The 68,963-nt window shown below is 52.7% G+C and overlaps 3 protein-coding genes across 8 annotated transcripts in view; 2 read left to right on the top strand and 1 right to left on the bottom strand.

Annotated features, from left to right (window-relative positions):
- The window catches only part of NIPSNAP1 (nipsnap homolog 1), a 19,131-nt gene extending 5,861 nt beyond the window's left edge, over positions 1-13,270 (top strand). The window contains exons 2-10 of the mRNA XM_044989905.1: positions 325-452; positions 1,226-1,271; positions 2,402-2,496; positions 4,065-4,135; positions 4,441-4,581; positions 5,747-5,778; positions 8,937-9,031; positions 10,958-11,041; positions 11,490-13,270. Coding sequence (XP_044845840.1) covers positions 325-452; positions 1,226-1,271; positions 2,402-2,496; positions 4,065-4,135; positions 4,441-4,581; positions 5,747-5,778; positions 8,937-9,031; positions 10,958-11,041; positions 11,490-11,554 — 757 coding nt within the window. The 3' untranslated portion in view covers positions 11,555-13,270. The remainder of the gene's footprint in view (positions 1-324; positions 453-1,225; positions 1,272-2,401; positions 2,497-4,064; positions 4,136-4,440; positions 4,582-5,746; positions 5,779-8,936; positions 9,032-10,957; positions 11,042-11,489) is intronic.
- A 1,907-nt stretch (positions 13,271-15,177) lies between these two features.
- THOC5 (THO complex 5) lies at positions 15,178-47,966 on the top strand. 6 transcript variants are annotated; one of them, XM_044989965.1, is made up of 20 exons: positions 15,178-15,553; positions 18,774-18,884; positions 19,664-19,807; positions 21,005-21,118; positions 25,782-25,879; positions 26,549-26,695; positions 29,437-29,551; positions 30,189-30,321; positions 33,460-33,537; positions 33,957-33,997; positions 35,817-35,916; positions 37,152-37,260; positions 39,165-39,266; positions 39,768-39,864; positions 40,364-40,478; positions 41,398-41,501; positions 41,665-41,752; positions 42,471-42,586; positions 45,968-46,158; positions 47,729-47,966. In XM_044989965.1, the coding sequence occupies exons 2-20, from the start codon at positions 18,789-18,791 to the stop codon at positions 47,790-47,792; spliced, it is 2,052 nt and encodes a 683-aa protein (XP_044845900.1). In that variant the 5' UTR covers positions 15,178-15,553; positions 18,774-18,788; the 3' UTR covers positions 47,793-47,966. The 6 variants fall into 6 exon arrangements, with proteins under 6 accessions (XP_044845900.1, XP_044845897.1, XP_044845899.1 ...); XM_044989962.1 differs by lacking the exon at positions 15,178-15,553 and adding an exon at positions 17,580-17,715; XM_044989964.1 differs by lacking the exon at positions 15,178-15,553 and adding an exon at positions 17,628-17,715 and having other exon boundaries at positions 18,715-18,884.
- Positions 47,967-66,416: 18,450 nt separating this feature from the next.
- The window catches only part of NEFH (neurofilament heavy chain), a 13,151-nt gene continuing 10,604 nt past the window's right edge, over positions 66,417-68,963 (bottom strand). The window contains exon 4 of the mRNA XM_044990532.1: positions 66,417-68,310. Within this exon, the coding sequence (XP_044846467.1) occupies positions 67,032-68,310 (1,279 nt within the window). The 3' untranslated portion in view covers positions 66,417-67,031. The remainder of the gene's footprint in view (positions 68,311-68,963) is intronic.

Genomic DNA, 68,963 nt, shown 5'->3' with positions numbered 1-68,963 from the left:
AGAGGGCCGGTTCCTTACCCAGGTAACAAGACTAGTTCAGTTAGGTGGCTGTGGTACGGAGTTTCTTCCTCCTCTGGCCCTGTTCAGTTACCTGCTCCTGGCTGCTGGGACAACGCTCCTGGCAGGGTCTAGGTCAGTCCTCCAGGGCCTCTTTCTGGGCAGGGACTTCAGACCGCCAGGGAACCCCGCAGTGCCCGGCAGATGCCTCCTGTGGCTGTTGACAGCCTGTGGGTGCCGAGCGAGAGGGCCTGACTGCAGCCCTGTATTCACTCCCTCCTACGCCTCGGCCCCTCTGCCTTTGCTGACCTCTGCGCCTTCTTCCAGGGGATACTCCAGGGACAGCCAGGGCAGCTGGTTCCGCTCACTCTTTGTCCACAAAGTGGATCCCCGAACGGACGCTCATTCCACACTCTTGTCGAAGAAAGAAACCAGCAACCTGTACAAGATCCAGTGTGAGCTGCCCCTCTCCTTGTCCTTCCCTGGGCTCCAGGCCACTGCAATCTACACGCCAGCATCAGGGCGGGCGGCCAGTGTTCAGGGGTAGCCTTGTCATTTGTGGGGCTCCTACCTGCTGGCGGTGGATCTGGAGGCCCCCCCATGCCAGTCCTGCTGGGGGAGTGCCTCCATCTCCACTCCTCCCCCCGCCCCTCCCCGGGCCAGGCAGTGAGCTGCAGGGCCCCAAGCAGATGTTCACCTTCTGTGTGCTTAAAGCTGGCCCTGCGTGGGCGTGGGGGGCTCATCTGCCCTCTGAGCTGGGGGCAGTGCCAGGAGGTTAATAAACCTTCTCGGGGATACGGCACCCGGGTGCACGCGCAGACAGGGCTCTGCCCACGCACCTCACTGCCCTGCATGCCCCAGCTGTCCAGTCCTGCCCGTCTCCCCGATGTGCCCTGCAGCGCCCCCTGCTGTTCCCTTCCTGGTGTTCTTGAAGCTGAGACTGGCAGTCGTGCCGCGTCAGAGGCTGGTCCCTGTCTCCAGTGCCTGACCCCGCTGTGCGTTAGAACCAGGGTTGTGCAGAGAATCCTGGTGTGGGGCGGGGGGGAGGTGACAGCAGTGTTACTGCTCGGAGAGTGAGAGCTGCATGGAGGCCGGACGCCCGCATGTCACTTTGCACAGGCCAGGAAGATGGCTGGCTGCTCTTAGCCCTGCCCTTGTGTTCCCTGGGGCTTGGGGCTGAATTTCTGCCCTGCTGACGTGACTTTTTCGGTCTGTTTCCTTGCTGCAGTTCACAATGTGAAGCCCGAATGCCTGGACGCTTACAACAGCCTGACGTGAGTGTCGCCCCTACCCCCACCTCTGCAGTGGCAGGAGCCTGTGGGGCAATAGGTTCTAGCGGGGTTGACTGTTGGAGCTGTTCCTTGTACGGGCCCCTGTGTAGGGAGGAGCAGGGCCTTGTGGGTAAGGCACAGGACTGGGAGTCAGGACTCCTGGGTTCTGTGTGACCTTAGGCAAATCACTTCCCCTTTCTGTGCCTCAATTTCCCTGTCTGTAAAAAAGGGGAGGGGATTCTGACTCACCCCTCGCTGGGCTGTGGGGTCTCATTCCTGTGTGTTTCCAAAGTGCTTTGAGACCCTCAGCAGGCTGATGTGAGAGCCCCAGCTCTCCCTCTAAGCTTCCTTCTGCAGCTCCATGTTCATTCCCCAGCCACTGCTCCTGCTCCCCCTTCTATCCCATCTTCCTTCCCTGTCACATGAAACCCAGGTTCACGGACTCTGAATTGTCCCTAGCCTCTGTTTGGGATGGATCACTGGATGATTACCGGTTCCGTTCATTCCCTCTGGGGCACCTGGCATTGGCCACTGTCAGAAGACAGGGACCTGGGCTAGAAAGACCTTTTGATCTGGCGCAGTCTGGCCGTTCTTATGTCCTGTGAGGCCAGTGCATCCCTCTTGCTATCTCCAGGGCCTTGGCTTTCAGTATTGCTCAAGGAAGCATGAGTGTGTCAGCTTGAGTTGACTCACTGTGTTGCACATGGTGCAGTTCATCCCTCGCAACCAGCACTTTGCTTCAGTTCATGCCCAAGACGTTCCCTGCTGGGTTGGAAGGGCGAGTTGGGGGGGCATGGGTGGAGTCTTGGCCAGGACCAGCCCGTTACCCCCTGTAAGGGGGTGGGGGAGTGTTTGGTCACTGCCAGAGCCCTGTGTTCTCTCACACTGACCCCAGGCCCCAGCCTGCACTGATATCTCTGCCTTGGAGTGGCAGCCCCCCATTAGCTGGAGGGGTGAGGAGAGATACCAACCCTTCCCTCTGCCAGCTTCAGGTCTCTGCCTCTTGCTTCCCCAGCTGCCTGGTCCCTCATAGCCTGGGCAGCGGGAGGAAGGACCTTAAATGCAGCTCTTCTGCAGGGCAGTCCGAGCCACCCATAGGTATTGCCCCTGTGACCGTTCTGCATCCTCTGCAGGGAGGAGGTGCTGCCCAAGCTGCACTCAGACACCGATTACCCTTGCGACCTGGTTGGGAACTGGAACACGTGGTATGGAGAGCAGGACCAGGCAGGTGAGCAGGTGGCCGCTGGGCAGGACTCGTGGGCTCACGGGGTGGGCATTGCGCAGCCTTGGCTGGCCCAAGGTGCAGCCTGAAAGGTTGCGGGAAGCAGGCAGCTCAGGAGACGTGTTCCCTGCCCTACCAAGGGCTGGGCAGAGTGACTTGGGGTGTGGGATGGAGTCTGGAGACCTGAACTATTCATTGCCCAGAGCTGGCCTCAGATGCACAGCCTGTACTTCTCTCTGCGGCTCTCCTGCCCTCTGGTGGAAACAGACTGAAATGCGAGTGAGAGGGGGGTTCAAATTAAACCAGGGGTCTCAAACTCCCGGCCCGCGGGCTATCTACGGCCCGAGAACCTCCCCAATGTGGCCTGTGGGGCTCCAGCAGTTTTGGGGCGGGGTCTCTCCCTTGGCCCCGCCTGCCGCCCCTGGGCACTCCCCCCCCCCGTCCCCCGGGGGGGTTTACAATGGCCCGGGGCCCTGCCCACCACCGGCAGCGCAGCGCAGCTAAAAGGCTTCTCCTTGCTCGCTCCAGTGGCTGCCGGCCCCTCCCTGCGGCCCAGGGGTGGGGCTGTGCCTCCACAAGCTGCCCCCGCCCCGAGCGCCCCTGCAGCCAATGGGACGCCGCAGGGGCGGTGCCTGGGGGCAGCAGTGCGCGGAGGCCCCCCCGCCTTGGAGCCCCAGATAAGCGCTGCACCCCGACCCCCTCCCAGAGCCTGTACCCCCCTCGCCCCCATATACTTACCTAGTGAGAGTAAAGCCACACTTGAAGATGGTCAAACATACCCTAGGCCCCAGTCCTGCCCAGATCCACGCGGTCAGTGCGACATGCTGTACCTTGGGGGAGCCCCTTGCCCTGTGACCCCCCTATTCCTTACGTACATAGATGGTGGTATTGCAGGTAAAGCAGGTCATGTGAGGTATCAGGATCTGCGGAACGTCACTGTTCTATCTACATATGTATGTCATTAGTGCTCTTGTGCTGCCAGGCTCTATCTTGAGCAGACGCTGTCAGTCATGTCAAATCATGTGGGTGGTTTTCTGATGTGGGCAAACTCGGATTTTGGTCCAGCTCACTCATTGTCACTCGGGACTTGAACCTAGGTCTCTGGCTGTAAAGGAGGAGAAGCTAACCCAGCACCCCCTCTCCACAGCTCCCATCAGCCCCTCTTGTGCCTAGGGTCGATAGCACAGATGAAATCAGAAGCAACAAAGCAAAGTCATGCAGAAAATCCTCCTTGCCCAGCGTGGGGTAGCGAATCAGTGATGGGCCAAGGAGGGTGAAATTGGCAGCGAAGGTCAGGGCTGCAGCACTACTCCACACTAGCCCAGAAAGGAGGCCTAGCTGTGGAGTGAGAGCCATGGGTTGTGGTGTGTACGTACTGACTTCCTCCAATCCTGCTGGGCAGGTCGCCTGGTAGCTCTGCCCTTGGCTGAGAGAGGGTGGAGTTTGCAAGACAGGTGGGATTAGCCCTGGAGCTCGGGGCAGCTTGGGTGGAGTGCCTGGGTCCCTGGACAGTCGCTGACCACTCGTGTTCGCCTCACAAGGACTCCCAGCCAAGCCTGACTCTCTCGTTGCAGTGCACCTGTGGCGTTTCTCCGGCGGGTACCCGGCACTCATGGACTGTATGAACAAACTGAAACAGAACAAGGTATCGCACACTTCACCGCAACTCCTCCTAATCATAACTCCACCTCAGCTCTGCCAGATGCCCCCCCATATGCACTGACCCCATGTCAGGTGATTGCCGTCTCCCTGCCATGTGCACCATGCCCCTCCCCCAGCTGGCAGCTCCCTGCCTCCCCTTCTTCCCCATGCAGGTGCTCCAGGCAATGCACTAAGGCCGGGATTTGCCCCCCGAGCCCCTGGGCACAGTGGAACCCTGGTGCGCCATCGCTGGGATTCGTGCTCCCAGCCCCTGGGGCAGCGGCTTCCCTCAGCTGCTGTTCTTTGCAGGAGTACCTGGAGTTCCGCAAGGAGAGGAGTACGATGCTGCTGTCCCGCAGGAACCAGTTACTCCTGGAATTCAGTTTCTGGAATGAGCCTTTGCCCCGGGTCGGGCCCAACATCTACGAGCTGAGAACGTACAAGCTAAAGGTGAATCGCTCCTTCCTGAGCCGCGCAGGGGAGCAGTGACCCGGGCTGCTTGCTGGGCTAAGGCCAGTAGAGCAATGAAGCAGCACTGCCTTTAGAGCTGTACACAGGCAGGTACCTGCTCAGAGCAGGGTTCTGTGAGCCCCACACCATGGGAACTAACCCTTGTCTTGAGGAACTAAATCAATGAGGGACACTGCTCCTCCATCTGATAAATGACGGGTACAAACAAGAATGTTTTCCCTCAAAGCGCCTTCAAGCACCCCCACATATGCAACAGCAATAGTCTAGAGCAGTGGTTCTTAACCTGTACTTCAGCCTGCACCCCTCGGTTCTCAGAATATGTTCTCGCACCCCTAGCAAAAATCGTTCTTTAAATCTAGGGCTATCTTAACTATAGAATGAAAGAGATCGAATTCTATATTTTAATTTCGTAGTAAAATTAAGAATACATGAAAAATTACGCACGGACAAGGCGATGATTTAGAGCACGTCCTGGATGAAGTTTCCTGTGCTCACCGCAGTAGACAAAGTATCCTTCAATCTTGTAGGCAAAGTCTTCGCGGCAAGCGCATGACAGTGCAACATACAATGTGTGATCGTGATATCTGATATGAGGTACTTCTTTCTTTACATAGGCAACAAATCCTGAATTTTTTCATAGCATGGCAGGGGCACCATTGGTGCAAATTGATCCACACATGTCAAGCGTTATCTTGTGCTTCAAAAAGAGGGCTGATGAGATTGACCCCATCGATTCCTTTTGTAGTTAGTTGCAGTGGTTCACAGAACAAGAATTCTTCTGATTTTTCTCTTCTACCTACTGCACCCGCTGAAAGGGCATCTCGCACCCCCAGGGGGTGTGTGCACCCCAGGTTAAGAACCACTGGTCTAGAGCACAGGGTGAGGAGCTAAGTGGGCTCACCTGGCTCAGACCATTTGATCTGCTACCCTGGTCTGGCAGTGGCCTATGCCTGATGTTTTGGGGGAGTGAGCACCTCAGTTAATACAGCTAGTCAGCTCTGCCCTACCGTACAGGGTGGGTGAGGGTGTGGGATTCCTGTCTGGCCCAGGTGGGCAAGCAGAGCCTGAGAATGACCTTGATCCCCAGCTTACAGAGGATAAATGCAGTCGTAACATGGTTTTAATTCCTTCTCTTTCTTTCCAGCCAGGGACCATGATCGAGTGGGGGAATAACTGGTAAGCACTGAACCTTCAAGCCTCTTTGTATTCCTGACTAGCAATCCCAATGCTGTGCAGAGTGGGAACAAAGCCCAGCCCTGCAGGGTCTCTGGCTGGACAGGGACCCATCAATTATCTGGTAAAAGGTGAACAGTGAGGTGGCAGATGATACAAAACTACTTAGGATAGTTAAGTCCCAGGCAGACTGCGAAGAGCTACAAAAGGATCTCTCAAAACTGGGTGACTAGGCAACAAAATGGCAGATGAAATTCAGTGTTGACAAATGCAAAGTAATGCACAGTGGAAAACATAATCCCGACTATACATATAAAATGATGGAGTATGAATTAGCTGTTACCACTCAAGAAAGAGACCTTGGAGTCATTGTGGATAGTTCCCTGAAAACATCCACTCAATGTGCAGCGGCAGTCAAGCCAACAGAATGTTGGACATCATTAAGAAAGGGATAGATAATAAGACAGAAATATCAGATTGCCTGTATATAAACCCATGGTACATCCACATCTTGAATACTGCATGCAGATCTGGTCACCCCATCTGAAAAAATATATTGGAATTGGAAAAGGTTCAGAAAAGGGCAACACAAGTGATTAGGGGTATGGAACAGCTGTATGAGGAGAGATTAATAAGACTGGGACTTTTCAGCCTAGAAAAGACAAGTAAGGGGAGATATGGTAGAGATCTATAAAATCATGGCTGGTGTGGAGAAAGTAAATAAGGAAGTGTTATTTACTTCTTACAACACAAGAACTAGGAGTCACCAAATGAAATTAATAGGCAGCAGGTTTAAAACAAACAAAAGGAAGTATTTTTTCACACAACACACAGTCAATCTGTGGAACTCTTTGCCAGAGGGTGTTGTAAAAGCCAAGACTCTAACAGGGTTCAAAAAAGAACTAGATAAATTAATGGAGGATAGGTCCAGGCTGGGCGGGGATGGTGGCTCTAGCCTCTGTTTGTCAGAAGTTGGGAATGAGTGACAGGGAATGGATCATTTGACGATTCCCTGTTCCGTTCATTCCCCCTGGGGCACCTGGCACTGGCCACTGTCATCGGACAGGATACTGGGCTAGATGAACCTTTGGTCTGACCCAGTACGGCCGTTCCTATGTAGTGCCAGTCCATCCAGCTTTAACTGAAATCTCACCTCCCTGGAACTGCCCCTTGAATGCCATGAGCCCCATAAGCGAGGCCCAAAGCAGAGCAGCCAGCACCTTGCATCACCATAGGCTGAAGGAGACCACATTAAGCGCTTGTGTTGGGAATGTGAGCAGCGGGGTGCTGGGAGTTGGAGCACTAGGCTCAGAGTCAGAAGACCCAAGTTCTAGTCCTGATGATGCTGTACATTGTTATTTGTGATGTGGTAGAACCCAAAGGCAGCTCCAAACAGGGAGCAGGACCCCATTGTACTAAACATCCCTGCCCCAAGAAGTCACAGTCAGGCATGTGATCAAAGCCACAGGAGCAGTAGTGACTCACTCAAGGTCACATGATAAGCTGCTGAGTGACCTTGGACAAGTCGCTTCATCTCTCCATGCTTCAGTTTCCCCAGCAGGGAGCTGTACCAGCTTCGTATATGTGCTCTGAGGTCATTTTCCCTCAATTCTTTCCTTTCCCCTGCACCAAGCTTTCTTTTCACCTCTTTGCTCAATGCTGGAGGCTGCTCCAGCTGAGGCAGTGGCCTTCCATGGGTAACATCCGCTCACTGTTCTGTGGCAGAGAACACAGACCACTGTATATTTGGACCCAAACAGTACTGAAGATCAGTGTAATTGCAAGGCCAGTCCTGCTAAACACCTGAGTAACCTCGCTGACTTCAGGATTGCCTAGTGGTTAAAGCACTGGGACTCAGGAGAGCTGGGTCCATTTCCTGTCTTTGTCACAGACTCTCTGCATGACCTTGGGCCCACACTTAACATCTGTGGGCCTCAGTTTCCCCATCTGTAATGTGGAGACAATGCTTCCTCCCTACCCCGGCTGGGTATTAGGAAAAGACCCTTTCTGGGGCAGGGAGTATTTCTTACTGTGTGTTCATACAGCGCCTAGCCCAACGGAGGCCTGGATCTCAGCTGGAGATTCTAGCAGCCACTGTAATATAGATTCAAAGAACTTACAAGGCCCCCTGCCCCTATGGTGATGGTCCCGTTGTGGGTAGCTGACACAAGGGAAGGCTGCAGGATTGGGCCTATAGTGGGAGGTGAGTAGCTGCATTGTACGGTCTGAACTATTGTTGCCATGTGGAAATGGACTGTAGTAGCGTATAAAGGGGGTCTGCATTGGGCAAAAGCAGACTGGTCTTTTCATGCCAGCATTGGCCATGTCTTAGTTACATGTATCCAAAATAACATACAAGCATCTCTAATACCAAGGTGGGGGCTGCTATTGTATCAAAGTTATGGCATGTGTAAGGCTCTGGCTAGGTGCTTATATTGTTCTTGTCACCCCTGTAGTATCTGAGCACCACCCACTCATTAATGGATTTTATCCCCACCCCCAGGTAGGGGGGTATTAGCCCCATCATACAGGATCTGAGGTGCAGGCGAGAAGCTGTGACTTGCCGAAAGTCTGTGATGGAGCCAGGTATTGAACTCAGGTCTGCTGAGACTTAGTGCAGGCAAGTCCCCTGTCCGTTAGGCCATCCTTCCGCCTTTAAGGGGCTCCCTATTGAATCTCAGTTGAACTTTCACTGCTTTCTTTGCTCTGTTTTCTCACTCTCTTGCTGTTAATTTCTTCCTCTTAGCTGGAGGAACCAGGTAAAGCCTGGCCTGTTCGGACTGCACGTATAACACACTACGTATGTGAGAATGGTGCCCGTTAGTGCCCAGCTACGGCGACAAGAACAGCCTCTACTTCTTCCCTGTGGATGTTGTTTCTCCTGTAGCTCTAAGGGTTGAGGCCTGTGTGTCTTGTGCTGACGTCTCCTAGTTCAAGCCCTGCTGCTGACCATGGCAATATCCATATGACCACTTCTTATTGCACATGGGTGATGTTGGGTATGTTTGCTAGCCAGTAGCCTGGGATCATTAGAGGAGACTTGCATAGCAGGAGGTTGGATAATTAGGATTCTGTGGAAACTTTAAAATGCCTCTGGCAATGCCGGTTGCATCCCAGAGCAATGCCCCCTGATTGCGTCTCTCCTCCTATGTCTTTGCTAGGGCTCGAGCCATTAAATACCGTCAGAAAAACCAGGAAGCTGTGGGTGGGTTCTTCTCCCAGATTGGAGAGCTCTATGTCGTTCATCACCTCTGGGGTAGGTGGCTTTCTTTTTCCTTGAGTATTTATTAGCCATTGTCCGGCCTGAGCTTCAGCTGGTGAATAACTTTGCTCTGCCAGCACCGCAGCACAAGGGTCCCGCTTTTGCAAGGATGCATCCTAGAGCATGAAACGCCCATGTGCCCTCTCTTGCCACTTAATCAACTTCAGACCTTGGCCGTTCCGAAAGGGAGATTTAGTTTGATTGCTGGGCCCTAAATTTGTTCCCTTATCCCCTCCCCCGACACCCTCCTAACACATACACGCCATCACCAACACCTGTTTTCACCCTCACGCCTGCTTTCAGAGGCTGGTCCTTATTGCAGTGCTGAAAGCATTGTAAGATGGTTTATCATCACCAAGTGCCTTTAAAGCCGCTCCTGCCCCATCAGTTACATGTTGTATCTCCTGAATTGTACCTAGCACTGAGAGCTGGGCAGAGAGCAGCGATTCCGTTTCAGGGCGGGGTTTGCGGTTTTATTCCTGTTCCGAACACCCCGCAGTATTTCTCAGTTCTGATATTGAATTACCGGAGCACATAGGAGCAGGAACCCGTTGTGCTAGGCATGGTACAAATGCAGAACAAAAAGACAAATTCTCCACCCAGCTCCGCTGGGAGCCCCAGCTCCGGGGCAGTCCACCTGGTGGGCTGATGGGGAGCCAGGGACCTGACAGCCCTGCCAACCCAGGCTCCTGAGGAACTGGGAATCTGAACTCTCTGGGTATGTCTACATTGCAATTAACACCCCCCACCCCGGGCTGGCTTGTGTCAGCTGACTTGCAGGGCTGCAAAAACTGCAGTGTAACATTCGGGCTTGGACTGGAGCCCAGGCTCTGAGATCCTCGTCCCAGGCTCCTTCTCGAGCCTGAACGTCTACACCACAATTTTACAGCCCCGTAGCCTGAGTCAGCTGACACAGGCCACCCGGAGGTGATTAACTGCAGTGTAGACCTACCTACCCCCAGCCTCTGGGCTTTCTATCAGTCCTCCAGGCTGGCAGGAAAGCAGACAGGTTTGCAATGGCAGGCAGGGTTCCATCAGGTTCATTCTGGTTTCTGGTGGAATTCCACCAAAATCAACACAGTCCCGCAAAACATGTTCAAATTCTAAGGAAAAAATGTTTCATCCAAAATTTTCCTACTAGGTCTAGTTACCGCTGCTGCTTGGCAACCACAGCCCAATTGACTAGGGCAGACGCATGTGATTTTTAAAATAGGAACATTGTACGTTTCCTTTGTGCCTGTCATCAGGAGGGATCCCTGTGTGTTTTGCAAACTGCTTCCAAAGGGAGGACCAACAAAATGCAGCCAACTCTGGGGTGGAACATGGTAGCTTGGTTTAATGATGCTTGGCAGCATACACAACACTTTTGGACAAGGAGTGAAAATAACTCTGTATCCAGTTGAGAGGGTAGGGAAGAGAGTGCTGTTACTCGCACGGAAATCTGATGGAAAGACACTGGGGAGAACCCCTAGCTCCTGCAAAAAAGCAATCAGCTGAGATGGCCATGAACCACTTCTGAGCAGCCTGCAAAGTGTCTGTGGCCAGCCTGCCACTGCTGCATCCCTTCTCCAGTGCAAGAGCACCCATGTGCAATGAGTTTGGTGGGTCTCAGCCCAATTCGAAGTGGACAGTTATCCTCATCACAAAACCCACCATTAACACTGGCACCCTTTGGCACCCTTGGTAGGATTGAATTGGTCCTGGAGAGTGAACCTTCCACTGCTTTCGTGTATGCAACCCTCCTATCAGAGCCCCTCCTCCCACCCCCAGCATTAAAGCACACCATGGAGACACACCAAGACAGACTGGGCTGCTCCCTTTTGCCTGGATTTCTTGCTAAGCTGCTGCTGGCAGCAAACACTAGACACCAGCAAATGGGGGGATGCCCCCACCTCCACACCTGTCATTTTCTTCTTTCAGCCTACAAGGACCTACAGTCCCGAGAGGAGACAAGGAACGCTGCCTGGAGGAAGCGAGGCTGGGATGAGAATGTGTACTATACAGGTGAGTGCTTCTCTGGAGTGGCTGCTGCGGTGAGCTCTAATCCTCATGTTCCAGGGCCCAAGCCAGTTGTGAACTGTGGTCAGGAAGAAAAGCCCTCTATGATATAGTGTTACCCAGTGAGGGATTATATGCTTCCCTATGAAATAGTATTGGCTGCTCCCAGCCAGAAAGAGGATACTGGAGCAGCTGGCCTAGGTGCGTTCTGTCGTGGCACACCCTATCCCCTCTATAGCCAGCACTCCACCATTACTCCTTTTCAGCGTGCCTCCTGGGAGGAGCTGGAATCCGTGTAAATGAGAACTCTCCTATAATCAGTGCACTGCAGTGCCTCCTGCTGGTAGAGTGGAGTGGCTGTGAGCTCCTCGGGAGCCAAAGCTGGGGCAGAGTTTACAGCTCCCTCTGCCCAGGGCTCCCATGCACAGTGATGTTTGTTCCTTTTGCTTTGCAGTCCCCCTGGTTCGGAACATGGAGTCTCGGATCATGATCCCCCTGAAGATCTCCCCCCTCCAGTGAGACCCCTCCAGCGCAGGAGTCGGCGAACAGACAGGAGTGAGACTCACTGAGGTGTCTCTGCATTTCCCCTGCAGGAGTCTGTTCCCTTTTCTGTCTCTCTCACTCTCTCAGTTCGAGGCCATGCTCTTAGCCCAGGTGCTTCCCTATTCCCAGGCTGCTCGGCTCTGTCGGGAGCACCGGTGGGAGACGGATGAAGTAGGCTGAACCAGCACAAGGCTGCACCTGGTTTCCTATCTCTGGGTCCCCAGCTCTGTATGAACGGGCCATGGAGACTGAACTCCCCTTTGCCCTAACGCTGTTCTGGGGAGGCTGCTGGGGACTGAGAGACATGACCATAGAGCGCAGCATAGCTGAGCCATGCCCCTGTGGTGAGCATAGTACAGACACCGAACTAGCTAGACCAGTGCTCACTGCTCTCTGGGTGCCGAGACAGTGTTCAGGCATCTGACGTTTTAAGCCCCACCCCCCTGCAAGCCGTTCCTCCCAGCACTGAGGAGGGACTGCTGCTGGTCTCCTTTCCAGCATGCCACTGGGAGGGACCCTTCATCATGCCTGGTTGTGTCTGTTACCATGAATGTTAGCACATGGCTAGCCTGGTGTAGGGGAGAACTCCACCTTCCTCGCCCGGGTTGGAATTCCAGTTCCTGGCTATGGCGTCCTGTTCCCGGTGAACCTTGGCGCTACCTGTATCCTTGGGAACAGGAAGTCCTCCTGCCTGCTGATGGAACCAGACTGTACCACCCCACCAGACTCCCTTTGTAGGGAGGTGTATGCTGGAAAGTGGATATGGAGCCCAGCATGTCCTTTCACGTAATGGCTCGCAGATCCAGTTAACTGACCTTGCAAGTCCAAAGGCTTTTATCTGCCCACTCCTGACCTGACACCATGGCATTGGGTGCTGGGAAGGTCCGATATACAGGGTGGTGTATCCTGGTGGCTTTGGTGGGAGCGGAGGGCATACAACAGCAGGCAGGATTGAGCCCTTGGTTCAGAAGCTGCAAATGAAGCGGAGTCCTTCTCCCCCTTCCATTATCCCTGTGAATAATTAGAGTTTAGCTAACACTAGAATCCACCTTCCAGAGCTGCGTTGGCTCAGCTGGCATGAAAAGTACAAGCTGGGCTGTGTCAACAGATCTGCATCTTCTCTGCTTTGGCAAAAATAGTACATGCAGCAGCAGTAGCCGTGTAGCCAGGACTTCTGCTGCCCCGGGGTCTAGTGCTGTTCAGATCCGAGACTAAGAGCCATGAGCTCTTTCCATGCTGCAGCTTTTGCTGGGCTGCAGTGGGTGTGAATAGAGGGTCCATTTGTCCCAGCACGTGCACAGCCCCAAGGAGCAGATACATGAAGTGAGGAGCCAGTTTTAATCACTTTTCTTACACCTTAAGGCCCAATCTTGCAATCCAATCCATGCACCAATGCAGAATGCCCTTGACTTCAGTGGATCTGATTGGAGGATTGGGCCCAGAGGGTTTAGAGTGCAGCCCTCAGTCACAGGGGTGTTTGTACCTATCCCCAGCATGGAGGAGAGAGAGAGGAGAGGTGGTCATGAATCTACACAGGCCTTTCTGACAGAGGTCAATTCCTCTTGTGCATTATTTATCTTAATTATGACTAATGGCAAAAAACAAAAAAGATCTGTTTTGTGTGTGAAGCATTTTCTTTGCGGGAGCTTGTGTGTGTCTGATTGCAAATGTAACTAAATATTTCATATGCTAGCCTTGGTGTCTCTCATTGTGTGGAGTACAACGCAACCTGATGTGGGATGAGATCCTGAGCAGGCGTCTTTTCCAACTTGCTCTACAGACATAGGACGTAAAGCAGGCTGTAAAGTCCAAACTTGCCCCCTCCTGGGCGGTTGCTGATTTTTGTTAGTAAAGCCATAATATCTGCTCAGATTTTCTTCCTAGGCTTGTCTGTTCCTAGGGTTCTTCTCTCAGGACTGCCCAGCCCACACCCTAGGTCCTTTGTCCTCAAGAGAGCCACTCCCACCTCTCTCATGTCCAAGCAGGGCAATGAGCCACCTGCCTTGGAGAGTCAACAGAAACCACTTTATTTTTTCTCAGCAGAATGAACACCCACTGGCTTGTTCAAGGTACAAACTATCCCAAAGCATGCTCAGAACCGTGGAAGATAGTGATGAGTACTGTTGTATAGTCATTGTATGGATACTCTATAGCTTTCAGGCAGAAGGCCATTTAAACAAAGGAGTGAGAGGCACAAGGAAGAGAAGATCAGTAGACATGAGAACGCAGAATGACAGAGAGAGACTTTTTAGATGGCAGAGGCTATGAAGGGGTTTTGTACCATCTGTGGTGAGGTTACAGGAGACAAGAGAAGATGGAAAAGGCACCAAGTACCCCTGTCCTAATAAGATGGCTAGTGCTGCTTCGACGACCTTTGGGTGCTGAGCAGAGGTTGGCCCTATGTAGAGAAAGGATCTCAGCACGGCTCTGCTTTGACTCTCACCTTATGAGAACGTAACTCTCAATCAGCCCCTTTGTGTGAGGCTGTAGAGAAATCCACTGAGGTTCAAAGACAGAGCTAAATGTGCAGGAGTGTGACAGGTATATGGGATGTCATATCAATGCTAATGTGTAGGGTGACCATCTGCATATCCAGTATGTGCTTCTTCATGTTCCTTGTGCAACTCTCCTCTTCCATCCAAGGCTCTCAAAGAGTCTTACTGATTTGATGAATGAAGCCTTGCAGCGGTAGGAGGCATTAGCCCCATTTTACTGAGAGAGAAACCAAGGCACAGAGAGGGGAAATGTTGTGCAGTGTGTCAGCAGCAGAGTCAAGAATAGAAGCCAGATCCTGTGCTTCCCTGCCCTATGCTTTAGCCAGGTCACCGGCCTCCTGCCCTGGTGATCTTTCCTCTCCCTAACCAACCTAAGGCCCCATTTGTCTTGTCAAAACCTATTTACAAGCCAGTAGCCCCATGCCATGATTAGTGTTGTAGAGAAGCCAAGACAGCAGCATGCTTTAGCTGTGGCAATGGAACCGAGGTTAGAAACCAGTGTGGTCGTGTCTATGCTGTGAGAGTGAGCTGTGTTAGAACTGCCCTGGGGATCAGAGAAGAAGCATAGAAATTAGGGTTGGAAGGGACCTCAGGAGGTATCTAGTCCAACCACCTGCTCAAAGCAGGACCAGTCCCCAACTAAATCATCTCAGCCAGGGCTTTGTCAAGCCTGACCTTAAACACCTCTAAGGAAGGAGATTCCACCACCTCCCTAGGTAACCCATTCCAGTGCTTCACCACCCTCCTAGTGAAATAGTAGTTCCTAATATTCAAGCTAGACCTCCCCCACAGTTCAGTGTTTACTGAAACTTGAGACCCTTGTTCTGTCATCTGCCACCACTGAGAACAGCCTAGCTCCATCCTCTTTGGAACCCCCCCCCTTCAGGTAGTTGAATGCTATCAAATCCCCCCTCACTCTTCTCTTCTGTAGACTAAATAAGCCCAATTCCCTCAGCCTCTCCTCATAAATCATGTGCCCCAGATCCCTAATCCTTTTCATTGCCCTCAGCTGGACTCTCTCCAATTTGTCCACATTCCTTCTGTAGTGGAGGGCACAATACTCCAGATGTGGCCTCACCAGTACTGAATAGAGGGGAATGATCACTTCCCTCGATCTGCTGCCAATGCTCCTATTAATGCAGCCTAATACGCCGTTGGCCATCTTGGCAACAAGAGCACACTGCTGACTCACCTCCAGCTTCTCGTTCTTGTCCTCTTGTAAGCAGGTTCCCATGGTGCTGGGAACAACAGGGGCAGGAGCATAGGGGCTCTCTGCCTGCCGGGGAGGAGGAAGCAGTTATTGTATTGTGGTCTGGTTCTCAACCCTTGGCCACATGTGGCCCAATTAGCACACGGCAGCAGCCTAGCTGTGTGCTAAGAAAAAAAAATCAAAATTTTGGGTTTGGCAGGAGGTGGGGCTGGCTGATGGGGAAACAGCAACAGGCAGCCCTGCTGGAGTGCTCCTGCCAGCAGCGGTCTGGTGAGTGGATCTCTGGGGAGGGGCTCTGGGCAGTGAGGGGCTGGGGTGGAGGGCGCTGAGTAGCAAAGGTGCATGAACTATGAGGTTTGCAGAGGTGCTGCAGCACCCCCAGGTTTTATGTGGGACTCCACTCCTGGCCCTGTGCCTGGGGTCCTGGCTGCCAACCCTGGCCCTGTGCCTGGGGTCCTGGCTGCCAACCCTGGCCCTGGGGCTCTGCTCCTGGCCCCGCTCTGTGGCGAGGTCTCTGGCATGGGTGCTGGAATAATTTTTATAGTGGGAGGGCTGAGAGCCAATGAACCAAACTGTAAACACTGACCTGTGGGGGAGATAGCTTAGTGGTTTGCACGTTGGCCTGCTAAACCCAGGGTTATGAGTTCAATCCTTGAAGGGACCATTTAGGTAGGTTAAGGATTGGTCCTGCTTTGAGCAGGGGGTTGGACTAGATGACCTCCTGAGGTCCCTTCCAACCCTGATATTCTATTAATATGATGGTGTGACAATAGTGGAACTGTTCTTAATGTTTCCTCTGAATACTGTGTGGGTGCCTCAGTTTCCCCAATGCATTAAAAGTATCCAGTGTGTATAAATGGCTGACAATCTGTCTCCTAGCAACAAATGGCCAGGGCCCTTTCCCCCTTGCAAGGGACTAGCTAAAGGTGAACAAAGAGATCAGGTGACCTCCTGGGCCAGGAAAGAGACAAAGTCCAGAAAGGAGGAGCTGGAGGGGGTTTCAGTTTGGAACTGGCTGGGGACAAGAAGTGAGGGCAGACACGGTTGTTTGGCTCACTGGGTACCAGAATGGACCCAGCTGAGGGATTCTGTACCTACAAGCTCTGTTTTGGACTGTGTTCCTGTCATCTAATAAACCTCTGTTTTACTGGCTGGCTGAGAGTCACATCTGACTGTGAAGTGGGGGTGCAGGACCCTCTGGTTTCCCCAGGACCCTGCCTGGGCTGACTCGCTGTGGGAAGCACACGGAGGGGCATATACTGAATGCTCCAAGGAGAGACCCAGGAGGTGAAGCCGTGTGAGCTTCTTGCCCTGGGGACAGTCTGCTCCAAGGGAGAGGAGGCTCCCCAAAGTCCTGACTGGCTTTGTGGGGAGCAGTTCCAGAGCATCGCCCGGGGACTCCATGACAGATGGAAACCACTTCAAGCCAGGGGTGCTCTTTAGGTGAGGGGTGCTGGGCATAGCCTGGAGTCTGTGGGGAGTTTTAGCAGGAGGGGGTGCTGTGGTTTTCAACCTGTGGCAGCATATTGTGCACTTAACATACTGTGGGCCGCATATGCAGCCCACAATGATCAATAGGTTGGGAACCACAGCTCTAACCCCTGCTATTCCCAGCAGTGGGGGTGCAGACCCCTCTCCAGCCTGATGGGGAGTGGGCAGTGTGGGCGGGGGGACAGGGACTAACCAGCCAGAACCTCCCCTCATGGCCCTGGGGACCTCAGCAACAGGGGTGGCTCTAGCCATTTCGCCGCCCCAAGCAGGGCGGCACGCCGCGGGGGGGGCTCTGCCGGTCGCCGGTCCTGCGGCTCCGGTGGACTCCCGCAGACGTGCCTGCGGATGCTCCACCGAAGATGCGGGACCAGTGGCCCCTCCGCAGGCACATCTGCAGGAGGTCCACCAGAGCCGCCTGCCGCCCTCCCGGCCACCAGCAGAGCCCCCCGCGGCGTGCCGCCCCAAGCACACACTTGGCGTGCTGGGGCCTGGAGCCGCCCCTGCTCAGCAAGTCTGATTCCTCTTGCCAAGCGCTGCCCAACTGGGCCCCGATACCATGTCCCATCCCGCCAACCCCCATCTCCTCCTTGAACCCCCTGCCTGTGGGGCAGAGCCGCCCTGGGGGCATTCAGCTGCCTGGCCCCCAGCTGCCCCATAAGCGCGGAGCAGACGAGGGGAGACACCCCCACGTGCTGCAGATGAGGGGCAGCGACTCGGGGTCTCTGGACTCCACTAGGGGATTTGGGGCCCCTCCCCCAAGTGTATGGGGGGGGTCTGTGGGTGGAGGGGTCTGTCCGGCCCCTTCCCTCCTGCAGCTCCGCTAAGGGCGCCCCGAGGGCGCTATAGCTTGGCGGACGCTCTAGCCCTCGCTGACCGCGGACTCGTCTCCTCCTGCCCCGGCACTTCCGCTCGGAGTCTGGAGGTGGCGGGTCGGGAGCCCGGTGAGCGACCGGGGCGGGGCTCGGAGCGCGGCGGGGCCCCTCGAGCCGGGCGGGTGAGGGGGCGGGGCTCGGAGCGCGGCGGGGCCCCTCGGGCTGGATGGGGGGAGCGCGGCGGGGCCCCTGGAGCTCGCGGGGGGGCCCCTCGGGCCGGGCCGGGCCGGGCCGGGGGGGAGCTCGGCGGGGGAAGCGCGGGGGGCCGCTGGGGCGGGGGCTGCGTGTGAGGGGGTTTCTCGCTCCAGGTGCCGGGGGACGCGGTGTGTTTTGGGACCGGGCCCCTTAGGACAGTGTCGGGGCGCTGCTCTGGGGGGAGCTGTTCTCGCTGCCCCTCCCCCAGCCATTGGAAGGAGGCTCCGTGTGCGCGTTGCTGTTTTGGTCCGGGGGGGTGCTGGCTGAGCGAACCCCCCAGAGCAGAGACCAGGAGCGGGGTGCGGGGTTCTCACTCCCATCCCCTCTGCGGACGGTGATTTTATCTGCAGCCCCCACACGTGTGCTGAGTTCTCCATGGACAGCGAGCAAGACAAGGCCCCCGAAGAGCTAACGGTGCCATGTTAGTTGTGATGTGCCCAAGCACTGGGAACAGACCTGTCCCAGCAGTTAGGTCAAGCAGCTGGGTTGAGTTTGGTTACATCTGGGGCTGTTCCTTGCAGGCAGTGAGGCAGAGGGATTTGAATGAGGACAGGGACTGGCTTGCCAAAGCAAAGGGCGTTCATGTATATGGCATGGAAAACAATATAGAGATGACTGTGGGGAAAAGCAGACAGACAATGAGGCATTGACGCATCCTTGGGGGTGGGGCTATGATGAGGCTAGGTGGGATAAGCAGATGAGGCAGAGTGCTGGAGGGCCTCAGAAGTGAGCAGGGGAGGTTTGACAGTGAAATGGGGAGGCAGTGAAAGGACTCAGCGATGAGTTGTAGTGACTAGGATAGGGAGGGAGGGGTTGGATTACCCTCCCACTGGTGTACTAGTGCTCTGACAGTAGCTCTGGTTTGTTCCAAAGGAACTGAGGAAGTCCCCTTTGGAGACAAGCTATTTTTGTATTCCTCTCCTGCTCCACAGCCTGTGAAATAAGAAATGTCGTCTGATTCGAGCAAGAAGAGGAAACCCAAGGTCATCCGCACTGACGGGGCCCCGCAGGAGAGCAAGCGGAGCAGGGCTGACCCTGACCAGGTGGGGTGGGGCGATTGTAAGCCTGTGGCGATTCTGCATGCAGATCAGACGCCTGTAGGGCTGTAGGAATGGAAGAGTCTGTCGTTCAGCTCACGGCTTTGTTCTGAAAGCTCTTGACATCAGAAAAATATTACACCTCCCCCCCTGCCCCCCCCCCCCGTGTACGCTGTATTATAAGGGTGAGCTTTTCAAAAGCACTCAGGGTTGGCCTTACACTACTCTTACTGAAGTCAATGGGAATTTTAGCAACAATTGCCAGTAGCAATCGCCAGCGTCCTGAGAAAAGATGGTTTATGACCCTGGGAGCCAGAGTTTGCACCTTGTGCTCTCTGAGCAATTTTCTTGCTGTGTCACAAGTTTGCAATGGCCCCCAAAAAGATCTTGGGGTGTTTTAGGAGGCCCTGAAAAGATTGAGGGGGGATTGGGTGTGGGTGGCAACTAAACTGGAGCCTAGTGCTAACGAACTGTCTTCCATCCTGTCTGATATTGAAAGAACTTTACTCACTGCTCTTTTTCCTCTCTTGATTGTCAAACTACATGGGGTTGGAACCGATACTGGTCTCTGGTGACAGTGTAAGAGACACTTAGCTCACTAGACTTTGAGATCCCTGGTGGAGTTTGCCACACCAACAATTAGTTAGATCTTCTCAGGATGCATAAAGCTGCTTTAAACTTGGAATGGAGGGAGTGTCGATTTGAGAGACCCCCATGGGGGGAGGCTTTTCAGAAGAGGGCGGGAGGAGTGTTAAGTGCTGCTCTGTATTTCTGGTTCTTTGCAGGATGTGAAGTATTACAGTGAAGAGGCGGAGGTGGAACTCCGAGATCCCAACAAAGACTATGAACTCTACAAGCAAACCTGCCAGGAACTTCAGAGGCTCATGGCAGAAATCCAGGATCTGAAGAGCAAAGGCAGCAAAGACAGTGTAAGAAGAAGCCCCTAGAGTTCTTTCCCCTGAGCATTTTTAAATACCTTTCTGCTGCTCCAGGAAAGCAGTGGGTTTGAAATCCACATGGCATCCTAGCAATTTGCACAAAGGGGGAAGGCACTTATTACAGTCTCAGCAAAACCAAATAACATATGAGGACTGAATAGCTCAGGACAGCGGTGTGGGGACAGGAGAGAATCCAGCCCAGGTTATTGATTACCCCGGCCTGATGCCTGTTTGGGGGCCTATGTGAAGCAAGTTGGTGGGTCTCGTTCAAGTTCCTGCTGGGCAGGTGTTCACATAGCAAACTGACTCTAATGACCGTTGTTTAGAGAGCGAAGAGCATGGACCTTAACTCACCTCTTGCCCCCACAGGATGGCCACATCAGAGCTGAGACATACTCTTAGGGAAAGGTGGCACTGCAGCTGCCTGTGCTGTGGCTGTTCTGTGACTGAGAGGAGGACTTCAGCCAGGGCTGTCAGGCTAGCAGCTGTCACTACACCTAATACAATGGAAAGAAGGGTGCAAGTCATTGACTGAAGTCTGTGTGCCTCCAGGGTAGGGTAGATTCACTGGTAATAGTCAGGCTTGTTTGATGATTGAACCAAACACACTTGGTCTCTGAAAGGTTTAAATCCCAGTGAAGGGTGTCATGAAACCGGCCCCCTGAGCAAAAAAGAGCCCTGTATTGAGCCCACGAGGAATCTTGTGATTCCGATCCCTTCCTGGACTAAGGAAAGAGTGTGGAGAGAAAACCCACATGTCTGTTTCCAGTGAGCCTGGAAATGTGTGGCACCTTGGGAAGTCCTAGAGATATTAACCAGTGTTCCACCTTTGAGAATTGTCTCATAGGTTCCAAAGCCAGAAGGGACCACTGCGATCATCCCATCTGCCCACCTGTATAACAGGCTGAAGACCTGTTTAAAATAATTCCTAGAGCAGAGCTTCTCGAAAAACATCCAATCTGGATTTTAAAATTGTCAGTGATCCATCTGACCCTTGGTAAATTGTTCCATTAGTTTATTACCCTCACTGCCAAAAATGTGCATCTTATTTCCAGGCTCTGCAGATCCCTGCTTGTTCTAGTTACTTCTCCCGTGCACAGTAACAGTGTCTCTGCAGTGGCAATTTACTCAAATAACAGTTACTAGTGAGTAAACTTCCTTACCCCAGCTCTCCTTCTGCCTTGTCAGGCTGTTGCGATAGAAGAGCGTCGAATCCAGAGCTGCATGCACTTCATGACCCTGAAGAAACTCAACCGTTTGGCTCATATTCGACTAAAGAAGGGGAGAGATCAGACCCATGAGGTACAGTGGAGGCTGGAGATTGAAAGGGATGCTACCTGGAATGGCAGAGGGGTTAGGGATCTTCTGGAATGGCAGAGGGAGAAGGGGTGTTAATGTCTGGTACCTTAGTGCACCCTGGATTAGATCCAAGTGGTCTCTGAGTTAGAGGCTTACAGGGAAACCCCACTGAAGTGAAGCAGATAATCTAATAACTAGAATGAATGAAGAAGCAGCAGCACCTCTTAATGTCTCAGGCATGATTTAACAGTCAAGAAGCTGCTATTGATCTGATGTGCAGCAGGGCTGAGAAGAAAATAGTGCCTCGCTCTTGTGTAGAACTTTGCATCCCTAGCTCTCAAAGCACTTTACAAAGGAGGTGTATCATTTTCTCCATTGTACAGGGAGGAGAATTGACTGGCCCAAGGTTACCCAGCCGAGCTGGCTATAGGCCTCAGGGCTCTCAAGTACCAGTCCATGCTGCCCTGCATTTTCTCCCTCCTGTTCTATCTGGAGAGCCTGCTTGGAAGTATCCATGTCGGTACAATCAGACCATTCACGGGTCTGGGTGGGAGATAAAGACACAGTGATGGGTGTTCCTGACAAAAACTTAAGTTCTTATCAAGTAAATACCCACGGAGCGAGCTAAGAAGCTGGGTTGTTGCTAATCGCAGCAGCCTCTTCCCCACAACTTGGCATGGCCTGTCCCTTGCTTCAGCATGAATCCTTTTTTTTATTTTTAATGTGGAGAATCAAGTTGCTTATTCAGATTCCAGATTTCTGCAGGGATCAAAATCCTCTCTAGGTATTTCTAATTCACCCATTACCATAGCACCAGTAATTGTCATCTTGATATTGTATCAATGTAGAAGTAACTGGTAAATCTCAAACACTGTGTTTAAGATAAACCCTTATTAATTACTCAGAAACTTCCAAGTAAGCTGAGTTGATACCACTGAACTCCTTAGAACAGGGGTCCACAAACTGGTGTGCGGCCAGCCCCCAGAGAGGGCAGGGAGGAAGTGCCACCCAGCTCCGCTGCTGTCCCTGGCTGCCATCCCAGCCTCTGCCCCCTTATTCCTGTCTGTGCCCACCCCTCCCGGAGCCACAGTCCCTCTTCTGGCCCCGCTCCCAGTGTGTGTGGGGGGGTGGGGAGATGCGGATGGGTAAGGGAGGGCGTGAGGTAAAAAGTTTGGGGACCACTGCCTTAGAACCTTCCCAGACTGGCTAGCTCCTGGAACCCCACATACCTGCATGCTTGCTCTAACCCCGTCACTGGTTTCCCATTTGCAACACTTTTTTGCAGTGAGTAGTGCCCGCAGGAATGAAAAGCCTTAGCAGTGTCCTTATAGCAGGCATATAGAGTTACCAAGCCAGCTTCTCTTCTGATCTGGCAGCTTTTGTTTGCAATAGTTATAGATTCAGAAGGGACCACTGTGATAGGTTAGACCAGAGGTCTCAAACTCAAATGACCCCGAGGGCCGCATGAGGACTAGTGCATTGGCCCAAGGGCCGCATCACTGACACGCCCCCTTGCTGCCCCTGGCCCCACCCCCAATCCACCCCTTCCATGAGGCCCCGCCCCTGCCCTGTCTCTTCTCCACCTCCTCCCCTAAGCGCGCGGCTCCCCACTCCCCACACCCCCTCCTGGAAAGTGCTAAGCGCCACCAACAGCTGTTTGGCGGCTTGGTGGCGGGAAGTGCCTGGAGGTAGGCAGAAAAAAAAATGAAGAGTAATATAGTAGTATAGTATTAAAATATAGTATGCTATTAAAAGTCAATTTATTAACTTTTTTATTAACTTCTTTAACTGTAATGTGAAACGTCAGTGCTAATTTTGACAGTCATTTCATTTTTGGTCACTTAGCTGGCAGCGTTTTGCATCAACCAGAGCATCAATATTAGGTTTGATATCCTGAGACTAAACCAATCTCAGTGTTGCTTGCAAATGTTCATCAGTGAGCCTTGACCTTAACACAGATTTGTTAATCTTCATGGAAGAGAAAAACTGTTCACATATATATGTACTTCCAAACATTGCCATTATCCTTGCAGAAGCAGAGAATAACATGGGAAATCTTTCTTGTGAAAGAAACCTGTAGAATTCTGGAATTCCAACATCTGTATACTTCTGCTTCAAAATCGTGTCACACTGAAGCTCCACTAACTCCATCTGCATTTCCTCTGCAACATTGTCAATTTCAACAGCAAATGGTGATGAAAAAAGTTGAAAATGTGGTTCAAGTGCCTTGAAATCTTTAAACCGCACATCAAACTGTTTGTGTAAGTTAGAAATGATCTCTGCATATTCTTTCAAGGATTTGGGTTCAACTTTTCCTAAGGAATTCAGAGTTGAGAAATGGACCAAATTGCCAGCAGTCAGCTGTTTCCCCCATAAAGTAAGCTTGACTTTGAATGACTTAATACTGTCATACATCTGTGTTATCACCTGTTTTCTACCCTGAAGTTTCAAGTTCAGTGCATTCAGGTGATCAGTTACATCTGTTAGAAAAGCAAGGTTGCAGATAAAAGTGGAATCAGCAAGCTGTGGAACCTCCTTGTTTTTCATTTTCATGAAAGAATCAATCTCCTCTTTAAGTGCAAAAAAACGCTTCAAAACATTTCCACGACTCAGCCATCTAACTTGAGTGTGATACAGAAGTTCCCCATATTCACTGTCCATACTTGCTAGAAAAGAAGTGAACTGTCTGTGATTCAGCCCTCGTGCACGTATAAAATTAACAGTTTTAACAACTACATCCATAACTTCTTTCATTTGTAGACTTTTACTACACAGGGCTTCTTGGTGCAAAATACAATGTATACTGGTGAAGCTAATTCCTGGTATATTGAGGCTGTTCAGTTTGGTCTTCAATAATCCAACCACACCAATGTTTTCAGAGCACATTGATGGCGCACCGTCCGTAGCCAAAGATACGAGTTTGTTCCATGGCAGCGCAGCTTTTTCAATGCACTCTTTCAATCCTTGAAATATGTCACGTCCCGTTGTGGTACCCTTCAGTGGCATTAAGTCTAGCAATTCTTCAGTTATATTCAAATTGCAGTCCACACCTCTAATGAACACTGCACACTGTGCGGTATCTGATACATCTGTACTCTCATCAAGAGCAATTGAAAATACTTCAAAGTCTTTTGCCATTTGAATCAATTGTTTTTGCACATTATCAGCTAAATCCGTTATCCTGCAGGCAACTGTATTTGCAGACAAGCTTATGCCTTCAAAAACTTTCTTCCTATCAGGACATAAAATTTCACTGGCCTTCATAAGACATTCTTTTATGAATAAGCCTTCTGTAAAAGGTCGCGATGATTTAGCTATCATTTCGCTTATCACAAAACTTGCTCTTACTGAATCTTCGCTAGACTTGTTAATCCCTGAAAATAAATTTCTTTGCTTGGCAAATGCTGCTTTAAGTTGCTGAACTTTTTCCTCTCGGAGTTTTCCGGTGAATGCATCATATTTTTCACGGTGCATCGTGTCATAGTGCCGACGCACGTTATACTCCTTGGGAACAGCAATCGTTTGCTGACAAATAAGGCATTGAATTTTATCTTTTACCTCTGTGAAAAAATATAAATTCTCCCATTTGTCTTGGAAAACTCTTTTCTTCCATGAGTGTTCTTTTTTTTGACGAAGTCATTTCCAAGCAGTTTTAATAAATATATACACTCAGTAATGCACCTCACTCAAAGGACAAAACACGCACTTAGATTTACTGCCTAAGGCGCTGGGCTGGAGTTTGGGTGGGGGAGGGGGTCTGGAGTGCAGGCTCTGTGCTCGGTGCAGGCTCCAGGCTGCGGCAGGGGGTGGGGGTGCAGGCTTTGGGATGGAGTTTGGGGATAGGAGGGGGTGCAGGGGTGAGGGCTGTGGGGCTGAGGGTGAGGGGTTTGAGGCATTGGAGAGGCTCGGGGCATTGGAGAGTCTCAGGGCTAGGGCAGAAGTGCAGGGGAAGGGCAGCTTGCCCTGGGCCTAGTGCAGAGGGGCGCTAGGACCCTGCGGCAGCAAGTGATGCCAGAAGCCGGCATAGCGGAGGAGTCAGAGTGGAGTCAGCGTGAGCTCCCGGGCAGGCTCCCGGGCGGTGAGGAGGCAGCAAGTGGGGGCTGGTAGACACTGGGGGGAGGCGCGTGGGGGCGGCAGGTGGGGCCAGGGGAGAGACCTGGCCCCAAACATTGGGGAGCAGCGCGCGGGGAGCTTAGGCACAGAAAATAACTCGGGGAGGGGGGCGGGGGTGAGGGGAGTTTGGCGGCGACAGGAAGTAACTGGGGGAGCTCTGCGGGCCGCAGGGAAGAGCTCCAAGGGCCGCATGCGGCCCGCGGGCCGCATGTTTTAGACCCCTGGGTTAGACCTATCTAATACAGACTGGAGAATTAATTCTTTGAACTAGAGCAGATCTTTTAGAAGAACATCCAATTTGATTTGGTTCTCACCTTGCATGCCCTGATCTCCCCACTAGTAATGAGCTCAAGGCCATTTTGTACAGGCTGGTGGTGGGGTGCCAACCAGTGTCTATGATATCTCCTGGCTTTCACCATGGCCATTCCCTAATATCTGCCATCTCCAAATGGCAGCCATTGGTCCTTGCCATCTGTTAGGCACATTGCTCTATTAATTCCGGTTTTATCTGCACTGTGATTTTTACACTCACCTGCTCACATTCTTCTTTCAGGCAAAGCAGAAAGTAGACGCCTATCACCTGCAACTCCAGAACCTGTTGTATGAGGTGATGCATCTGCAGAAGGAGATCACCAAATGCCTGGAGTTTAAGTGAGTACAGCAAAAGAGAAGGAGGCTGTAACTTGAGTTGCATGTGTCAGATACAAAGGGGCTTAGGGAGCGTGTGATGCCTAGAGTCACAAGGAGAACCTAGCTCTAGTCTCTGAAAGATCATAAGAATCCTGAATGTAACCTAGGGCTGAGAATCTGGCATGTGATCTGGATATCCTGGAGGTTCCTTGGGAGAGTGGAAGGAGACCGGTGCATAGGGAAGAGTCAGGACAGTCAGGATAAATACTCTGAAGGTTTTTGATAGGAATCGTGCTGGTCTAAGGAGGTTTTCTTTGGATTAGTCTCTACAATGCTTAACTGAACTGCATCAGTGTAGTTATTCCAGAGGCTGCACCTTCCACAGTCACATCTCTGAGCTGACACAAAGTGAGACTGCCCCTCTGCTGACTCCTCAGTAAATCCCAGGAGACACAGCCAGGCAGGGAACATGTGCTGCCAACACCCAGGAAAGGAATGGCCCTGTTCAGATTTGAACTGTGTGGGGCCTGTTGCCATTTTGCTCTCTGGAACTGTAGTAATTCATGTTGCAAAGTGGGTCTCATAATTGGGAAACAGTGAATGCTGAGGTTCTGAGATTGCTGGTAATGGTGCAGCTCTGCACCGGGATTCCCAGCCTCCCCCAGACTCATCCCTCCTCCATCTCTGCAGGTCAAAACATGAGGAGATTGATCTAGTGAGCGTGGATGAATTTTACAAAGAGGCTCCTCCAGAAATCAGCAAGCCTGACATCACCCTCAATGAGCCCCACCAACAGACCCTGGCCCGCCTCGACTGGGAGCTGGAGCAGCGCAAAAGGTAAGCCAGCGGGCCACCATTCAGATCAGTCCTGTCTCTACCTGGCACCAAGCGTTTGCTGGTGTGTACATCACAGCCCAGGGACGTGCTCTTTGAAAATAACCAAACGATACAGTAACAGTAAAGAGAGGCTACACAGTCAGTTTAAAGTAGTTACTAAAGGACAAATGGCAGATCTCTTTGTAACACACAGACAGGCCTGTCTCTCAGAACTGTTTCTACTGTACAGTAGTTTGTTTTATTTCGAACGGTGTCTTGATCCTGTTTCTCAGCTCAGGGAGTCTTCTCTCATGTGACTAATGAAAGGGGGCGGAGCTATGCCCCGGTCTCTTCCCAGAAGAACAGCACCCATTGTTTTACAGAAGTGGGCTGTGAAGAGTGTAATTCTGCATTTTAAAAGCATAAGAGCTCCCTGGATCAAACAAGGAAGGGGGAGTGTATATTATGAGGAATATAACTCTGTGATGTCATTGATTCAGGCAGCCCCTTTTTAATAGGGCCACTTGACTTCATTGACTCTGGAAGCTGATTCTTGTAGCAAGGAGTGGGCCAGCAATGCTGCCATGGTGGCAGTACTTAGATCTGATCAGCTGTGTGCCTGTGAAATCCAGTGTCCACAAGACTGGCTGTGGAATTGACATGCAATCCTATACTAGATGAGGGATTTTTAGTCTTTTTAGTGCAGTTGATGATGCAGCACACAGACACATCACACTTGCCAGAAGTTCTTTATGCCAGGCCAAGTCCATGGCTGTGAATTTGTGCTAGTTGCACCACAAGGTGGCGCTGAGAGCACGCAATTCTTTGTCCATTGCTGCTTTCCAATGGGTCATCATTAACGGGCTGAGCCATCACCAATCCGAAATCATCCATCGGTAACCTCAGGAGGAGCATCCTGCCAAAGGATTGCTTTAGTGCCCCACTAAAAATGTCTGCACATTGGAAACCGTCTTTAAAAAGCAAAGAAGAGCTAGGGTGAGGTTTCCCCACAGAAGTGAGTGGAAGGTGTGGTTAAATCACTAGTCACCTGTGCAAATCCTAGCCCTAGTGCCTACAGTGTTCATGGTCTCGTCCCCTCATTTGGCAACTCTAATTTGTGGGGTGCAGTCTCTTGAACTAGCTTAAAAGTAGGTTTTATTTATGAGAACTCTTCTGACTGGAAGCTTTGTGGTTTTTCCATTTCTGCCATTCTCCAGTCAGTCACGCCCTCCCATAACATCAGGTGATATTTATGACTATGCTGCTTAGCTAAAGCTGTATTTCTAAGTGAGGGCCTGTGTAAAACTGGCATTGTGGGGTTCCGTGTTTCTCGGTGGTTCCATTCCAAACAGCCTTAGCCTTTCTGTCAAAACTGTTTTTCTGATGGAAAATGGAGTTTTCCACAAAACAGAATTTTTCACAAAACGGCTCTGCTTTCCATGGGAAACCTCCATTTGTTTGGGGTGAAAGACTGAATCCTCAAAAGCTGAAATATTTTGATTCTGAAACGCTACTGCAGTGTGTAGTGGGAGCTGTAGTTTGGCTGCCTCATTCTTCTCAATGGGCCAGGCTCCCCAGCTGGACTTCATCTGCCATGATGCAAAACTATGATACATGCCATCCCTCTTCAAGAGTGGAGACCATGGTACATCCTGGGATGTATAGACCAATCAAGGAGCCTGTATCGAGCAGAATGGTAGCAATGGACACCCAAAGTACAACTCCCATCAGACCCTGCGGTGGCATTTCCAAATCAAAATATTTTGATTTTCAGGCATTCTGTTTTTTGATTAAAAGAATCACAGGGGCGAAAGAACCATTTTCTGATCAGCAGTTGTCCTCAGTTCACAATTAAAGGTGGTGAGGGGGGTTTCAGCTCTTGGGCTCTGAGAGTCAAGCTGGTCTCTCTCTCTTTTATCAGAGCCAGTAGTAAAGGTTCTTTAGGCCAAATAAGTCCCTTAGTGATATGTGAAACCTCATTGTCCTCCATGGGTTTGCACAGCTATTATTGATAGGCACTTGATAAAAATTAAAAAACAAAACGCTTCTGATGACAGCACCTGATGGAAAAGACTTTCCTGTAGCTGTTTTAGCTCTGCAGGGCTAACAGACCCAAAAGCACCATGACTGTGCTTTGTCACTAAAGTCAGCAGTTGAGATGCTAATATGGGAGCAGATCTGGGGAGTAAGGAGAGGCCATTCGTATGTCGTCATTTCTTCGAGTAGAAAAGCGCTTGGAATAAGTTGCTGTGTTTACTAAATGGCACATGTACTCTTCAAGTTTCTCTAGTTTCTCCTCAGTTTTATTTTCATAGATTCCAAAGCCAGAAGGGACCAGCTCGTCTGGAATGGAGTTTGGGCTGCTTCCACAGACAACCCAACTCTGAGAAGATCCATGTGGAGATCCCACTTCAACAGTTCTCTCTTAACAGATTCATGCTCTCTTGAACTCTCTTCAGAGTTGTTTTCAACTTTCCCAGTTTTCCAGCTCTGCTAAGTTTCTTGCTGTTTGTCTTCCCTTTCCCTTGGATTTTAATGAACTCTTCATTTATCACATCACTTCAGAGGCGACAGCAAGGTCAGATATTGATCGAAATAGGCTCTGAAGCTGACTTCAAAGCATAGAGTGACCTATCTCAGTTCAGGAGCCCCTGACGGTGGAATCAGGAGCTCTGGATCCTGAGGTTTAGAAATGCACCAACAGGGAGCAGAGATTCTGATCTGACATCTGTCTCTTGTGTAAATGAGCTTCTCTTGTGCAGGCTGGCGGAGAAGTATAAGGAGTGTCTGGCCAACAAGGAGAAGATCCTGAAGGAGATAGAAGTGAAGAAGGAATATCTGAGCAGCCTGCAGCCCCGGCTCAACAGCATCATGCAGGTACTTTCTGAGCTTAACCCAGCACTCCTCTTTGCCTGGGAGACTGGCCGCTTGCAGTGAGAGTCTGTGTGTTTCCTGCTAGGTGGATCAGAGCCCCTTTGTGCTAGCCCTTGCCTGTCTGCCCTCTAACCCTCAGTTGTTGGGAGGTAGATGGTGTGGGGACAGGCTGTCTAAATCCACAGAAAAGGAGGTTCAGCGCACTGGGAGCATGGGGACTGAGGCTGTTCGGAGGTGTTGGAACTATTTCCTGCTCCTTTACCTGCGCTTCCAGATCCTCCCAGGGCAAGGATTTCCTGTGCAATCTCATTGTGCAGCGGCCCCTGCTGAGGTGCTGGCAGAAGACTCATTAGATGGGACCTTCCATGGAGAGCAATTGTAGCTTCCTCCCCTTGCATCAGACTTGACTGGGAAGAGTGGGTGAAGGAGCCATTAGTCCTCCCCCTGTTACCCTGGTGGCTGCTGCTGAACACCCCAAGGATCGTCTCTGCCCAGAGGGTTGTGTGTGCTCCTGGCACAGGTTCCAGGTCTCCTGCACTGCAGCATAGAGCACAAACCACTCGGTGACTGGGCTGGTGTGTAAAGTATTCCAGTACTAATGGGGTGTGTGTGTGTGTGTGTATGATTTGTGTCCCGCCAGGCCTCCCTCCCTGTCCAAGAGTATCTCTTCATGCCTTTCGACCAGGCACACAAGCAGTATGAGACGGCTAGACACTTGCCACCACCTCTCTATGTTCTCTTTGTCCAAGCCAATGCCTATGGTCAGGCCTGTGGTGAGTATCAGTGTCGGGGGAGTCGGGGTAAGGCGGTTGAGAACAGCCTTCATCTGTGTCATTGAAAGCTGTGATCTGAGGGGTGTGGGGAGTCCATCCCCCATGGGCCACATTTCACAGCTGCCTGCAGAAAACCCTGCTGCTGCAAGACTCGTGGATAACTCTGCTTCATCCGATCCACTCTGCCTCCGCTGCTTCTGCACGGCCTGTGTAGCCACAACCTGTGAGCCAGCCTGACAAAGCAGCATCATTTGAGAACCTAATTCATTTGGCTGCTGCGGCTGAATCCCTCCCACACTCCTCCTTTGAGAGCTCTTTTCAAACCTCTGCCCCCTCCAGCCCTGGTGGCCCACTCAAGGTGATCAGGGATTGTGGGCACTGCTGCAGTGACGGCTTTAAAGCCAGAAGCCCACCTTAGATATGCCACGTCAACAGCCCCCACAGTATGGCGTTGGCACTTGGCACTTCTGCCTGTTGGGCTGTCGTGATCCAGGACCATTCGGAAAGGGCTGTCGAAGGCCATGTCTGCGCTGTTGGGAGAACAGCGGCGTAGCTATGTTGGTGGAGCTATGCACATACCCCCGTGATGGAAGGGGTGTTTCCATTGGTGTCAGCCCTCCAGCACCCCAAGCAATGGAAGCATTCTTCTGTCAGCCTAGCTGTGTCTGCACCGGGGGTTAGGCCAATGGTGCTCAGAGGGGTGGGTTTTTCGCACGCCGAACGATGTAGCAGCCTGGCCCAGGCCTTACTGCTTGCTGGGTACGGCTTGGGAGATCAGCTCCTGCGTGGCTTCCTCTAGTGGGACAAAGCCTGTAACTTGTCAGGGAGACGTGGTCCAGGCAGAGCCTTGAAATTGACATGGCTCCCATCCCTTGTGTGGCTCGTGTGCAGTAAGGAGGTGATCCAACCCCTCGACTTACGAGGAGAGGCTGAGGGAACTGGGGTTATTTAGTCTGCAGAAGAGAAGAATGAGGGGGGATTTGATCGCTGCTTTCAACTACCTAAAAGGGGGTTCCAAAGAGGATGGAGCTAGACTGTTCTCAGTGGTAGCAGATGACAGAACAAGGAGTAATGGTCTCAAGTTGCAGTGGGGGAGGTCTAGGTTGGATATTAGGAAACACTATTTCACTAGTAGGGCGGTGAAGCACTGGAATGGGTTCCCTAGGGAGGTGGTGGAATCTCCTTCCTTAGAGGTTTTTAAGGCCCAGCTTGACAAAGCCCTGGCTGGGATGATTTAGTTGGGGATTGGTCCTGCTTTGAGCAGGGGGTTGGACTAGATACCTCCTGATGTCCCTTCCAACTCTGAGATTCTATGATTCTAAGTCCTCTGTCAAAGCACATGGGTTGGCAGCTCCCAGGAGAGCCCAGGCGAATGTCCTTGCTGACTGTGCCTCGGTCCGCTCCTGTAACTTCATCTGCCAGTCAAGGGGCCCCCTTCCTTGCCCAGCAAATTCACTGTCCCTGAGACTTGTTTAACAGTCATCTGCTTCTCAACACACACAGCCAGGGGATAGCACTTCTTTTTGTCACTCTTCCTCTCCCTTCTACCCCTCGGTCCCTCCCGTCCTTTTCCGGCCCACCCCATTAGCTAACCTGAAACCCTCCTCCCAGGCAGGATGAGCACCTTTCTTCCCTTGCATCTGAGACCTGCCAGAAGCCTCCTTTGGAGCAGAAGCTGGTGGTTTTTAAAATAGCCAAATCCCTGCCCCCAGGTTTAGAGCTTCCTACAGCCCAGACAGGGCACAGCGTCGAACCCCAGTGTGTCGCCCTCTCTAATTCTCTGTGCAGTGCTTGGATACTGTGCTGATGGGCACCCTGAAAACCCCTAAGCCAATCCCACAGCTGAGCTCCTGGGGCTGAGACTCTAGGGATTGCCAGGCTAGAATGGACCCAAGGCCAATCTACTCCAGCGTCCTGTCTCCGAGAGTGGCCAGCACCAGGTGCTTCAGGGGAAGGCGTAAGAAGCCTGCAGTAGCAGATGTGGGATAATGGGCCCCCATATTAAGTCTCAACCTGATCTCTAATAGTTATGTCCTGAAGCACCCAAAACTATGATTAATATAACTGGATATTCTTGTTATCCGTATACATGACCAGTCCTTTTTTTCTTGTCAACTGTCTGTAATGGGCCACTCTCTTCAAAAGTTATTTTTCCTCCCTTGGTATCCTGCTGTTAATTGATTTATCTCATTAGACTGACCTCACACTTGGTAAAGCAATCCCCTTCCTTTCATGTATTTATACCTGCTCCTGTATTTTTCACTTCAAGCATCTGATGAAGTGGGTTCTAGCCCATGAAAGCTTATGCCCAAATACATTTGTTAGTCTCTAAGGTGCCACAAGTACTCCTTGTTGTCCTTTTTTAGATTCTTGCCAAGTTCTTGGCCTCAACAACTTCAGTGGCAGTGAGTTCCATAGTCTTAATTAAATGTTGTGTGAAAAAGGATGTCCTTTGATCAGTTCTGAATTGTTCTTTTTACTCACTCCTTCCAATGGCTGACATGCAGAGATGTGCATGCCAAATGCTGCTGACCAGCTTTCCTCTCTTTCTTCTTGGGATGTCTCAGTTGAGGCTCCTCAGCCCAGATGCAGTTACCTGCTACAGCGATGAGCCTGGTAAAAATGCCTTGGTGGGTGTTGCATTGCACAAAATCCATTTAAAGCAGGATCACAACCCATCTGGCATTTTGCCCCTGATGTAGGGGATACCTGCATTTGGGGAATGGGGCGTATCGATGGAGGGTAACGTGAAACAATAATCGGAGTGGGAAATTTGTGATCCTCCTCGCCCCACAATGTCACTAGAGTGTCTGGATATCATTACTGCTGTGGAGAGGTGCACAAAGCATTGGATGGGAGGGTGATCTCACCACGGCTCTGGAGAATGCTTACAAACAAAATGTCTTGCACTGTGCCGCCGAGATGCAAGTGACGCTGCAGGTTCAGATCAGCTGCCCACTAGGCACTGAACCTGCCTGTTGCGAGTGGGAAAGAGGCTACAGAAGTAACTTGACTAACTCCTTGGCATCCTTGCTTCCAAGCCTGATGCCTCTCTAGGTGGCCGGCAGCAGCAACCTTCCCTTTAACTGCCTGGCTTCCTACCTCAAGATGTGCTGAATGGTGCTTTGCCCTCCACAGATAAGAAGCTGGCTGTGGCAATCGAAGGGAGTGTGGAAGAAGCCAAAGCCCTCTACAAGCCACCAGAGGACTCCCAAGGTAAGTTATAACTTGGTATCCCCAGCTGCCTGCTGGTACTGGGGGCGGGGGGTGGTGGAAGGACCCCAGGAGCAGCATTGTTCTTGGGCAGGGCTTAACTCGCTCTATAGCTTCAATAGCCCTGGCTCGTCCCTCACACCCGACTCACCCTCCTGGAGAGACAGGCTGGCGAGTGTTAGTAAGAGTCCCTCCAGCGCTGCCCAGTGGCACACGGGGCTCTCAGTACTGAGAGGCTGTAAAGGGGCCAAAAGGCATGTAACGCACCAGTGGGGCAACAGTGTCTCCCCAGGCAGTGCTGGGGCAGTGGGTCCCTGGGGCATGCGGTGCCAGGGTACCTCCTGGTCACCGCGATGTTTGGACAGTCTCTCCAATGGATCCCTGCGTGTGGCTCTTGCTTATCCCTCTGTTTGCATGTGCAGATGACGAGAGTGATTCTGATGCTGAAGAGGAGCAGACCACGGTAAGGGACTAGCACAGCCCCAATATGGAAATTCTGGGGTCTGCTCTACTCTCGCCTCACGGGGGTGGACCCACTTTTGTTTCTGCCAGTGAAGCATTGGATAGTGCTTAGAGTGGGGGGCTGAGTCTCTTCCCTGCTCTGCCGCTGATCCAATGTGTGACCTTGAGCAAGTCACTTCTCCTCTGGGCCTCAACGTGAAATAGGACCGACGATGCCACCTGTCACAGATCCACAGGCTCTAGTCCAGGGGTGATCAACCTGAGCCTGAGAAGGAGCCAGAATTTACCACTGTACATTGCCAAAGAGCCACAGTCATACGTCAGCGTCAGCTCCCCCACCCTACTCCCCGCGCCTCCCACCCACTGGCAGCCCTGCCGATCAGCTGTTTTGTGGCATGTAGGAGGCTCGGGGCGGGGGAAGAGTGAGGCCACGGCAGGCTTGGGGTGGGGGGGCAGGTGGGAAGGGGTTGAGTGGGGCAGGGCCTGTGGCAGAGCCAGGGGCTGAGCAGTGAGCACCCCTCAGCCCACTGGAAAGTTGGCGCCTGTAGCTCCAGCCCCGAAGTCGGTGCCTAGACAAGGAGCCGCATATTAACCTCCGAAGAGCTGCATGTGACTCCGGAGCCCCAGATTGGCCACCCCATGCCCAGCCTGTAACCAGTCCCTTGGGAGTGATCCCTGTAGTGCACTGGGCCCCAAGGACTTACACTGTGCTCCTAGAGTATCTGCAGTGCCACTAGGCAGCCTTGCCAAACACAGCTGACGATTTCTTAGTCTCCTGGCCTCCAGAATTGGAAAATCCTTCAGTTAGCATGGAGCGGGGCAGGCTGTGGAAAACCTCATTTTTTCTACCCTGGTGTGGAGAGGCAAAGGGTAGAATTCACCCTGCCCAGCACTGCCATCTGTCCCTTTCCCCTGAGCCCCTGGGGTCCGTCTGACTCCGGAGGCGAGCTCTTAGCTCCCTGCCACCTTTCCCCTTTGTTCTCCAGCTCCAGGCCTTTGTTCTGCTTCTCCCTGCTTCCTCTTGGCTGTGGGTTGCTAGGTGTGAATGTCCTGGCTATTGGGGTTCCCTTTGCCTTTCCGGATCCTCCATTGATATGGGTCAGTTTCAGCCAGTCCTGACACACCCATTTACACACACACACCCCGACAGTTACATGGCCCAACACCTCCTGTCCCCTGCTCTGCCCCATGCTTTTTAACCCTTTATACTCCATGCATAGCAATGCAAAGCTCGGGGGAAACTGAGGCATGCAGAGGACTAATAAAAATATTACCAAAATTCTCCCTTTGTCACACCTCCCAAGGAGAGGATGTGAGGGTTAATGTTCTCAGAGCCCTTTTCATTTTCAATCCCTTTTCAAAGGCAGTGGGAGTTGAGCACCGAACTGCCCTCAGGGCCTTTGAAAACCTTCTCCGAGGAGGTTTGCATGACTGGGCTCTGTGTATGCTAGGCATTGCTCATTCCTCATAGGGTTCAGGTTCTTAGTGCTTTGGCAGAAGGTGCACACCGAGTACGGGCAGTCAGACGTGCAGATGCTGTCGGAGAGAGCACTCAGCAGCTCCTGAGATCTCACCCCGATTACCCTTTGTGGACTTGACAAGTCACAGCTCTGTGCCTCAGTTTCCCTATCTATAAATTCCCTACCTGGCATCCAGGATGCTGCATGGAGTAGTTATAATTAAGTTACTGTGTAAGTGCTAAGCATTGTTATGCCTGCAAAAGACAGAGAAGCTTGCCCCGTTTGCCATCAGCACGTCGCCGTGGGGTGGGAAGAATGTGACGTTTTCAGGCACTGTGATTTTGCTCTCCCCTGCTGCAGAAGCGTCGCCGCCCCACGCTGGGTGTGCAGCTAGATGACAAGCGCAAGGAGATGCTGAAGAGACACCCCCTGTCTGTTACCATTGACCTCAAGTGCAAAGGTACAAGGGCATTAGACACTGAGAGTCGGGTTCTGATCTCGGTGTAAATCCATTGACTTCAGTGAGCCATTGGATGTACACCTGGGCCTGTGAGATCAGAATGTGGCCTGAAGGGTCGAGTTTCAAAGTTCCACCTGGGGGTGAGTCACAAGAGCCCCCCCTGTGTGACTGAGCAATGATCTTCATGGCAGGTCGGCCCAGAGTGAGCCAAACCATTCCATGTAGGTGGTGGGGGACAAAGACAAGTGAACTCCAACTGTGGTACTGGTGGAGTTGCCAGAGCACCCTGGCGCAGCTGTTCTGGGGAGGGAAACTCGTCTGGCTTCCCACTGTGTGGTATTCTCATGCCCTCTGGATGGGCCGGGGCGTTTGGTCCTCGGTAGTCCCTAGGCAGTTCTTTGTTTGCTTGTCTGCTCTCAGGCACAGGGGAGCAGGGTTTTATCTGTCAGTTCTGAGAACATAGAGCCATTGGTGCAAAAATCAGGGCCCTCTGGCTGTGCCTTTTGGCCTCTGCACCAGCAGCTCTGCGCCCCCAGGCTCACGTGGAAGCACTTGGCTCTGCCTCCTCCAGCAGAAACGCCTCTACATGGGGCTTGGCCAGGGAGAGAGGGGTTCCTTGGCCACGTGTTGCACGCTTCTCTCATAGGTAGGATCCCCAGGGTAGCAGAATGTAGGGCCTACAGCTGTCCAGTCTCAGGCTCTGGATCTTGTCCTGTTGCACAAGCCAAGCAGGATGAGCCTGGTCAGTACTTGGCTGGGAAAGCTCCAAGGAAAAGCGGTGCTGGGAGTTCGGCAAGGGGCACTGCTTTGCTTTGAGACAGCATTGCCCCAGCGCTCTGGCCTGAGGCCAGGGGATCAGACTGTCTTTCCGAGGAGACCTAGAACCACCTGTGCTTAGTCAAGATCCTCAGCACATCTCGTTAGAGAAGGGGTGTTAAGCCCAGTGGCCTGGCCAGATCCCAGGGCGGGATATTGTATGCTGCCCCTGCACTTCCCGTTCACCTGGATCACTGACTCCCCTATTCAAGTTTCCTTCCCCTGATTTCTAGCTTAGAATTGTACATAGTTCCCCCCATTTGGTGTCAGTGTCTACATCTGCCCAGTCAGCGGCCACATGAGCCAGTGAAAGTGGTATGGGCTCCTCTTGATAGTTTTCTTCCTTTCTTCTCTACTCTGCTCCTTCATCCCCACAAATGGCTTTTCTTTCCCACCCCATCACCAATGTCACTGCACAGACGACAGCGTGCTCCACCTGATCTTCTACTACCTGATCAACCTCAATGTCATGACAGTGAAAACCAAGGTGACCACTGCTACGGAGATGACCACGCCCATCAGTGCTGGGTAAGCTGAGTCCGCGGAGGTGTCAAGGCCAAGTCTGTTCCCAGTCCTGCATTGGGGATGGAATTTGTCTGGCATTGACCTCACCACAGAGGAGCTGCTGTCCTCAGCGTTCTCTGTTCAAAGTGACCCTCAAATATCCCGTGCCAGGCAGCCCACGTGCCAGGCTTGACTGGGTGTTGAGCACGGCAGAGTGCTTAGCAGGACTCCTTCCCCTGACCTCTAAAAAGCAGCGGCGGGACTGAGAAGGGAAAGCTGTTGTCAGGATGTGCCTCACTCCTCCCTTTTCCGGCTGAAAAGTTACAAGCTACTTTCAGTTGAAATGCTGCCTGCATTTCTCATCCTGCCTTGGCTTGAGCAGCCCAGCAGAGCTTGGACCTGGGCTTTATCTCAGCCTTCCCCGCACGAGGCGACTACCAGCAGGGAGAGCTGTAGACTTGAAAATCCTCCTGACCGAAGCAGTTGGCCGCATTGCTCATGCAGCGTCCTTCCCTTCAGCAAGGGGGACCCATCCCGCAGCCCTTTGTTGGCCAGCCGCCAGGGGGATGCAGCTGTTCACTCAGCTCCAGTTCGGGGGAGGTTGGGGCGGGGCGCGGTGCAGCAGGCTGAGTCGTTGGTACAGAGACAGAGTCCTTCTCTAATCTCATTTATCCCCTGCAGTGAGACTGAGGGATCAGGGTAAAGGGAGATGGTCACGTGGGAAAACAAATCTGCTCCCCTTGGAGTGCCGCGTGCAGCGGGCCCAGATTAATAGGTTATTGCCCAGGCAGAGGAGAGGCTGGGGCATCTCATCTGCTTGTCGCATTTAATTACCATCTTGCAGATGAATAGTTTCCTTCCCTTCCCCAGGCCTGTGTCTGGCACTCTCCCTCCACCTCCTTGTTCTGCGGGTCACCTTGTCTCAAGAGCCGTGGATAATGCCTTCTGCCGGAGAACCCATCCAAGTTTGATTAGTGTGAGAACTGGGCTGAAACTGCAACTGCAGAAACCTGCCCTGGACATTAATTCAACAGAAAATGCCCAGTTCTGAAGGGGCTCCAGGGATGAGATGGGAAGTGGGGGCTGTTTGTCTGTGCACCTCATAGCGTGAGCGTCCGCGTGGCAGTGGACAGGCCCCCTGGCTTGGAGAGCTTTCTCCATGGCAGTGCCCCCTTGCTGGGCAGGGGCAGGGAAGAGCAGTGTTCCTGCACGGCAGAGCCCCCCGCCTTGCCATCTGGGGGGAGGGGGTTTCCTGTGCAGCAAATGCTTCCTCCACTGGAGTCATAGCTGGCAGCAGGCTGCCTGCAGACTCTCCCAGCTCGGTCCTTTGTTGCCTGCAGCTGCCCTTCACCAACTTGCCTCTCCGCCTCAGGGCCCCATGTGCTTTGCAGCGAGCTGGCCCTGTGTTCTGCAGCAGGCATCCTGTGCCCCTCGGGGCGTGGTGCGGATTCTGTGGCGAGTGCAGACACCTTTCAAACAAGGTTTCTGTGGCATGGTGTGATCAGCCAGCTGCCCCTCTTGTCTGCGGGGAGATTAGTAGTCATTTCTTTTACACCAGCCCTGCAGTTTGTTTTCAGCAGGCCACAGATTGGCCATCTTTAGGTTTCAGAGTCAAACCATTCAGATGGCTTGGTGTAGCTCGCCCCTCTCAGCTGCTCCTCCAGGTTCCCGCAAACTCGTCCCATCAGTGCATCAGGTTACATGCGGGTCGTGTTTTCACAGTTATCGCTACAGCCGGGCAAGGAGACAGCCTCCAGGAAAAGGAGATTCTGGATCCCAGTTCTACGGCCAGGGGGGAAATCCGTGGCTGTGGGGCCCTGCTTGAAATGCGCTTCATCCATGGCCAGTGCACTCTGCTCTTAATGATCCCAAAGAGCACTGTCGTTTTGGAAACGATGTGGCTGACTTTAGGCTTCCCTGTCCCCCAGAGATCTGCTGTCTCCAGGCTCCCTGCTGAACTGCCTGTATCCTGGGGATCATGGGAAGAGAACTCCAAATCCAGCCAACCAGTTCCAGTTCGATAAAGTTGGGTGAGTTGGCTGTATGTCTGCCCCTGCCCTTTGTCATGTCCAGCTTCGCCCATGGAGGCCAGTCAGGCAGGGCAGCCTAGAGCAGGCGACCAGCGTGCTTGCGTCGGTCCCATCATGACGTGGGACGTAAAGGGCTTCTCTTGCCAGCGTGCGCTCTGGGGAAGCTTTCTAGGCCAGGACGCCTGGGGCAGCCAGGCCAAATGGCAATACCCTACACTCAGGCTGGGCTGCTGCTTCCAGAACAGCTGGGTGATATGGTGGCTTGTCTATAATGGAAGCCTTGTTTAGCTGGGAAAAGAACTCGGGTACCTGGAGTTCGGGACTCAGATGCCTGTCCCTTTGGGTGTGCATGGCTGCATCAGGAGCTGGAGTCATACTGTTGGTCAGTGTCGGGGAGATGGGTCTGTCTGCTGTTTCAGGCACTCCAGGTCTGGCTCTCTCACATCGGGGAGACCCTCCCATCCTGCGTGGCATTGCAATATTTTCCTTTTGTCTCCTAAGCATCCTGACCCTGAGTGATTACGTGACAGACCTGGGGCACCCCTACGTGTGGGTGCAGAAGCTGGGTGGCCTGCATTTCCCCAAAGACCAGCCTCAGGTATGTCTGAGGCACAGCCTCTGGAAAGCAAAGCCCTAGCAATGGAGGGTGTTTCCTGAGGCCCTGCCAGGCTGTTGTCCCCTCTGCTCTACCCGGGGATCTGAAGCCAACAGTTGCCATTCTTTTAGCTTTGGTGGCTACTGCAGTATCACATGGCAGTCACTCCTGAGCTCAGGAATCTAACTGCAGCTTTAGGGGCTGAATTGGGGCAGGGACAGGCTGGTGTTTCCACAGTTTGGCTCGGCCATGGCCCAGCCTTGTTGGTTTGGTGGGAGCCAAATCGAGCTCCTCTTCCCAAGTGGGAGTTCGTTTCCTTCAGGCTAATTAGATGGAGGGGGATGGGCATGTTCCAGAAAGTAACCAGGGGAAATGTATTTTCCCAGTGTGCTGGGCACTGTGGAATACTGTGCTCAAGGGATTCCAACACAACCAGCTGTCGGCCCCTGCTAGTGGGTGAGGAAGGAAATCCAGGCTCTAGATCAGTCCTCCCTGTCCGCAGCACACAGTGACCGCAGATAACTCGCTGAGTGCCAGCCACATGGAGATGACTATGAAGTTGCTCAGGACGAGGCTGCAGTCCCGCCTGGCTCTCCACAAGCAGTTTGCTTCACTTGGTAAGGACACCGCATCCGCCCAGTGATCTCCCTCCTCCCCTGAGCATAGACCATTGGCCATCAGAGCAGGGTTGTCCATTTGAATCCTGTTTAGAAGAGATGACAGTAATGTTTCCTTGAAGGGATTCCATGGCTCTCCGCCGGCAGAACTCCCATGCTCCCTTGTCCTTTCTGCAGACACAGTACACGGCCCCTGCTTTCAGAACAGGAAAGTGAGACTCTGGTCCCTGCAGTGATTGTCTCTGACCCCCCCTTGTTGGAGCTCTGTTTACAGTGGCTCTGTACAGATGGCCCCGTTTGTGTCTCCTGGTGGCCAGATCAAACTCCCCGTATACCCAGTGGAAGGTTGGTCTAACTGGCCAGTGCTGCAAGTTCCACCTGGCTTCAGAAAGTCCAGCTCTTCTTTCTGCCTTTGGTGCTGTCACCAGCCGTGAAGGCTCTGCAGATAGAGTGTAGCCGGCAGTTTTACTGGTCATGTGTGAGGCAGGCTTTGCTTCGGCTCGCTCGCGCCCAGCAGCTGGATTGGGCTGCGTTCGCTCTGCCCTCTAACACCGTGCTGGGAATCAGCTGGGCACGTGGAGGGAGCTGAGTTGCTCCCCTCACAGCCTGCACTTTGCCGAAGTTTCTCCCGTCCATGTGCAGACGTGCCCCACCCTGCCCAGCCTGTGGGCTCTGGAGGGATCACGGCACAGGCTGGTGAGCTGCCGGATGCTCTCGCGTGCCCCTCTATTCAGTGTCTGTAGACGTCAACTTCAACTAAAGAGGCCCATGGACTCCAGATTTGACTGTACCTGAGCTTCTCCCCCACCCACTTCTCCCACCCCCCGGTTCTGTCTTGATTGTCCCAGACAGTGGTAGTGGGGTTTGATCCTGCCTGTGGGGTTCAGTGCTGCTCAGCTGGCTTTGTCGTTGCTTTCAGAGCATGGCATCGTGCCCGTCTCCAGCGAGTGCCAGCATCTCTTCCCTTCCAAGGTCGTGTCGCACTTGGTGAAGTGGGCCGCGCTCCCCTACGAGGATTACCTGGTAGGTGCAGATGCCTTAGGTGCAGCGCCAGAGCAAGGGACCGGCTTCAGCTCCCCACGCTCCCCGTTCCCCATGGCAGAAGCAAATCAGTAACCCTGCACTTTCCCGTCCTTGGTGCCCAGGCTGCAGATCTGAGCGCACAGCTTTGTTTATCCCCCTGCAGGAGCTGTCTTACACCAAAGACGTCGTGGAGGCTGGCTTAGCTGAAGACACTCACCTCTATTATACGGCACTGGTAGAGAGAGGAACAGGTGGGTGCGTTTCCCTTCCTTTGGTCTCCGGCTCCAGGGCGTGCTGCATGTGGCTTCCCTTGTTCCCTCTGACATGACACTCAGAAGCAGCCAGTGGGACATGCACCCCTCAAGCCTGATGGTCCTTGAAAGGCTGAGACGTCACTAGCAGGTGTCAGCAGCAGAAGCTGTTGGGACAGTTAGATCAGTGGGTCTCAACCTTTGTGGACGGCTGTGCCCTTTCACTAGACAGTGGCCCCGGGGGGATCTGCCGTTGTTCCTCCCCCAGTAAGTGATTGGTGTGGGCTCTTCTAGACTTTGACTTCAGCCAGCGCACAGCTTCAGTCTGCCATCTGGGGGCCTGACAAAGATGGCTGCCCTCGTCCCTCGCTCGGCTGGCACCCGGGGTCCTCCCTGGAGTGCTGGGAGGCATAACCATGCCTGGAAGCTACACTGGCTTTCTTTCCGTCATTGCCTCCCTGGCAGGTACCGAAGTCGTTCTCCAGAATGCTCTGGCTCTGTCACTGAGTGGCTGGTTGGGGGAGACAGAGTCCTCCCAAGCCATCAACCTAGATTCCGAAAAGCAGATCCAGTGTGCTGGAAACAAGCCAAACTGGATGAGAGGGGTAGGGAGCTGCCCATTGGCTTGAGAGCTGTGCCAGGGCCATGTGCATCCCTGAGGGCTCGGGAGGTTCAGGGGTAGTGTGTAATCCTAGATCTCTTCCTTTGCACGTCTCAGCCAAACTCCAGGCAGCTGTTGTGCTGAATCCAGGCTACTCTTCCATGCCACCCATCTTTAACCTGTGTCTGAACTGGAAAGGGGAGAAAACCAATAGCAACGACGACAACATTCGGGTAAACTGGAGGGGAGGAGGAGAGGAGTCCTTTCACTGGGTCAGATCTAATGTGGTTTGGAAGTGCCAGAGCCACTGCTGTGTGATGCCAGTCACTGGCCTGTTGGAAGGAGTAGATCAGCAGGCACGGCAGAGGCCGGGGGGTCAGTGGGCCATGGAGTCTGAACTCCTCTCTCGCCTTTTGGGAGGTAGCCTGGCTGAAGCATCTTGGTAGCAACTGTACCGGGCCTGCTGAGGAGGGATGGGGGAGGACGGAGAGATCTTGGGTTTCCGGGGGTGTCGAGCCAGCCCCTTCACCATAAAGCAAGGTTCCTGCAGCAGATGGGGGGGTCCCTGGAGGAGACACTTCGCAAGCAGGCTGGCTAACCTAGTGAGGAGGGCTTTAAACTAGGTTCACCGGGGGAAGGAGACCAAAGCCCTGAGATAAGTGGGATATCAGGAGGAAGCACAAGCAGGAGAGCGCGAGAGGGGAGGACTCCTGCCTCATACTGAAAAAGCAGGACGATCAGCAAGTTATCTTAAGTGCCTATACACAAATTCAAGAAGCCTGGGAAACAAGCAGGGAGAACTGGAAGTCCTGGTGCAGTCAAGGAATTATGATGTGATTGGAATAACAGAGACCTGGTGGGATAAATCACGACTGGAGAACTGTCATGGATGGATATAAACTAGGGGTCCTCAATGCAGTGCCTGTGGGCACCATGGCGCCCGCCAGGGCATCCAAGTGTGCCCGCATACTGGTTGGCAGACAAGCATCCACCAAAATGCTGCTGACAAGCTGCGTCATCCAGACGCGTCATCCAGACGCGTCGCCGCCAAAATGCTGCCGATGTTTTGCAGTATTTTAGCGGCGACGCCTCTGGATGGCGCTGCTTGTCAGCAGCATTTCGGCGGCGACACCTATTGACGTTGCTGCTTGTCAGTGGAATTTCGGCAGATGCTCGTCCGCCGCCACTGTCCTCCATGGCTCGTCATCTGGCGAAGGTTGGGGACCACTGATATAAACTGTTCAGGAAGGACAGGCAAGAATCAGTAGGGGAAGCAATAGTGGATGGAAACCAGGGAGGCAGTGACCATGAGATGGTCAAGTTCAGGATCCTGATACAAGGAAGAAAGGAGAACAGCAGACTACGGACCCTGGACTTCAGAAAAGCAGACTTTGACTCCCTCGGGGAACTGATGGGCAGGATCCCCTGGGAGAATAACTTGGGGGGAGAGTCGTCCAGGAGAGCTGGCTGTATTTTAAAGAATCCTTATTGAGGTTGCAGGAACAAACCATCCCTATGTGTAGAAAGAATAGTAAACATGGCAGGTGACCAGCTTGGCTTAACAGTGAAATCCTTGCTGATCTTAAACACAAAAAAGAAGCTTACAAGAAGTGGAAGGTTGGACAAATGACCAGGGAGGAGCATAAAAATATTGCTCAGGCATGCAGGAGTGAAATCAGGAAGGCCAAATCACACTTGGAGTTGCAGCTAGCAAGAGATGTTAAGAGTAACAAGAAGGGTTTCTTCAGGTATGTTAGCAACAAGAAGAAAGTCAAGGAAAGTGTGGGTCCCTTACTGAATGATGGAGGCAACCTAGTGACAGAGGATGTGGAAAAAGCTAATGTACTCAGTGCTTTTTTTGCCTCTGCCTTCACGAACAAGGTCAGCTCCCAGACGGCTGCACTGGGCAGCACAGTATGGGGAGGAGATGACCAGTTCTCTGTGGAGAAAGAAGTGGTTTGGGACTATTTAGGAAAGCTGGACGAGCACAAGTCCATGGGGCCGGATGCGCTGCATCAGAGGGTGCTAAGGGAGTTGGCAAACGTGATTGCAGAGCCATTGGCCATTATCTTTGAAAACTCATGGCAATTGAGCGAGGTCCCAGATGACTGGAAAAAAGCTACTGTAGTGCCCATCTTTAAAAAAGGGAAGGAGGAGGATCCGGGGAACTACAGGCCAGTCAGGCTCACCTCAGTCCCTGGAAAATCATGGGGCAGGTCCTCAAGGAATCAATTCTGAAGCACTTAGAGGAGAGGAAAGTGATCAGGAACAGTCAGCATGGATTCACCAAGGGCAAGTCATGCCTGACTAACTTAATTGCCTTCTATGAAGAGATAACTAGCTCTGTGGATGAGGGGAAAGCAGTGGACATGTTATTCCTTGACTTTAGCAAAGCTTTTGATACAGTCTCCCACAGTATTCTTGCCGGCAAGTTAAAGTAGTATGGGCTGGACGAATGGACTATGAAGTGAATAGAAAGCTGGCTAGATCGTCAAGCTCAACGGGTAGTGATCAACGGCTCCATGTCAAGCTGGCAGCCAGTATCAAGTGGAGTGCCCCAAGGGTTAGTCCTGGGGCTGGTTTTGTTCAATATCCTCATTAACGATCTGGAGGATGGTGTGGACTGCACCCTTAGCAAGTTTGCAGATGACACTAAACTGGGAGGAGTGGTAGATATGCTGGAGGGTAGGGATAGGATACAGAGTGACCTAGACAAATTGGAGGATTTGGTCAAAAGAAATCTGATGAGGTTCAACAAAGACAAGTGCAGAGTCCTACACTTAGGAAGGAAGAATCCCATGCACTGCTACAGGCTGGGGACCGACTGGCTAAGCAGCAGTTCTGCAGAAAAGGACCTAGGGGTTACAGTGGACGAGAAGCTGGATATGAGTCAGCAGTGTGCCCTTGTTGCCAAGAAGGCTAACGGCATTTTGGGCTGTATAAGTAGGAGCATTGCCAGCAGATCGAGGGATGTGATCATTCCCCTCTATTCGACATTGGTGAGGCCTCATCTGGAGTACTGTGTCCAGTTTTGGGACCCACAGTACAAGAAGGATGTGGAAAAATTGGAAAGTGTCCAGTGGAGGCAATAAAATGATTAGGGGACTGGAGCACGTGACTTATGAGGAGAGGCTGAGGGAACTGGGATTGTTTAGTCTGCAGAAGAGAAGAATGAGGAGGGATTTGATAGCTGCTTTCAACTACCTGAAAGGGGGTTCCAAAGAGGATGGAGCTAGACTGTTCTCAGTGGTAGCAGATGACAGGACAAGGAGCAATTGTCTCAAGTTGCAGTGGGGGAGGTTTAGGTTGGATATTAGGAAACACTATTTCACTAGGAGGGCGGTGAAGCACTGGAATGGGTTACCTAGGGAGGTGGTGGAATCTCCTTCCTTAGAGGTTTTTAAGGTCAGGCTTGACAAAGCCCTGGCTGGGATGATTTAGTTGGGAATTGGTCCTGCTTTGAGCAGGGGGTTGGACTAGATACCTCCTGAGGTCCCTTCCAACCCTGAGATTCTGTGATTCTGTGACTGCCCATGGTGTAGAAAGGGAAAGTAACGAGTGATCAGCTGGCCAGGGTTCCTCATGAGACTGATCCCACCCCCCGGCTCTTGCAGGCAATGGAGAGCGAGGTCAATGTGTGCTACAAGGAGCTGTGCGGGCCAAAGCCTGGCTACCAGCTCCTGACCAACCAGCTGCAGCGCTTGTGTGTCGTGCTGGACGTCTACCTGGAAACAGAGTCCCACGACACCAGCGTGGAAGGGCCCAAGGAGTTCCCCCAGGAGAAGATGTGCCTGCGTCTTGTCAGGTGAGGACCCAGCCCGCTGCCAGGAAGCCTTGGGGAGCGGGCAGAGGGCTGCGCTGGAGCCAGTGCAGACACACACAGGGACCATACGTAGCTCTCTGGCCAGCAAGACTCCATGTGGGGGACATACCAGGGAGGTAAACAATTAATATGAAGTGAATCAGAGGCCGTCTAATGAGGTAGTTTCTAGAGCTGCACTGTTCCCTGGAATGTGCAGCTCTGCAGATCACTTCCCTCCCACCTTACACTTGAACCAGCTGAGCATCACTTGAAGCATCTTGTTTGCTGCCTGCAGAGAGATCTCTTTCCCCCACGCCCATGAGCAGGCAGTTCCTCCTGTCCCCGGCTTCTCTCTGCTGCAGTTGGCATGTGGAACACTTCCACCCAGGAGCGAGATCAGCCAATGCCATTTACTCCGTTTTCCAGGCCTTGATGTTTGAGGCTGATTTCTCTCCTCCCCGCCACCCCCTCAACTGATCTGCCCCATGCAGGCCCTTGATTGAATCCTGCACCTGAGCTGTCGAGATCCTGGGCAGAGCCATTCAGTGTGGTGACCTGTGTGCTGAGTCTCTTGTTTCTCTAGTAGCTGCCCCTGCTCTTTGCCATGGCGTGGAATAGATGGCAGCTGCTCCTTGCCAAGAAGTCCCTCCTGGGCTCATCCACACCTGCTGGTCTGGCCCTTAACCATGAGTGACTGACCTTAAATGGTGCCTCCCCGTGGTCTGTCCTGCCCCTAGGTAGAAGCTCCTCCCCCACCCCCCAGAAATGGGCTCTCAGGAGCATCCCCCTGGTCGGGGGTCTCCTGCTGAACCCACCACACACACCTCATTCTAACAAGCAGGTTCTCCTGCTCTGGCAGGTGCCTCTCGCCATTTTATCCCTTTCTTTGAGCACTGGACTAATGCTCACCAATCGCCCCCGTCCATCCTCAGCCAAAGAACAGTCGCTGGGTAAGCTCCCCCCAAATAGTGCTGTGGTTCCAGTCCGAGCATCCTCCCCGTCTCTCTCTGCCCTGCAGATCCCTGGCCAACTTGAGCAGCTACTTACTGCTTTTGAGCCTAATTGTCCTGGCAGTTTTACACTGGGGCAAATGGCTCTTGGAATGAGACTGTGACGCTCCCTGCAGTAGACACTCTGAATGAGGCTCAGCCCTTAGGCTCCTGGTTTGTTTCCTCTGCACCCATACTTGAGATCCCCCTCCATTGAAAGGTCTAGTGCAGGGCTTCTCAACCAGGACTCCGGGGCCACCCGGGGTCTTGAGCAGGTTTCGGGGGTTCGCCCAGCAGGCCCAGCGTTAGACAGCCAGCCAAAGTCCTAGGGCCCTGAGCCCTGCCACCCGGGGCTGAAGCCAAAGCCTGAGTAACTTAGCTTCATGGGGCCCTGGGCAATTGCTCTGCTTGCTAACCCTTAACGCCAGCCCTGGCTTGTAGGTGCAGAAAAGCAGTTCCTGTGGCACAGGTGGGCTGTGGAGTTTTTATAGCATGTTGGGGGCCCTCAGAAAGAAAAAGGTTGGAACCCCTGGTCTAGTGCATACTGCAGCCTCACCTCCCCGCTCTTTCATCTCCTCTTGCAGGGGGCCCAACCGGATGAAGCCATTCAAGTACAACCATCCTCAGGGGTTCTTCAGTCACCGCTGACCCCATCACCAGGATGAGCTCCCACAGCACCTGAATCTCCATGCCACCGTTGTTCTCAGCTGGTGGGGGTCAACCACATCCCCCAGCAACCTCTCCTGCCCCTCCATGCAGCGCTCCCATTCCCGCGTTGCTTCCCAGGGGTGTTCGAAAGTATTAAATTCTAGATGAAGAAAAGTGTCTCTGATCAGTGTGTGTGATGCCAGCTGCACCTCAGTGGGTGGATCTGGCCCGGCTGAGGGGAGCGGCTGGATCATTGCTAGCGATGCCTATTAAGGAGCTATGCTCGCAGCTTCTCTAAAGGGTCCCGGGTGGATGTCCCAAGGGCGTGGCTCAGCGAATAGCCTGTAAAGAGAGGCAGCTCCGAGGCTTCTGCGCTAGGGACACAGACATGATGGAGGAGATGTCATTGGACTGTCATTCCCTTGTTCTCTGAGCCCATGCAGGCCTTTGCAGCCGCTTGCCCCTCTGTCCTGCCCTTCTGCTGGGCCCAAGAGAGGACTTTGATCACCCCTGCACCAGCACTTCCATGCCTTGAAGAAGCTCTTTTGATCAGGGATGGAAAATCCTATCCCAGCTCCTGGGGGAGGAGCTTCAGCTCCTTTGACTCCAGAGCCACTTCCCTCGTTTCCGTGAGCCGCTGGCAATGGCAAGTGGAATGGGGCTGGGTAAGAGGAGGTGGCATGTCTGCAGCTAGCTCGGGGTTTGCTCTGAAACCTGGCAGCAAATCTGCTGTCTCACAAGGGGGGCTCCTGGTATTCGCTGCCCCTTGCTTGGCTCTGTCGATTCTCCCGCTCTTGAAATGCAGCTGATTCCCCAGCCTGTCTCGTCTGCTGCTCTGTTTGTTTCGCTCTGTTCTCCCCGGCTCCCCCTCCCCACCCTGTGCTGAATAAGAGTGAGACAGAGGATAAAAATAGCCCCTTACTGGAACCTGCACCACAGCCTGGACGCTCGCCCTCCTGTGCTGGCAGCGCGCCAGCTGACGAGCCAGAAAAAGCCCTTCTTGCAGACCAGGAAATGGCTTTGGGGAAGGGAGGGTGGACTTGCTCCTGCCTGCCCCTGATGGCACTGCCGTTTAATCACCTGCAAAGCTCGCACCGGGGCTCTGCACAGGCAGGCTAATCCCACTCTAGGCTCAGCTCTGCTCTCCTCCAAAGCAGCCCATGCAGTCCCATGCTGCTTGCTGTGCTGAGGGCCTCTGCCGTGTTCCTACTCAGCTCCTGTCTGCACTGCACAGATGTTCAAGATCCCCTGGTGCTGCCTATTTCCCTTCTGTCCTTGGCCAGATGTACATCCTCTCTCCACCCTCCTGGCTCTGTCTTGGGGCTGACCCCTTCCATCCTACAGGAGGCAGCAGTCCAGTGCCAAAGCAATCCCTGTGAGTTTACAGTTTGTGAAGGGGGGTTGGGAGCTCAGGTAACCAGGTCTCAGGCTTTAGGATTCCATGAAGAGCTATTCAGCTGACTCAGCCTGTTAGCCAGAGCAGGGGAGTCTCATTAACTCCATCTCTGGAGTCCTTAGGGAACTTTCCCTCTGTCCTGGCTGCCTTCCCACTGCATGTGTGCAGAACTCTGCCCTTCTACACCTCTCCTAGCCTTCCTCTATCCCAGGGTAGAGGTGGGCAAACCGGCCCAGAGGCCGCATCTGGCCCTTCAGACGTTTTAATCCAGCCCTCGAGTTCCCGGAGGGGAGCGGGTCTGGGGCTTGCCCTGCTCCAGTGCTGCAGTGGGGTCAGGGACTTGCCCCACTTTGCGCGGCTCCCGGAAGCAGTGATGTTGGGGCAGCCAGGGGCCTCAGCACGCTGCCCCTGCCCCAAGAGCATGGCCAATGGGAGCTGCAGGGGTGGTGCCTGCAGACAGGGCAGCTGTCTGGAAGCGCCTCCACATAGGAGCCAGAGAGGTGACATGCCACTGCTTCCGGGAGCTGCTTGAGGTAAGCACTGCCCAGAGCCTGCACCCCTGACCCCCTCCTGCACCCCGACCCCCTCCTGCACCCCAACCCCCTCCCCCAGCCCTGAACCCCTCGGTCCCAGCACAGAGCACCTTCCCACAACCTGAACTCCTCATCCCCAGCCCCACCCCAGAGCCTGCACCCCTAGCTGGAGCCCTCACCCTCTCCTGCATCCCAACCTCTAATTTTCTGAGCAATCATAGCCCGCCATAAGATGTGGCCTCTGGGCCGATAAGTGTGCCCACCTCTGCACTAGGGCATAGTGGACAGACCACTGGACTGGAAGGCAGGAGACCTGCGTTCTGCTGCTGACTGCCACTGACCTGCTTAACCTCAGTTTCCCCAATCTGTCAACTGGAGATGATGCTACTTTACCCACCAGTGCAAAGTGCTTTGAGAGTTGTGGAGGGAAAGTGCCCTAGAGGTGGTTAGTGTTAGTCACTCGTTAGCTCTCCTCTGCCCCCTTTTCCCAAGTGCCATTGGGGGGGGTCCTGATCACCCAGCCGCTGGCCCTGTTCCTCCAGCCACCCCCCATTCTTCACTGCTGCTTCCTCTACCCGATGTGTTTTCCGAGTGCCAATCAGAGAGAGCAGGTACCCACCCCGAGGCTGGGGCCCAGCACGCCCGTCTCAGCCCCACCCAGCAAGAGGGAGGTTGCTGAGCCTTGGCCCCTGAAGGCTGCTGCTGTCACTGGAGGGAAGGTGGAGGACAGTGTCTGAAGCAGGGAAGGCTGGATGGAAGCTTCTGGCCCAGGGAGGCAATGGTAACCGTCATTTGCCTTCAGCTCTGGTGCAGGTGTCAGGGCTGCTCTCACCAGCTGTCTGCAAGGGGACGAAATGGGCTGAGACAGGCCATGTTTACACACTTCATCCACACAAATCTCTGAGACACTTGGCTCGGTTGGGGGTTTTGCTACCGTAACACATTGTTCTGGCCGCTCAACAGAAATTTTTCCCTGGATGCCAGAACAGAGGTTATTGCTTCTGCTGCAGTCAGGGAATGTAGCCACAAACCCCAAGCCCTGCGCCACAGAGCGGAACCTGCCTGGGTCTTAGGCCTGCTCTGCACACGTTTTGTACCAGTAGAATTCTGTTGGTTTGGGGCGCGGTTTGATGCTGCTATTACCAGTACAGTATGGTACTGTGTGTGGCTGCAGTTGTACCCGTGCAAACGTGCTGGCACAGGGTGACTAAACCTTGTTAGGGAAGAGGGGCCTGAGCCAGAGAGCCAACGCCAGGAGGCTGCAAAGGGCTGAGTGGCTGGATTGTGTTTTGGGTTGTAGCTGCAGTTGGGGGGGGGTCAATGGGCTGTACTGGGGGCATCCAAGGACCAGTTTGCACTGGGCTGGACAATAAGCTGCCCCAGGTAAGGGTAATGGTGGATGTGGCATTTTTAGGGCCTCTAAGGGTATGTCTACACTATGAAATTAGGTCGATTTTATGGAAGTCGATTTTTAGAAATTGATTTTATACAGTCGATTGCGTCTGTCCACACTAAGCGCATTAAGTTGGCGGAGTGAGTCCTCACTACCGTGGCTAGCATCGACTCATGGAGCGGTGCACTGTGGGAAGCTATCCCACAGTTCCCACAGTCTCCGCCGCCCACTGGAATTCTGGGGTTAAGCTTCCAATGCCTGATGGGGCAAAAACATTGTTGCGGGTGGTTTTGGGTACATGTCGTCAGTCACCCCTCCCTCCGTGAAAGCAGCGGCAGACAATTATTTAGTGCCTTTTTTCCTGGGTTACCCGTGCAGACGCCATAGCACGGCAAGCATGGAGTCCGCTCAGCTCACTGTCACCGCTGCCGTTGTGGGCAAATCTACTGTGGGGGCTGCTGTGATCCAAGTAGTCAATGCAATCATTGACGTTCTGTTATCAAGGGTAGTGACTCTGGGAAATGTGTGGGTCTTTTTAGATTTTAGGTGCATCATATTCTTGTCCTTTGTTGCTGGTGACGAAGTCTGGGCAGCCGAACATTCCAGTCTGGTCGGCGCAGTGACACCCCATAGCATTTCTGTGGTTGACACATGCAACAGCTCCAGGGCTCTTGCTCTTTTGCCTTGGTCGAGGTACCTTGCCCTACCCGGACCTCCAAGCATTTGACACAGAAGCACCTGCAGCAGCTGGCATTGCTACACAGCAGCAGCTCCTTGCCTTCACAGCAGATGGTGCAATAGGACTGCTGACTGTCGTTATCCACTGCTTCTGCTGCAACTCTGCTCTCCTGCTCCCCAGCGACAAGCTCGGGATCCGTTCTGATCCTCCTGGGTGCTGCTGGCAGCAGACAGTGCAGTAGGACTGGTAACCGTCCTCATTGGACATGTAGCTTGGCCGGGGGTTCTGGGAACGTCTTCCCTACCTGGCTCCTAGCAACCTTCAGGGCATGGTGTACAGCTCCATCACTTCCCCTGCAACTCTGCTCTCCTGATCCCCAGCAACAAGCTCAGGGCATCCGTTCATGAAGCCTGGATAGTAGTAAGGAGCTGTTCAACTACAGGCTGAGCAAGTGCAGAATGGTGGTAGAATGTGCTTTTGGCCGTTTAAAAGCTCGATGTTGCTGTTGGTCAGACCTCAGCGCAACCAACATTCCCATTGTTATTGCTGCTTGCTGTGTGCTCCATAATATCTGTGAGAATAAGGGGGAGACATTTATGGTGGCATGGGAGGTTGAGGCAAATCGCCTGGCATCCAATTTTGAGCAGCCAGACACCAGGGTGATTAGAAGAGCACAGCAGGGGGTGCTGCACATCAGAGAGGCTTTGAAAACCAGTTTCATGACTGGCCAGGGTTCGGTGTGACAGTTGTATGTGTTTCTCCTTGATGCAAACCTGCCCCCTTTGTTTATTTTAATTCCCTGTGAGCCAACCACCCTCCCCGCTTTGAAATAAAGTAACAATTATTTTGAAACCAGGCATTCTTTCTTAATTAAAAAAAATTAGATAACGGACAAGGTGGGGTGGGGAAGGAGGGAAGGACAAGGCCATTGCTTATTGTAGCCACGCTAAAAATCAAACTGTTTAAACGACATCCGCCTGTTGCTTGGGCCATCCTCTGGAGTGGAGTGGCTGGGAGCCCGGAGCCTCCCTCTACCCCCTGTTCTTGGGCATCTGGGTGAGGAGGCTATGGAACATGGGGAGGAGGGAGTTTGATTACACAGGGGCTGCACTGGCAGTCTGTGGTCTTGTTGGCTTTCCTGCAGCTCCAACAGACACTTCATCATGTCTGTTTGCTCCCCCATTAGCCTCAGCATCATGTCCTGCCTCCGCTCTTCGCACTCACTTAATTCTTTCCTGGCCTCTGCCATTGAATGCCTCCATGCATTAAGCTGTGCCCTATCAGTGCGGTAGGACTGCATGAGCTCGGAAAACATGTCATCACGAGTGTGTTTTTTCTGCCTTCTAATCTGCGATAACCTCAGGGACAGAGATGATTGTAGCCTGATTTAGGGTGTACTAATATTAATTTGGATAATATGGGAATTAAATGTATTTAATTAATTTTAATTTTATTTTGATTTAATTTAAGTAACAATATTAATAGTAATTAATTATTGATATGAATAGTATGGGTTTTAGGCTCACCAATCTGTTTGATCAGAAGATAAAAGTTCTTGTCCCAAATCAGGCTCCACAGAATTTACAAAGGACCCTTGGGGATATGACCGGAAGCTCACACTGAGACAGATACAGCCATAAAGACTTTTTGTTAAAATCAATAATAGTAAGTAAATGGTAAAATAACCAGAGTTACAAAGTTACAATGGCATTACTGCTATTCAAAGATACATATGATAATATAGTATTATATGCAACAAAGCTTTGGTTAATGTACTCGCACCCTTCCTGGATAACCTGGTGGTAAGAGACACAGGAACAGCCTTGTGGTTCACGTTTCTCAATTCTTGAGTGAGGGATCCAGTGCTTAGAAGAAACTAAAGCTACGAGCTATTAAAGTGAACTTAGGGTTTACTTGACTAACTTAAACTTAAAATCAAAACCTAATAAACAAAGAATAAAACTTAGGGAAAGCGAGCTTGGCCTAGTTCCTTGGAAACTTAAAGTTTAAGAAGAACAAGTCTCACCTACTGAGAGCAGCAGTCACTGTAGATAGATAGAATAGAGAGAGAATAAGTAAGAACAGAAATGGAGTAAGAAAGAATGGAGTAAAGTGAGAAATGGAGTCTCTTTTATAGGGCAAATGCCGGAAATCCTTCCTCTTATGCCCAAATTTCATTCCTCACCCACGGAAACGTTAGGGTGCACTTACCCCATAGGCTAGTATGTATGTGCGCATTGGTGACAGGTATGTACGCACATCAGTCTCTTGTGGTGTACCTGTTAAGTCTGTGGGTACAACACTGAAAACCCCCCTGTGCCATTCTCCATTGTCTAGTGGTCTAAATAAAAGGTCATAGGTGTAGGTACTTTATTTGGGTATAGGAAAAACAAGATAAAAGGTCAACTTTGCTTTTCTGGGTACAAAGGGCACAAGACATAGCTATGCTAACTTTGCTTTAGCTTAACATACAGGATATGGCCTGTAGGTCTCTTGCATTACAGTCAAACTTACTTCAATATAAATCTATAAACCTATTACAATAAACCAAATACGTAAACTATAAGAACACACACAAGCAAGCTGGTTAGTCCTATAGGCTACATGATAGGGGGAGCGTAGAAACATTCTACGCTCTACGATTCTGGGACTGCATGGTCACCTGTGCTGCTGAGTTCGCCACACTGACCAACCAGGAAATGAAATTCAAAAGTTCCTGGGGCTTTTCCTGTGTACCTGGCTAGTGCATCGGAGTTCAAAGTGCTGTCCAGGGCGGTCACAATGGAGCACTCTGGGACAGCTCCCGGAGGCCAATACCGTCGATTTGCATCCCCACTACCCCAAATTCGACCCAGCAAAGTGGATCTTAGCGCTACACCCCTTGTTGGGGAGGAGTACAGAAATCGATTTTAAGAGCCCTTTACGTTGTGGGAACGGGGTTGGTTGTGTGGACACATTCCTTTTTAAATCGACCTAATGCAGCTAAATTCGACCCATCCCCGTAGTGAAGACCAGGCCTAAGAGCGGAAATGGCGGGGTAACCCTGGCATTGTTGCCCCCGGCTGCAAGAGGGGATTTGGGGTGAGGTGGAATTGCCTTCCTGTCTGGGAATAGCTGTAACAGTGTGGTGCCCTGGAGAACTGTGCCCAGCCTAGGGCCCTCGGACTGCTTCTTCCCAGCGTAGTTAAAGGCCTGGTGGTGCTGCAGCCCCAGCAAGAGAATCCTAGGGGTGGTTTGAGCCTCCAGAAATCTCAAAATTAAAAAATTGGGGGTAATTTGTTATTCAGCTCAGAGCTCAGCCAGTGACCAATGGAGAGACTGGCTGCCTTAGGGCATGTCTACACTGCCAGAGTTACAGCACCGGCAGTTACAGCACCGCTCAGAGAGCGCTGAAGGGAAACAGCTGTTGTGTGTTCACACTGACAGCTGCCTGAGCAATAGCGTGTTCACACTTGCGGCACTTGCAGTGGTATTTGGAGCGGTGCACTCTGGGCAGCTATCCCACAGAGCATCTCTTCCTCTTCTGCCGCTAAGAGTTGTGGGAAGGCAGAGGGGGGTCGTGGAGCATCCTGGGTCCTGTCCCAATGCCCCGTGGTGCATCACTTCACATCCCAGCAATCCCTGTGCTTCCGTCTGCATTTGGCTCCATCTTTCAATGGTTTGTGTACTGTGCGTCCTGCCTCTTCGGGCTGCAGGAATGGATCCCGAACTACTGACCAGTATGCTGCTCACTCTCACTAACACATCACAAGGGCAGTTGAGTTATTCCTTAAACTACAAAGGCAAGAGGAGTTCAATATTGATCTCGCCACACATAGTAGCTACGACAGGAGATTGCTTGTGGCATTCACGGAGGTGCTGACCACAATGGAACACCGCTTTTGGGCTTGAGAAACAAGCACCGAGTGGTGGGATCACATCGTGATGCACATCTGGGATGACGAGCAGTGGCTGCAGAACATTCGCATGAGGAAAGCCACATTCATGGGACTGTGTGATGAGCTCGCACCACTCCTGTGGCACAAGGACACGAGACTGAGCCCTGCCATGCTGTTGGAGAAGCGCGTGGTGCTTGCACTGTGGGAGCTGGCTACTCCAGACGGCTATCAATTGGTTGTTAACCAGTTTGGAGTAGGAAAGTCGACCATTGAACTCTTGTTGACAGACGTGCAGGGCCATTAATCGCATCCTGCTCCGAAAGACCATGACTCTGGGCAACATGCATGACATTGTGGATGGTTTTGCACAAATGGGCTTCCCTAACTGTGGAAAGGTGATAGAGAGGAAGACCATTCCAATTCTGGCACCAGACCACCTAGCCACTGAGTACGTTAATTGGAAGGGGTATTTCTCCAGGCGCTTGTGGATCACCGTGGGTGTTTCACAGACATTAACACAGGCTGGTCCAGAAAGGTGCATGATGCCCGCATCTTTCAGAACACTGGCCTGTTCAGGAAGCTGCAAGCAGGGACTTTCTTCCCAGACCAGAAGATCATGGTAGGGGGAATCGAAATGCCCACTGTGATCCTGGGAGACCTGCCTACCCCTTAATGCCATGGCTTATGAAGCCATACATGGGGCACCTTGACAGCAGCAAGGAGCGGTTCAACAACAGGCTGAGCAAGTGCAGAATGGCTGCTGAATGTGCTTTTGGCTGTTTAAAGGCTCGCTGGTGCTGCCTATATGGGAGGCTGGACCTGGCCGATGACAATATTCCTGTGCTTATAGCTGTGTGCTGTACACTCCATAATATTTGTGAAGGGAAAGGTGAAAGCTTCACTTAGGGGTAGACTGCTGAGGCTCAGCACCTGGAGGTTGAATATTAACAGCCAGAGACCAGGGCTATTAGAGGGGCCCAGTTCGGGGCCATAAGGATCAGGGATGCCTTGAGGCAGCAATTTGAAGCTGAAAGTCACTAATATTTGTTGCTATGCTCGGGATTGCAGTGCTTGTAATGCTAGGAGGTGATTGTGATTGGTGCAGACGATGCACTATGAAGGTTTAAGAAAATTGTCTGTTGCTTTGCAGGGCTCTGTTTGCTTTCAATTAATAGAAGAAGGATTGTTTTCAAACCAACACAATTCTTTTATTAAAAAACAACAACCGGAGGAGAGGGAGAAACAAAAAAACCCCATCAGCAGTGAGGGGGATGGGGAAGGTCCCAGGAGGAGGTGGGGTCCCGGGAGGGTAAAAGAGTTGTGTATGTCCAGGGATCATATCTAACCTTCTAAACTGCAGAGGGATGGGTGTTGAGTGCAGTGGGTACTGGGTGTCTGCAGGACTGGACTGTGATGGAGCAGGAGTGGAATGCAGTGGGTAGAGAGTAGAGCCAGGAGGTCGATAACAGTGGGTTGGTAGTGTCTGGGGGGTGCATGTTTTGCAACAGTGGCTGAGGGGAGAGCGGGCACGGACCTGCTCGGTTTGAAGAGCTAGTATCTCCTGGAGCATGTCCGCTTTGTGCTCCATAACATTTAAGAGCCGCTCCGTGGCTCCATTCTAGCGTGCCATGTTCACCTCTCGGTCCCTCTTCTCGCTGGCCCACCACTCCTTCAATTCCTGTCTCTTGGCGGCGGAGTGATCATGACCTCCCGCAGAAAATCCTCCTGAGTTCTTGGCTGCTTTCTAATTCTGCGCAGCCGTTCAGCCACCGATAACAAAGCGGGAGGCTGGGCTCCCAAGGGCATCTCTGTGAAGTTTACACACAACATTGTACAGTAGCAGGATTGTTTGCAACACAGACAACACTGATTCAGTGCTTTAAAACACAGCCAGTGCTCACACACCTGTCACTAACTGGCTGGCCCCAGGCAAGCACACGTGAGCCACAAGCCCCCCAAAATGGTGAGTGGCTGCAGGGGCTGTACACTGGGCACGTGGCTCCTGGGGAGAGCCAGCACTGTAGTGGGAAGCCTGATAATCATTCCTGTCCCCACACTTTCCACAGGCCGTGTTCATTATGGAAGATCTCGCTGCTGAGAGTGAGCATGGAACCAAAACTGTGGCTTCTGCCCTGGCCCCTATGCGGCTCACCTGTGTGTGCAGCAATGGTCTCCCCCCCAGCCCCCCGTGATGGCACAGCGGTGCGGGAAAGTTACCCTTAATGGGGCAGGAAACAAAGCAGCTCTGCCGAAGAACCCGCGGCAGCGGATTGCCCAGTATCTCCAGGAACGTTTCCTGGAGATCTCGGAGGCAGATTCCCGTGAAGTGAGAGAGTCAATCAACGCCTTGTTCCGCCACTCAGACTAGGCATGTGATGGTACACACATCATACAGACACGCCTGCTTTCTGCAACCCTCCTCTCCTGTTTGCACTTCGCCAAGACCCGACAGCTGTAATTGGTTAGCCTCCTCCGGGGTAGAGAATTGCGCCTGGCTGCCTGCATCTCTGGCCTCCAAGTCGTCTTCTGCCTCTGGGTCCCCCTCCACATCCTCGTCCAAGATTTCCTCCTCCTGGCTTGGTCCATTCTTGACTAGCATGTGAACTACCAAGGTATCCACTGTGGCCTTGGCAGTGGGGGTGGAGTTGCCACCAAGTATCGCATCCAGCTCTTTGTAGAACCGGCAGCTCGTGGGCACAGCACCGGAGTGGCGTTTTGCCTCCCGCGCCTTGTGGTAGGCGTTCCGCAGCTCCTTCACTTTGACCCTGCACTGCAGTGAGTCCCGGTCATGGCTCCTTTCTGTCATGCATCATAATTCCTATGGCTGGGGCGCAGCTGGGACTGCACAGCCTCCTCTCCCCGGATGCCGATGAGGTCCAGCAGCTCAGCATTGCTCCAGGGGATCGCCTGGTGTGTGGCGCAGGCATGGCCATCTGGGAAGATGCGCTGAGACCACTGCACACATCACCGAGCAAACAGGAAGGGGACTTTCAAAATTCCAAAGGAATTTACAGGGTGGGGCTGACGGTTGGTCATCTGTGGGCAGGGCAGTAGAGTTCAAACCAATGACCAGGGAGGCAAGAACAGGCATTGTGGGACACCTCCCGGAGGCCAGTCGCAATGTTGTAATTGACCAGTGTGGCCCCAGTGCAGGAAGCTGCACGCCTCTCATCGGGGTGTTTTCTACGCAGCCCTACAACGGCGCAGTGTCTGCGCACTAGTGGCTTGGCAGCGTGTAACCTCGGCGTTACTGCGCAGAAACTTGCCAGTGTAGCTAAGGCCTTAGGCAAGGCTGCTGTAGGGCCAGTCCATGCTCCATAGGCAACCCCGTGGCATCCCTGAGCAATTGCTAATGAGGGCAGACAGCGGGGCAGGGGGTGGCTTTGGAGCTGTCTGTCGCACTAGGTGTGTTGCCCTGGGAACTTTGGCGGGCTCCTTTTAGTCTCCAGCACGCTGAGTTTTGCCCCATCTACTCTCCCGCTGCACATGCTCTGATTGCCTCATCGTCTTCTGCCCTGGCTCTCGTTGCCCAGGCACATTGATTTTCAATGGGACATGCACTTCTAAATCACTTAGGTGCCATTGAAAATCCTTCCCATAGTCCTCTTCTCCGCTGGACGTGCCTCATTTCCCTTCTGCTCTGGCTATTCCGCTCCTCCTGCTCGGGACAGCAAAGGCAGCTAGGTTCCCTCTTGTTGTCCACCTGGGATCAGGTTCTGCTATGCAACCAGGAGTCTGCAGCTTGAAAGGAGGAGGGGAGCCGGTTCCCTCTGGATCACAAGCAAGTGGTCCATGGACCGCCTCGAGGAGCACCACTAAGATCTGTAAGTACCTTCAGAGAGAGAGCAGCTACTGCACGTGTCGTGTGCCGAATGGTGCAGCGCCCTGCACCACCGAGTGATGCTGCTGCAGTGAACGCTCAGATCCCCACCTGCCCTCTCAGCCTGTATTCCCAGAGAACCGTGACTGCCCCACGGTCCCAACATGCTTTACAAACTGAGCCATGCTGCCCTCTTACATGCAAGAGGCAGACTAACCCTCACCACAGGCAATGGGACTGCTCGATCTATTCCTCTGTGGCCAGGGTCCAACCCCAGGGTGATGCAGCCGCTCCTAGACCTACCCCATTCGAAGGACGTTGCATGACTGAGGGAGTAAGGATGGGGGCAGTAAAATATTTGGGAAGGAAAATGGGCAATCGCCGAGCCTTAGGGAAGAAAGCAGCATGGGAGCTGTAGTGTCAAAGCTCTCTTAGAACATAAATGTATTCGGCTGGGGATTAGGAGCCAGCTGAGATCTGTGCCCAACTGAGCTTGTTGTGTACATTCATGTAGTAAGAGACAATCTCTACCCCCAAAGAGCTTGTAATCTAAATAGGCAAGACAGACAACGGAAGTACCATTAACCCTATTTTTACATTTGGGGAAACTGAGGCTCGGAGTTTAAGTGACTTGACCAAGATCACACAGGAAATCTAGGGCAGAGTCAGGAATTGAGCCCACTACTCCTGAGTCACCATCTGCGCTACCAGCCTTCTCGCCTCCTTCCTTGTCTGAATGAGTCCCACACAGTTCAGCTGCCTGCAACTCAATTTGTTTACCAGTGTGGAGAGAATTAGCCAGCTCACCAATTAATAGTTAAACAATCATGTACCTTTAATTTGTCCTGGATCTCCATCATGAAATTGCTGCTTTGTTTCCTTTTTGATGTGAGGGGGGTGATTCCCCTGAGTGACCCTTTCCCCACAGAACAGCCGAGCCTGTGGTATGTTGGATTGACACATTTCCCTGCTCTAAAGCAACTGATGTTTTTTTGAAGCAAATTTAGGAGCTCAGCAATGTGACTGTGCGATCCATGGGGACAGCTCGGTGCCAGGCCAGGCCAGCATGCAGCAGGTGGCCGGGATGTCTTAAAGGTGGCTGGAGTTTACGAAGAAATGTTAAAAATAATGAGCACATCTTCCCTCCATTCTGACAATCAAAGACTCATAGACTTTAAGGTCAGAAGGGACCATTATGATCATCTAGTCTGACCTCCTGCACAACGCAGGCCACAGAATCTCACCCACCCACTCCTGTAACAAACCCCTAACCTATGTCTGAGTTATCGAAGTCCCCAAATTGCGGTTTGAAGACCTCAAGCTGCAGAGAATCCTCCAGCAAGTGACCCGTGCCCCATGCTGCAGAGGAAGGCGAAAAACCTCCAGGGCCTCTGCCAATCTGCCCTGGAGGAAAATTCCTTCCCGACCCCAAATATGGTGATCAGTTAAACCCTGGGCAAGACTCACCAGCCAGCACCCAGGAAAGAATTTGCTGTAGTAACTCAGATCCCAACCCATCTAACATCCCATCCCAGACCACTGGGCATACTTACCTGCTGATAATCAAAGATCAGTTGCCAAACTAATTGCCAAAATTAGGCTATCCCATCATCCCATCCCCTCCATAAACGTATCAAGCTTAGTCTTAAAGCCAGATATGTCTTTTGCCCCCACTACTCCCCTTGGAAGCTTTGCTTCCTGCAATTCTTCCCACTTCATCCGAGAGATCAGGAAAGTGACTTTATTACAAAATGATTCATTAAAAACTCAGTAAGATCCCAGATCAGTACCAGAAAATGGGCCTCAACTTCAATTTCAGCTGACCCAAGGGGATGATCTAGTCCCATAAACATCAGGTTCCAAGTGTCTAGACTTCCTAGACTGCCCATTCACAACACCCAGCAGCACTGAGTCAGCCCTTCACAGCAGATTAATTGAATTGCAAGGGATGAATACTCGAAATCAGGTTCCCTTTGCTCTGTGTGGCTGTGAGATCCCGGGGCACGTAGGAGAACACCAGCCTTCGCGGTGTGGCATCGGTAGCTGTGGAAATTGAAATGTTTTGCTTTTCTGTGCACTGCTGTTTAAATTGCTGAGAGCCCTGCTTGTCTGCAGAGACAGCTGCCTTTAGTTCTGAGTCGCTGCAGCCTGGCACAGGGGCATCACGCACCCTTTGCTCTCCTGCAAAGACTTTTGTTCTTTCTTGCTCTTTTTACTTAGTATGAAAAGTCAGTGTAGCCTGAAAGAGCCTGGTTGCTCATGGGGTGGAAGAGGGAGGAGGCTGTGGGATGAATGCACCAGCCTGGGATTCAGGAGAGCTGGACTCAGAGATTCCAAGGCCAGAAGGGACCCCTGTGATCGTCTAGGCTGCCCTCCTGTCTCACACAGGCCAGAGACCGGCCCCACAATAACTCCCAGAGCAGAGCATTTAGAAAAACACCCAATCCTGATTTATAAATTGTCAATGATGGAGAATCCACCACAACCCTTGGTAAATTGTTCCAGTTGTTAATTACCCACATTGTTAAAAATTGCCAAAATTTGGGTTCAATTCCAAATGTTGCCACAGACCCCCCATGTGACCTTGGCCAAGGGCTATCACGGGGTGGGGCAGCAAGTAGACTAGCTGAGCTAGCCCTAGTCTAGCTAACATGGGTACCAGATCAGCAGCGTGGGCCAGATCCTGAGGAATCATCCAGCTTTGCAGTGCCGGGACCTGCCTAGCTAAATTATGTCCACATGAGCTGCAGTCACACCTCTGATTGCAGTGTACTCTTCATCCCTCCGTTCCCCCTCTGTAACATGGGGGGGTGGATAATATTTATTTTTGTCTGGCTGGTCTCTTTAGCCTGTCAGCTCTTAGACTGTCTCTCCGCAGTGCCCAGCACAATGGGGCCTCTCTCTGCTACTGGACTATAAATAGAAACAACAGTAGCAAGGGACTGGGCCACAGAAGAGCTAGTGTCAGTTCCCTGCTGTGCTACAGACTGTGAGACCTTGACACCTCCGTGCCTCAGTTTCCCATCAGTGAGGAGAACAGACCTGACTTACCTCAGAGGTGGGTGGCGAGGATCAATGCATTCATGTGCGAGTGGCGCTCAGTGATAGATGGTGTAGGGAAATCCAACATGCAGGTAGAAGCTTTTCTGGTGGCCGCGGTGGAACTGTCTTCTCTGTGTTTTGGAACCCAGGGTTCACTGGGCTGATCGCCAGGTGCCGGCTCTCAGGGAGCTCAGGAAGTGTCTAATACTAGATGCTGGAGGGAAGGAGAAAAGGGAGATCTTGTGCTTCTCTCCTTGATGGTGCAGCCCTGCCCAGGGCCGTGTGTCCTGAAGCTGATGTTCTTGGACAGGCAGATCCAAACTGGCATCGCAGTGTGGGAGAGCAAAGAGCTCTGAGCCTGATTTTCAGAGCTGTTGAGCAGCCGGACTGCAGATAAAGTCAATGGGAGCTGCCAGTGCTCAGCTTGGTTACCAACCAGCCAACCCAGGGCCCTGGCCAGGAGGTTGGGCTGATTTGACAGGGAAGTGTTGCTCTTCTGCAAACGTAGGACAGCCAGGATCTGATCTGCTGGGGCTACCCAGGATGCTGGGTGCTAATAGCACCGCTGGTAGCGATGCTGTGGTCACAGGAGGACGTCAGCCTGTTGGCATGGTGACGTGACAACGCCAGTCCCAGACCTCTCCCTGATCACACATCACAAGGGCTGTTCTTCACAGTGAGTGCAAGGGGGCAAAAAAAGTTTCTTTGGCCTTTCCTGCCACTGTCTATGAGCTAAAGGTGGGTGAATGGCCAGGGGGACTGGGCAGAAGGAAATAGAGTGTGTCTGTCAGCACCTTCCTTCACCCCTTAGGACCCAGCTGCACAGGGGCTGGAAATGAGCAGACTACACACGGGAGGAGGAAACAATAGGCTTGGCCTCAGCCCAGTTCTGTGAGCCTGGGCGTGGTACCTGCCCTCGCCACCCCCCGCTCCCAGCAGCCACGCATTGCGCTTCCCTCCAGCCCGCGGTGGCTAGTCACCGCAGCACTGGGGCTGCTCTGTGGGGAGGGTCTGACTCTATGGGATCCATGGGCTTGGGGGAGCTGGCCCGATGCTCACAGCCCTCCCTGCTGCGAGGACCCCATGGAGAGTTCCTCCCCCCAAGTGCTCTCCCCTGGGTGTGCCTGCAGGAGGGGGGCACTCCGGCCCCAAGTGAGGCTGAGCGAGGCGGCCTGTCCCCTGGGACCAGGAGGAGCAAGGCCTGGGAGACCGTGGGGTTGTACAATGGAAAGAGGGGTCCCTCCGAGAGAATGGGGGCAGCAGGAGCCTGCTGGGCAGGGACAGGCGTAGCTTGCACCGTGGGTCAGGCACGTAGTCTCTGTCTTTCCCAAGAGATGCGATTGTTTCCTGTAGCACGAACTCCGCGGCAGCCCCAGCTCGCTCTGCCAGGCTCCGGCCTATCAGCCAATGCTCTCGTAAGCAAAGGGGCGACAGCTTCTCTCACCTCGGCCTTCCTGCTGATGAGCCGGCCTGCAGCGGAAACACGAGCTGGCTGCTACCCCGCTGTCTCCAGCTCCTGAGCTACAGCACAGTATGGCTGCCGCTCAGAGCCTGGCTGACTGACTGCTCCCCGGGAGCTTAGCGGGTGAGGTCACCCCTTCGGCAGTGCTCACCTGGTGCCTGGGCTTGCCAGGGCACCCACAGGCTTGGTGCATGAATGTAAAAAATTGCTTGAGCCCTGTCACCTCTTTCATTACAAATTGAGCACTGCCCGTCCGCCTTGTGCCTGGGGTGGGGTGGGGAGCGAGTCCTCTGCAAGCCCAGCCCCAGCCTTGGGAATGGGTTCCGGAATGCGGCTGATTTTCCAGATCGATGGCCTGAAGCCATCAAGAGCTGCCAAGGCTTGGCACCACCTCAGGCCACTTAAAATTAGGTGAGGCGTTTAACCCCTTCAGGGACAAGCTGTCGCCCAGCAAACTCTCACCACCTGGCCACAGTGCTGCCCTGGGAAGAAAAGTTGGGCTATAGGGAACAGACCACCTCAGAAATTGGTCACTGCCATCTATCACCAGCACCTCCAGGTTTTCATCACCTGTCCTGTGTGGGTGGAGCTGTCGCTCCAGGCTGGCTCGCCACCTTGTAATCTGAGGTCATGACTCCAGGATTCTGCCTATTCTGGTTATGCCAGCTTGCTCTCAGTTCTGGCCTGATCCCTTTCATTTAATAACAAAGTGCTTGTGTTACTGCCACCATACGGGGGTTGGGGGTTCACTGCTGGTTTGTGAGACATGCAAGGACGCCTATTGTGAGATGCACAGGTGGCAGCAGATTGGGGTCTGGGGTCAGGCTACAGAACTGGGAGTCAGGAGTCCTGGGTTTTGTTCCTCACACTGCCACGTGAAACAGCAGGCAAGTGGGGGGAGGGATAGCTCAGTGGTTTGCTAAACCCACAGTTGTGAGGTCAATCTTTGAGGGGGCCATTTGGGGAGCTGGGGTAAAAATCTGGGGATTGGTCCTGTTTTGAGCAGGGGGTTGGACTAGATACCTCCTGAGGTCCCTTCCAACCCTGAGATTCTACGTGATTTTATTGTTCTGTGCCTTGGTTTCCCCATACATAAAATGCACAGAGGAAGAGGGTTTAATGGTGCTGACCAACCTTTGGAAAGTGCTTTGAGATCTTTAGTGGGGCATGGTGCTAATGTGCCTGCAGCTCTGTGCAGGGGGCCCCACCAGACCTTGGGGGGGGAGAATGGCCCTCCCTGTGGGCTGCCTGTAAGGAGGGTCTTATTAATCCCTCAGGGACTAACTCCCCTCTTGCTGAGGCAGCTGGTGACCTGCAGAGGGGCAATGAGTTCCCAGTGTCTCTGTGAGGCCTAGCCCCTCCATTTCACCCCATCATGCCCCCAGTTCTCTGGTGCCTCCTCTGCAAAAACAGCAGCACCAGCTTCTCTCTGATCCGCTCCAAGCTGGCCTGTGCAGTGTGAGGCAGATGGCCCAGGATTCCCACCCCTGCACACACAGGCAGCATTTCCTGAGTTTAGCCCATGTCCTCTTGCTCCTGGCCTTTGCTGGTCCCTCTCTCTGTTCTGCCCTCCCACATCTCCTCTGGGCAGGGAAGAACAGGGGCCAGGCAGCCAGCTCTGCACTGCAGTGTGGGACTGTGTTGATGTTGTAATAAACCAGTCCCTGGAGACCCCTGGGATTCACACTATTAAAAACCCCTCTCTCTCCTTGCTGCTGGAACACATCCTGTTGCCACAGCGGCCCCTGCCCATGCTGTGGTTATGCACGCACAAGCCCTATCTCTGAGTCCTGCACAGTCCCACAAGCAGCGGTTCTGGCTTGTCCTTTTGTTCATCTGAACCTCTTCAGTTAGTTTCCTTTCTCCTGGTGGTAGCTTGGAACCCATGGGTTGTGGAGCTGTATAGGCTCCTGCAGGCACTCCCCTCACACAGCTGGCTTCCTTGCCGGGGCACCTTCTCCAGTGCCAGGGGCCTGGGGCACAGACTGAATCCATTACCTCTCCCCCCTCCACATTCTGTGCAAGTTGGGTTCCCCACACTCTAAAGGAGGCTTGCCAGAGCCGCAGCCCCCCACACCATTGCTAACACTACTGGTGAATGCTTAAGAGCGCTGGGCCGCACTGTGGAAGGGAACAGATCTATCCCATCTGCTTTTCATGGCCAGCCTTTAATTCAACAGCAGAACTTCCTTCTTTAGAGACCAAGGCCTAGATTCTCACAGGTGCCTAACTCCCATTGATTCCAACGGACGTTAGGAGCCTAAATTCCTTTGAGCATCTGGGCCCAAGTCCTGTCATAAGGACCAATGTCTATGGGGGACTGAATGGGAACCGCAGCTGTTTGTACCAAATCCTTCCTAGAGTGGTGAACTGTGCTCCTGTTCCCCTAGGGAAGGAGCTGGCAGAGAGGAGACAGAGCAGTTCGTCTGTAAGCATTTTATTTCTTATTGCACAGAAGCAATTGAAAGTGGACTTGAGTTTGTATAGTGCACTTCTTATTTCTGTGTGTGTTTCTGCAACTAGTGTCTATCCTGCTTCCCTTTAAGTCAACCACAGATAGTGCCGTCTACAAAAGGAAGATTTCAATAATTTCCATTTGTAAAATGAAAAGGCATTTACAAACTCTGAGTTTCCTACCTTACTGTACTTCTCCGCAGTGTAACAGAGCTCTAACTGTTACATTCTTTATTGCATTTGTCCATCTATTGCACATATAGTAAATAAATGCACTTATTTGGAAAAGGGGCAGGGTTTTTTTATAATTCAAGTGTTTAAATGTGGCATTCTGCGTGTATCACATTCTGCTATTGAAGCTATCATAACATAACATCATTGGTGGAGGCTCGGGTACTGGGTTTTGATTTCTTTCACATAAACATATTGCTAACGTGAGCTCCAGCTCAGAGGCAGGAGGGCAACCACCATCTAAGCAAAATCTCCCCTTGTGAAAACAAAAATATAACTGACCACCTGGCAGGGAGAGCCTCCGAGTTCTCTCTGGTGGCCCATCTCCTCGCACGTCCCAGCCTCCGCTCTTCACTTCTCGCTCTTCTCGCCTTTGTCGTCGGCAGCAGCAGCTTTCCCTGTGGGTTTGCCCTCTTTTGGGTCTGTGCTGGAGGACTTCTCCACTTTCTCTGCCTTGGGCTTGGTAGCCTTTGGCGCGTCTTTGGGAGCCTCTGCCTTGGGAGTCTCCTTGGTGTCTTTGCTGGGTTCTGTCTTGGCAGCCTTTGACTCTTCTTTGGGTTTAGCTTCAGCTTTGGGTTTCTCCTCTTGGTCCGTTTTGGGCTCAGCCTTCTCCTTTTTAGGTTCTTCCTTCTTTTCTTCAGCCTTCGGTTTCTCAGGCTCCTTCTCTGCTGGTTTGCTGGGCTCCTTGGCCTTGGCTTCCTTTTCCTGAGGTTTAGGCTCAGGCTTCTGCTTAGCAGCTTTCTCCTCCATCTTCTCTTCTTTGGGTTTTGGTGCTGGTTTGGCAGGCTCCTTCTCCTCTTTCTCTTCAGCCTTTACAGCTTCCTTTTTCTTCTCCTCGGGGGCAGGGGGCTCAGGCTTGGCCGCTTTTTTCTTGTCATCTTCTTTGGGCTTCTCCTCCTCTTTCTTCTCTTCCACCTTAGGCTCAGGTTTGTGAGTCTCCTTGGCTGGGATTTCCTTTTTCGGCCCCTCCTCTTTCTTGCTGTCTTCCTTCTCCTCCACTTTAGGTTTGGCTGGAGCTTTCTCCTCTTTCTCTTTCGGCGTCTCTTCTTTTACAGGCCCCTTGGTTTCTTTCTGGGGTGATTTGACCAATTCCTTTTTGGGGGTTGCTTCTTTCTCTGGAGGCTTGGCCTCCCCCTTCACAGGAGGCTTGACCTTCTCTGGAGACTTGGCTTCTGGGGACTTGGCTTCCTCTTTGGTGGGGGATGCAGGTTTCTCCGGAGATTTGGCTTCTGGGGATTTGGCTTCCTCCTTCACTGGGGACCTGGCCTTCTTTGGAGACTTTGCCTCCTCTTTTTCTGGGGACTTGGGCTTTTCTTCTTCACCTTCCACTTCTTCCTCGGGTTCTTCCTTCTCTTCCTCCTTTGCCTCAGCTTCTTCCTCACCCTCCTCTCCAGCTTCCTCTTTCTTCTCAGCCTCCTCTTCCTCCGTTACCTCTTCAGTCACCTGGATTTCCTCTGTCTGCTTCTCCACAATCACGGTTTCCTTATCAGACTTCTGCACCACTTTGACTTTCTCCTCACGTTTCACCTTTCTGTGGGTGGAAATGCTGGGGGGTTTAGGGAGCGTCTCAGGGAAGGGGAAAGGTCCGAGTCCAAACCCGATGCGACATTCCTCTCCTTCCAACAGCTTTCTGTTGTGAGTGAGAGAGACAGAGAACGGAAGTCAGAGTCCACTTTGCAGCTCTGAAAATGTTACTGGTAAATCTTAACTTTGCTTTTGTGAACACCTGGGTCTGACCCAAGCCCACTGAACTCAATGGGAGTCTTTCAGTCAAGCGCAATAGGTTTTGCATCAGGCCCTAAGGACTCCCTTGGGGTCCTGGTTTCGGTTTGACATTCACCCTCCAGCTCCTTGGAGGGGGGGATGTATTTTCCCCAGTGGCACTGGGGAAACCAGCTTGCTGTCCATACAAGCCTGCTGTAAGATTTCATCCCCTTGCCTCCATGTGCACGCTGTAGCTGGGGATGCACAACCTGGGGGCCTGAGCAGCTTGATGCTTAAAATATTGGTTCCCCTCCTGCCCTAGGGTAGGGCCATCTGTGTACCCAAGTCTATGTCTACACTGCAGCTGGGAGGTGTAATTCCCAGTTTGGGTAGACACAGGGGCGGCTCCAGGCCCCAGCACGCCAAGCGTATGCTTGGGGCGGCAAGCCACGGAGGCCGCTCTGCTGGTCGCCGCAAGGGCAGCAGGCAGGTTGCCTTCGGCGGCATGCCTGCGGAGGGTCCGCTGGTCCCGCGGCTTTGGCGGACCTTCCGCAGGTGTGCCGCCAAATCCGCGGACCG

This window comes from Mauremys mutica, chromosome 16 (assembly GCF_020497125.1).
Source record: "Mauremys mutica isolate MM-2020 ecotype Southern chromosome 16, ASM2049712v1, whole genome shotgun sequence".
In the NCBI taxonomy this organism is placed as follows: domain Eukaryota; kingdom Metazoa; phylum Chordata; order Testudines; family Geoemydidae; genus Mauremys; species Mauremys mutica.
The sequence above is the reverse complement of the archived record's forward strand: the minus strand, read 5'-3'. Positions and strand labels throughout refer to the sequence as shown.

Coding starts and splice junctions, on each gene's coding strand:
- THOC5 (XM_044989965.1), top strand. CDS start 18,789: ATGTCGTCTGATTCGAGCAAGAAGAGGAAACCCAAGGTCATCCGCACT. Junction 39,865..40,363: donor TCCCCAAAGACCAGCCTCAG/GTATGTCTGAGG, acceptor CCCTGTCCGCAG/CACACAGTGACCGCAGATAA. Junction 40,479..41,397: donor CAAGCAGTTTGCTTCACTTG/GTAAGGACACCG, acceptor CGTTGCTTTCAG/AGCATGGCATCGTGCCCGTC.